Below are 53,855 nucleotides of genomic sequence, written 5' to 3'. Positions count from 1 at the left end.
AGATGTAATGGCAGATATACTAGACAAAGACTTTAAAACCACAGTCTTGGGCTTCCCTGGTGGCGCAGTGGTTGAGAGTCCGCCTGCCGATGCAGGGGACACGGGTTCGTGGCCCCGTCCGGGGGGATCCCACATGCCGCGGAGCGGCTGGGCCCGTGAGCCATGGCCGCTGAGCCTGCGCGTCCGGAGCCTGTGCTCCACAATGGGAGAGGCCACAACAGTGAGAGGCCCGCGTACTGCAAAAAAAAAAAAAAACAAAAAAAACAAAAAAAAACAACAACACAGTCTTAAAGATGCTCAAAGAACTAAGGAAGATGGGGAGAAAGTCAAGAAACTGGTGTGTGAACAAAATGTGAATATCCATAAAGAGATAGAAAACCTAAAAAGGTACCAAAAAGAAATTCCGGAGCTGAAAAGTACAACTGAAATAAAATTTCACTAGAGGGATTGAAGGCAGACGAGCAGGGGGAAGAAAGAATCAGTGAATTGAAGACAGATCAATGGACATTACTGAGGCTGAGGAACAGAACGAAAAATGATCGAAGAGAAGTGAGCAGAGCCTAAGGGACTTGTGGGACATGACCAAGTAGACCAACACAAGCATTGAGGGGGAAGAGAGAAAGGGCAGCAAGAATATCTGAAGAAATAATGGCTGAAAGCTTCCCAAATTTGATAAAATGCATGACCATAAACCTCCAAGAAGCTCAACAAACTCCAAGTAAGATGAACTCAGAGAGAACCACACTGAGACATTATAATCAAACTTTCAAAAGATAAAGAGCAAATCTTGGAAGCAGTACAGAGGAGAGATTCATCACATGCAAGGGATCCTCAATAAGATTGTCTGCAGATTTATTATCAAGAATTTTGAAGGCCAGGAGACACTGGGTTGATATATTTCCTGTGCTAAAAGAAAAATACTGTCAACCAAGAATCCTATATTCAGCAAAACTGTCCTTCAAACATGAAGGAGAAATGAAGACATTCCCGGATAAACAAAAGCTGAGGGAGTTTGTGGCCACTAGACCTGCCCCACAAGAAACGCTCAGGGAGTGTTGCAGGTGAAATGAAAGGCCACTAGACAGTACCTTGAAGCCGTGTAGAAAAATAAAAATCTTAGTAAAGGTAAAATAGGGCAATTATGAAGCTAGTATTATTATGACATTGGTTTGTAACTGTACCTTTTGTTTTCTGCATAATTTAAGAGACTAATACATTTAAAGAAAAAAGTATTAGTGTAAAACTAGTATTACTATATATTACTATAACTTTGTAACTCCAAATTTTGTTTCCTGCTTAATTTAGGAGACTAGTGCATTTAAAAGAATTATTAGTTTATGTTTGGGGCACACAATGTATAAAGATGTAATCTTGTGACATCAATAGCCCAAAGGGCTGGGGATAGAGCTGTAAAGGAGCAGAGTTTCTGGGTTATTGAAGTTAAGCTGCTGTAAATTCAAATTAGAGGAAGCATTTCAGCATGTAAATCCTCACGGTACCACAAAGAAAACTGCTATCAAATATAAACAAAAGCAAATTAAGAAGGAATTTAAACATTTCATTACAGAAAAAGTCAACTAAATTCAAAAGAAGACAGAAATGCAGGAAATGAGGGACAAAAATATAGACAAACATTGTATATGCTCTATATGCTATAGGGCATACGGAAAACAAATAGCACCATGTCTCACCTAGTGAATGGGGCAGATGCTTTCCACGTCAGCAAGAAAGAACTGGATGACCAGTCACGAGTCCCCTTATAGGAGGGACCAGCAGGGCGAACCTGGGCCCCCAGAATCCTTTGCTCTTTCTCTGCTGCCAGGCAGAACTGGCTCTTCTGAATGACCATCTAAGGGTCACACAGCCAACCAGGGTGAGGCAGGTGAAACTGACAGGATCAATTGATTCCCCAGTGCCTGGCACATGGTAGGCACTTAATAAATACTAATTGAATAAATGAATGAGTGGGTTTTTCACACACCTGCAGATGAAAGGTTACCAGGAACCTGACACTGGTCTGCTGAGTTCTTTTATGCACGGCCAACGAATCATCATAGTGCAAAGCCAAACCTCTTCCAAACAGTCTTCTTTGCACCAATGAAGGGAGTGGCAGAAGGTACTTTTTGATTCAAGCAGGCTGCCCCAAGTGTGAAGGTCACCTGCTCTTGCTGGTGAACAAAATCATAATAATAAGGAGCAGCACAGAAACCGACCTGGCCTTGGACACTGTGCTTGTGCAGCTGCAGAAGGAGCCCATGACTTCTCTCCTGCCCGGAGTTCTGTATGAGGCTGGAAGCCGGGCTCCCGCTCCAAGCAAGGACTTCCACCACCTGGCCATCACCACAACTGACGTAAGGCACCAGTAAAGCTAAGGAGCTGCCTTCCTGGATGTTACAGCTTTAATGCTTGCCAAGCACACACTTCCTCTCATGCTGGGAATAAAGGGCACAGTGTTTGAGACCTTGAGCTATGAAGTCAGACAAACCTACGTTTGAACCTGCCTCCATCACTCTGTGTGTGTGTTTATGTGTGTGTGTGTGAGAACTTGGGTGACCTAGTATCTTCACACGCACAATGGGGCAGTCTTGTAAGACCTACCTCATAAGGTGGTTTTGGCACAAGACAGAATGAAATGCGCAGTGCACTCAGTAGAGTGCTTGCTAAATGTTAGATGCCATTGTTACTTAATGCTCTGCTTGAATTATACCAACACGAACTTGACCACTGGTAGGGAAACTGAGTTAGCATTGAAAGTTTAGGCTTTTATGGCCTGCCTCTTCCCGGCAGTGAGTTAGGTCCTTTGGGGATTTCATTCTATCGAACATCTTAAGTTATGTGTAGCCAACTTGTCACCACCCTGGAAATGTCTACAGTGGACCCCCATCGTGGTCTGGGGCTCCAGTGATCAAGACGTTGTTTCTGACGCCCTGTGCACCCTCCCTGCTGTCACCACAGAAGTGAGGCCTCAGGTCCTGACGAAAACTCAGCCCAGGCACCACTTCCTCAGCTAAGAAGGCTTTCCTGCCTCCCGGGCTGGGCAGGTCACGCCTTCTCTGACTCACAGACGCCTAGTCCTCTATTGTTACTGGCTTTTATCGGACTGTCTCCCCCACTCTGAGGGCCTTATTCCTGGAATATAGAACTTTCTCAAATAATTGTTGAAAGAGCAGAGGAGGGGGCATTCTTTGCTACCCAGCGTTTTCCCATAGATAGATACAATATTACCTATCAACTGTTTTCAAATCTGGCTGCACATTTGAATCACCTGCAGAGCTTTAAGAATGACTGGTTCCTGGGCCCCACCCAGACTAGTAAAGTCTTTTGGGTGTGGAGCACAGGACTGGGTGTTTTGTAGAGTCTCACAGGCTTCTAAATGCAGCCGAGGTTGAGAACCACGGTTATGAGCCATGACTGTTAGGCCCGCAGGCTTGCCCACACTCTGAGAAACTACTTGTGTGGGAAAAAGAAGACCAGCCTCCAAGTAAGGGGGCAACTTACCTCTTTCCGCCTCGGGTTTTTTTGTCTTTAAAATGGTGATATGCCATCTACTGCATGGAGCAGTTAGGAAGAAAGTGATGGAGAGGAAGTGTCTGCTCGCATTGCGAGTCACATTTGTGATGAAGCAGGAATGTCCTAGCTCATACTGTGTTTTTAGTTATAAAATACAGTATCTAAACAAGCAGAGAAGATGCCAAAGGAGTTCAGCTCTTTAACTGTGGTCTCTCTACCTTCAGGGACGGAAGGGGGTTGAAACAAAGCCAGGTTGAGCCGCGTGGCTGCCCAATGTGGTTAATAGGTTGGCTCCCCTTCAAGCTGATTGTTTTAAAATATTTGCTCAACATTCACTCAGAGGAGGCTGAATGCCAGGTGGGGAGAACACAGGTTCTCCCTGCTGCCCTGAGCAATTCAGCTCTAGCCTCAGAAAAGACCCTCAGAAGGCAGTTGAGGGCCCAATCACTGCTCCTTCAGGAAACCCATCCACAACGATCATTTCTCCTAAGTATTTCTTTCTGCCACATGGAGTTCTCTCCCTGAGAGGAGTTCTGGTGAATAGAAGTTTCACCATCTGGGTGCATCTCAAGTTCAGACTGTCCTTGGCTTCATCCAGCTCTGAAAAGTGGAGGCCTGGTCTCCCTGGGGGTTAATTGGAGATTGCGCGTTAAAAGATCACATGACTGTTCCCAGTGGGGAAACTTGACTGTCCACATTTCACTTGTGGAGCTTCCTATCATCTGTGAATCCATGTCCCTTCACTGGAAGAGAAACACCAAGGTGGGAGCAGGCCTGCCCAGGGCTCCCGGCTCGGTGGGAAGACAGCAGCGTCGCTCTCCTTCACCAGCTTCGTCCGCTCCAGCGGTGGGATTCGCTCTGGATAGAGTTAAGGCAAAAGCAGAAAGGATCAGGAGGCTACATATCTATCCAAATGATTCATCAGAGCTTTCTTGTTATGAAGTCTAAATTTTCCTGTATTATTCCTTTAAGTGGTAGGCTGGAGGAGGGATGGCATTTAAGGCTTCGGGATAAGTGAACAAGTGGCAAAAAGAATCAGTGATTTGGTACAAGAAGACCTGGTCTAAGACCTCGTTCACTCACACGTCTGCTGATCTGTGGCACATTAAATGGTTTGTCTTTTAACGCACCTGAGATGATAGTGTCTGCTTCGCAAGATGAGTTCGGGGACACAATGGGATAAAAGAGTTGAAAATTTAGAAAAACAGTTAAGGGTGTGTGGGCTTGAGGTCAAAGTACGATTTCCAGAAAGAATACATTTCAGAGTTTAATCAGCTTGTGAGGTTGTGAGTGTGGAATGAGCGAATGAGCTAGTTCAGAGGAGAATTTAGGGAACAGCGGTTTAAATAGTAAAGGCAGGCTGAAATAAGCTTGCTAAGTTAGAGAAAACTGGTTAATGGGACTATTTCCAAAATACATTCCATAAAGTCTATGGGTAAAATTTTATGTGATCTCTTCCTGATAAGGTGTGTAGCAATCATTAAGATAGTTTAAAAAAACCTCTTTTGATCAAGTATATTTACCAACTACAATCATTCTTCACCCAATTAAATATTTTATCATTCATGCCTCCCATTGATTAAAAAGTAAATTTATATGCTAGTTGCCAGACAGGGTAGCTTTTAGCAGTATATTTTACTGTTTTTTAAAATGGTAAATATAAGAGGTTTGGTAGTGGTATAAAACAAAATTAAAGGATTTATTTGTGAGTTTTAAAATAAATCTTATTTAATTTTTCCCAAAAGCCCAATGCTAGAGTTTGATATATTCATGTACACATATTTACTGAAGAAATATAACTTCCATTATCACATTCTTTGCTTCATCAATAACCCATTGGTTTAGCTACACATTATTTTAAATTGGGTAATAAGAAAGACTATTAACTCCATTTAATTTTAATATTGACATTACTGCATTTACTTACAAGATGTTTCTAATTTTTGTATAAATAAGTCCTCATTTTGAGACATCAATTTCATGTTTATTTGAATTGAAAAATGAAGTTTTTCTGAATAAATAAGGCTGATTTGGCAGATTGGCTTGATAGTAAGAACTAATTGGCAAAGGTTATTACATGGTGACTATTTTCCATAAATTGGATTCATTAAATTTGCATCCCAAGGCTTTAGAAAACTCTCTATGAAAATATTATACTGGCAAAGATGTTCTGAAATGACCGCCTTGATTATTTTTCCCCAAGCCTTTTTGAGTAGATCAGATTAAACTGTTCACTTCCAAGAATGAAAGACTAGGGGCTTCCCTGGTGGTCCAGTGGTTAGGACTCCGCACTTCCACTGCAGGGGGTGTGGGTTCGATCCCTGGTCGGAGAGCTAAGATCCTACATGCCGTGTGGTGTGGCCAAAATAAATAAATAAATAAACCAAGAGTGAAAGACTAGCAGGTACAATTATAATTTTCTGAGATGTTGGAAAAGACTTTTGTATACTTCCCAGGAGCCGAGAAACTGAACGACTCCAATCATTGAATTGCAAAGCCTTTCAAAAGTCAGATGATTTCTAATTCTTTGCTTTCAATTAAATTAGAAGAATTATCAAATGGTAGACATTGGAAGTAATTTTTGATTATAGATAACTATGAACATTTGGTATATAACGTGAAAGAATTTTAAAGGGTTAAGTGGTATTTTATAACAAAACTCCTCCGCTCCATTCAGTGTCACCAAGGTTTCTCTGCAGTTAGATCAATAAAAATGGAAACCTGGAATAGAATTGTCCAACATTGTCTTATTCTACTAGCAAAAGGTATTCATTAAATTCATCTGTCAGTATATGAACCCATTGGGAAAAAGATCCCCATCTTTCTGAGAGGAATTTTCTTTGTAACACTTTATTGTTGACTATTTTAAACAGCCACATAAGTAGAGAGAGAAGCTGGGACCTCACCAGTTTCGAGAATTATAAACATCCTGCTGTTTTTAATTCAAGGAAGGTTATTTCTAACCATCATACTTTTTATGTTTATGTCTTAGTTGGTTTGGACTGCTATAGGAAACTGCCTTAGACTGGGTGGCTTATAAGCAACAGAAATTTATTTCTCACAGTACTTGACACGGGAAGTCCAAGATCAAGGGGCTGGCAATTCAGTGTTTGGTGAGAGCCTGCTTCCTTGTCCATATGTGGCCACCTTCTCACTGTGTCCTCACATGGCAGAATGGGTGAGGGACGCTCTGGGGCCTCTTCTGTAAGATCCTAATCCCATTCCTGAGGGCTCCACCCTCATGGTTTAATGACCTCCCAAAGGTCCCACATTCAAATGCCATCACACTGGGGATTAGATTTCAACACGTGAGTTTGCGGGGAGGGGCATAAACATTCAGGCTATAGCAGTTTATACCTCTATTTTAATATTTGTTTTGATTAGTTATGTACTATTGTAATAGAGATATTTCTTAGTACTTAAGACCTTATGATAGGAAGTCCAAAATTTTAATTAATATGCACATTTTTATTGCAGGGAATTTTATCCTGCTCATTAAGATAAAAGTATGTGAAATTAAATTATGAAAATTCTTTTGGGAGGTACAGGAGCAAAAGTTTTGTGGACCACTTGTTAAGAAAACAATAGCAGGCTAAGTGTAAAGCTTTATTAGTTTCAAACTGGGCCAAGTCTTCCCCAATTCCTCAGCACGTTTTGTGATTTTCTGGTGCATGCGAACCCTACACGTTGTTTATCAGCCAGTCCCGTAGACTGGAGAAGGTGAAAAAGTCTGACATAGCTTATAAGTACCGCTTGGGTGTTTAATAAATGCAGACTGTGATCCAGTGGGCCGGGAGGAGGGCCCAGCATCTTTCCTTCATGGTAAATCTCAATGAAAAGGTTTCAATGTAGATGACACATCCACATGCGTGAGCCCTTCCCACACTGGAGCTTCAGGAGCATGTCACGTCAACACTCACAGACCAGCCGAAGAAGTTGGCTAGATCCTGTATTTATTAAAAATGTTTAGGGGGGTTGGTGGTGGTGTGATGAATTGGGAGATTGGGATTGACATATATCACTAATATGCATAAAATAGATAACTAATAAGAACCTGCTGTATAAATAAATAAATAAATAAATAAAATTTAGGAAGTCAAAAAAGAAATTACTCAGCCCATAAAAACTAACCACCCCGTACCCTGGGGCCTCTTGACCTCTGAGACGGCCCATACTCTGTCTGTGGAGTGTGTTTCTCTGTAAATAAATCCACTTCTTACCTTAAAAAAACAAAAAAGTTTATATTTTGTTATTCATAGATTCCTTAGCATTAATTTAATTTTTAAAAGTACTGCACGGAAATAGTATTTACATCGACTACTGAGTTTTTGTGCCAGTCCCTCACTCACCTTGCCCATATCCAGAACGTTTTGGGAGCTCTGGTCTCTGGCCTCCGTGGTGGGAAACTTCTGTGCCAGACTGTGTGTGCTTGCTTTTGGGGGCAGGTTATCTGGAAATCGTGGTTGGTTTCTCTCCACCTAGAACAGGAAACAACCCTCCCTAGAGCAGTGAGGGCGCCCCCTGCAGGCTTCCTGCTGAACAAGCAGCATAGCAAGTACTGGGCTTCGGGGGGTGTGGCAGTTTCAAAGTGTCCCGGGCACCCGTGGCTGTCCCTTCCTCCCTCTTTAAAGAAAGCCTTTTGTTCCTGACCCTAGAAGCCTGTCCTGGAGCCGTGAGGGAGCCCAGGCGCCGCCCCGCTCGGCTGAACTCCCACAGGGCATCCACGGTGTGCAGCAGCCCAGGGCAGTGCCGCAGTGCTGCCCATGGAGCCTCCTGTCTAGTGGCTGCCGGGAGTCCTGCACGGGCCACATGGTCAGCTGCTCTTCTTATATTCCATCCAAGGAGTGGGACATGCGTTAGGCCAGCGAAGGGTGCACTTATTTATTCACTCGGTGGGCGTTTTTAGGTGCCTGCTATGTACCAGGAACAGCTTCAGGCTCAGATGTGAAAGGATGAGGCAGCCTGCTCCTGCGGCGCTGCAAGGCGGAGGGGAGGGGCCACAGGTAACCAGCGCTGAGAGGGGCGAGAGGACACTGTGCTGAGTCTAGAGTGGACAGTGAGTTTCCCAGGAAGGCCCAGGCATGTGGGAGCCTTGATTGGTCAGGAGGTCTGGGTGAGGCCTGAGATTCTGCACCTCAAGCAAGTCCCTGTGTGAGGAGGTGAGAGAGAGGCCTCCCAGCAGCTGTGGGGACGGCCAGATGAGGAGGACACGAAGCCACAAAGACGTGGAGGTCGAGGCAGCATGGTATGTTGGACACAGAGGGACGGGCAGGGGCACGAGGAAGTGCCAGCTGTCCCTGAGGCTCACCGCGTCAGGGCGCCCAGGTTTGCGGCAGTGCTGTCCCCAGGTTGGCCCCATCGGGTGCACCCATGCTTGTCCCCTGCGTCCCCTACTTGAGAGAGTCGACTCCACAGTTGTTCACAAGATGTCAGGAGCTGAGGTCCTGCTGGCATCCTTGCCCTGCATCTTTCCGGCAGAGGCCCTGCGAACAGAATACAGTGTTAAGCTTGTGGATTTTGGTCAATCTAAGGTAAATGCCTATAGGAAGAAGAGTCACGTAAGCTCTTACAAGGCTCTTCAAATGGAGCCATCTTTCCGAATAGTCGAATGTGTCTGGGTCTGTGAACTGACGCTTATCTAGAAATTGGTTGAAGGGCCATGTCTCACTTTCATGGTGAATCAAGTCACACCTGTGTTCACAAGACCCCAAATGGGCTTTAGCTCTGCAGACCAAGCAGGAATCAAGTGGGTGGTTCATCCATTTCAGCCCCAGAGCGACTGGGGGCAGGGCTATTCTGATTACCGTACAGGCCCTTCTGACTGTGAGGGTCACCTTCCTGACCTTGACTCTAAAACGCCTGTATTTTCCCTTTTCCCTCTATGTCAGGGAGCCTGTGAGTTTCTTACTGCTGCTGTAACAATTACCATGAGTTTCGTGGCTTCAAAGGACAGAAATGTGTTCTCTTACAGTTCTGGAGATCAGTGTCAGCGGGGCCCCCTCCCTCTGGAGGCTCTGGGGGAGAGTCCGTTCCCTGCCTTCTCCAGCTTCTGCTGGCATCCCTGGGCTTGTGAGAGCAGCCCCAGTCTTCAGGGCCACATCTTCCCATTTCTCTCCTGCTCTGCCTTCATGTCACCTTCTCTTCTGCATGTCTGCGAGTAAAATCTTTTCCTGCTTCCCTCTTAAAAGGACACATGGTTGAATTTAGGGCTCACACAGACAATCCAGGAGAATCTCCCCATCTGAAGACCCTTAACTCAGTTGCATCTGCAAAGATCCCCCCTTTCTCCCACATACGGTAATAGATAGTCACAGGTTCCAGAGATGAGAATGTAGCTATCAGTCTACTACAGAGCCCACTTTAATTGCAGTCACTAAAGTCTTTTCAAAGATTCTGGTGTTTCATCAGTGCATTTTCAAAGTTTTGTAGAAAAGAGTATTATTGGACCCTTGGGGGCCATAGTTCAGAGGAAGAGGGTGGGTTGCCCATAACCAGTTCACTCCAGCCTTACTATCCTCGGAAATCTCTGAATTCCGATGGAAATTTTTGGCATCTCAACTTTACTTGGGTACCACTGAGTTTAGGCTGCTATTAATCAGCTGAGTAAACAACTAGAACGGATGTTTAAACCACCACACTGTCCATAAATTCAGTCCAACCTAGTATTCTTTTCTTTCTTGTTTAGAACCCTACACTCGGAATCCATTCCTACATTTGTTCCCCTCACGTTTGCTGACGTGAATTAATAAAGTGCTTGTTCTTTTGGTTGGAAGCTGCCTCCTCCAGACATTGACTTTGTTATTGGCTACTTCAGATCTGGAAAAGGCTGTGGCATGGGGGGAGCATAAGAAAATCAGCTTCCTTGGTGGGGGGATGGGGTGGAGGATCAGCTGGGTATCTGAGAGTCTGACGTATTCTGAGTCTCTTGAGGCCGGCTACCTACCTTCATTCTGATACATAGTCTCATTCTTTCCAGATTATTGAACCAACTTTCACACATTTTGTGGCTATTTCAACCCTCTGACTGTAAGGCATAAATTATTTTAGCACGTGCATCGCAAGTCCCAATTCTTACGTTTGACGACTTCAGACGTTTTGTTTGCCATTTGACAATGTTCAGTGCTGTTAGGAATTGCTTCTCTTCCCTACAGTCTTGAATCTCTCTTACCTTCCACACTGTTCTGTGGCAGCTCCAATGCAGTTTCCCCAAACCTGACCCATGATGAACAGTTTATCTCAGGGGACCCCAGGTAAGTGGCCATTTTCCACCATAGGACATAGGCTGCCAGATTCTCATTTCTCAATATTAGTGGGATTTTTACTCAGTGTAACTTATTTCCCCAAATTTCCTTTCTGTTGCCTCTAACCGTCTCCATTTATCAGTTTTCTTTTGAAATTCTTGGTTTTACGCAACAGAAACCAATCCTAGCTGACTTAAGCAGAAAGAGAACTTACTGGAAGCATCTCAAACAGCTCAGAGGACCAGCTGGAAGACTGGAGAATGGGAGGAGGCTCAGAAGCCGCAGAGGCAGGGCAGCATGCACGAGCACACGCCAGGCCCCCGTGGAGTCACTGCCGTCACCTGATGGGCACCGCACGCTGCTGTGAACGGCCCCAAGCCATCACCTCACCTCTGCACCACTCGTGAGGCAGGAGCTCCTCACTGGGTGAGCTCTGGCCTCCGGTTGCCAGGGCAACGGGCCCCACAGTTTATTCCTCCCCAATAGATCAGTGTACCTGGGGAGAAGATGATTGATAAAATAAGAAGTATCCGTATTTCCTGTCCACACCTTATTTCAGCTCGTATCTCAGTGAATTATAATCTTCCACTCACTTGTGTAGGTTTCCCTGCCAGCTGGAGAGACTGTTGTCAGCAAAGCCTTGTGCTTTGTCTTGAGGGTGTAGCAACAGTCCCTAGCACAAAGCTCACACTCAGACGAGCGTAGCTGAACTGATCGAATGATGAGTAGACCTTGGTGTAGGGCTGTCCTTGGCAAGTGGGAGCTTGTGTCTGTGGTGAGCAGAGGTGAAGAAGCAGCTGTGCCCCTTACTCCTTAGAGGGTAGAACCTGTAATTTACCTCTTAGAAGCAGCACAAGAGGTTTATAGAAATGTGTATTAAATGGAAAGGCTAAGTTCCAGGACACCTGGAAGACTTAAGAATTTTTCTGAATATTTCTTGTTTAATTAGTCAAAGTTGCTAGACGAACCACAGCTTTATCGCAATCTATCAGCCAGTTCTAGATTAGAACCTTGAGCCTTTGAGGTGTTTCTCTGGGGTTATTTTGTAAATGGAGGTTATGGCTGAAAACTGGTGTGGCTTCCTGGTCTTACAAGGTAGCATGGTGGAGGGAAAGGGGTCCCTAGAAGCATCAGAATCACCTGATCACCGGGAGGGCGAGGGCTGGGCCCTAGAATCTCAGTAGTTCTGAGGCAGGGCTTGAGAAGAGCTGGGGTCCGGGGAACCACACTCTGAGCAGCACCTCAGTAGAGCAGCAGGGTTTGCCTCCAAGTCAAAGCTTTCTCATACGTTCAACCCAAAGCAAAGCTGTCAGTTAAGATCAGATCTCACTAACATAACAGACACAGCCACTCACACTGCGTTAGTGACAAGACACGCCCCTGTCCCCCAACAAGCCCACAGGAAGGTGGGCTCCAGGGTGAGCTGGTCCTGCAGCTCCAGCACTGCCGACAGGAGCCCCCCATCTTCTCACCTCTGCTCTGAGTGCACATTTCAGCTCCATGGGAAGGTCGACACCCCTGGGGCCTCCTGAGTCACATACAGAACGACAGGGTGAGTTTGCCCTGCCATCCTGTTGGGCTCGCACGTCCCTTGGCCAGCGCAGCCCCCAGACACACGCTAGGAGAAGACCGGCCCATGTCTGGGGGCTGCACTGATCAGACTGGCCCGAGCCACGTGGGCCTGGGGAAGGGTGGGAGGGGTGGAGAGCTGCAGTGGAGGGAGGGACAGGTTCTGTTCAGTATAAAGAAGGTGACAGTGATGACCCCCCAACTCTTCAGTGGAGAGAACATACTTATTAAGTGTCTGTTACTTTAGATGATAGTTTCTGCCTATAATATTGAATTGCTCCATTTTATGTTTATGGCAAGAAGATTGTGAAAACAATTCAATGCTGGATTACTGACAGCCTACTGTATAAAAATTTTTACTTTTTAAAAGTTATTCCTTTGAGGATCTGATGAAAGCTTATATAGACCATTCCATAGAAAAATGTATGATATGCTTATTCATAATATGATACTAATTTAGGGAACCTGTGGACGACCACAAGAATAACAATGTTACAAGAGCACCCAACACGGGTTTCGTGTTAAGAATTCCTGATTCAGGGGAACTGGTTCTGCCATTTATGACGTGGAGGATGTGAGGAAGACTGTGAGCTTTTAGGGGTTTCCACTCCTTTTAAGTGAAAGGAAGGGTATTGAGGCCTGTGAAGTCAGGAACTGGTCTGCTTTGCTCACCACTGAATGCCTGACGCCTAGAAAAGGGCCTGCCACACAGAGGCACGCAGTGACCATTTGAAGAATGAATGTGATAATAACTGTCTCTCCAAAGAGCTGCTGTCTGGATGTAAAGAACTTCATAAATGTGAGTATCCACTCCACTTACGCTAGGACTGCTCAGTGGTGACTGTCTCTCCAGTGGGACAGGACTTTATTATAAAGACAGGTTCATCTGTGTTAAGAAGCACAGGTGCTTTTAATTTTAAATTCGAGTGACTTTTTTGAGGGTGGGTGGGATTCAGTTGGCCTGTCATAATTTAGTCTGTCTCTCAGTTTCTCTTTCTTACTGATATTTAGGGCAGATGGAGAAAGTGTTTGAGAAAGAAGTACTGGATTATTCTTTGAATCTGTGTCAGGGGAAATTTGATTTGCTAGTTCGCATGCCTGACAACATAATCCTTCAGATCTTCTTTCCTGATTTGGATGACATTGGGCGGCTGTCAAAAACCTGCAAAAAATTCCAAAAGGTAAGACCTTAAGATAATTTTTACTGGTAAATATTACACAGAATTTCAAAGAGAAAGGGAATGATTTAGAAAATTTTAACTTCATATTATGACAAACACTGGGTTTGTGCAATAATAAAACTTTTTTTTTAAACCTATAACCTAAAAAACTGGTTAAGCGACTGCTCAAGAGGAAAAAGTAGCACAGGAAGAGAGAATGATCAAGTGGTCATATGTAAAATATAAGACAGTGAGGGTCACAAACAAAGCAATTCTAGCAAGAAGAAATATATCATACTGCATTCCAAGGTAAGTGACATTTTTAAAAAGACACACATTAGAGAGAATGTTGAAAATAGTACTAATATAGTTCCTACTCAGGCTTAAACTTCAGCAAATACAAAAAACAGAACAAGAAGTTGCACAGGAGTTCCTCAGTGCAGACTTTGCCATTGTTCTTCACCGGGAAACTCAGCAGCAGATAGAGACCCTTGGGGAAAGAATTAGTTTTCAAATTCCTCGTTTCAAATGCAAATGACTCATTTTAGGCATTTATATACATTTGGTAATTAAAAGCTTTGAATCCACTTGGAAAGAGAAGTAATGAAAATCTATTTTTTGTACATAATCATTGTTCAAAAATTAGAAAGAAAAGAACTAAAAATCATCTTAATCTTACCTTCAGTTGCTATTAAATTTTGGCATATTTCTTAGCAGTATTTGTCCTAAAAGCTTGAGTATTTTTAAAGCTATTTCACTGTGAGGTTTAGGTGGTTTCTAGACCAAAATACATAGTCAGAAATTCTAGTCATAAAACAATTTGTTATTTGTAAGATAAATATTGGCTTAAAGATAAATTTTCTCATTTAAGAACGAGCAAGTTGCAATATAAGGTATTTTGTCGTTTTAATCATTTGAGCATTTATTCAATAAATATTTACTGAGTTCCACCAATTTGGCATAAACAGCAGTAAACATCTCAGTCTCTGCCTTCATGGGCTTGTCGTCCAGTGGGTGGGCCGTGGAGGAGTGACGGGGCCATGGGGTGGGGGGTGACAGAGTCTGCAGAGTTTTTACAAAGCAGGATTTAAAATGCGTATCAAAACATAAAAGCTCTACTTCCACAGTGTAGTCTCAATTATTAGCCACTGTAAAAATGTTAGTAATTGGCACACCTTTCCAAACATTTTCTATGCAAATGTAAACATTCTGTGGGTCTATAAAGGGTTGACGCACGTTCTGCACTTTGGACTTTACCCCACACCGTGGAAAAGTTGGTGTTAGTGTTGCGCATTGTGGAGCTGTCACTTAGCCACGTCCCAGGAGGAGCACGTGGGCTGTTCCAGAAAGAAGGGCATCTAACAGCTGGCGTGTCTATGTTTTGTAGCAGCAGTTCAATCTGTAGGATGTAGTGTTAGGAGTTCCAATGCTGGGTGTAAGGCTATTTCTATTTTATGTTTTTACAGATAAGGCAATTTAGCTTGAGGAATTTTTTAATAACATAAGAACTAACAAATCTCATTTGAAAGCTGACAGAAATGATCCAAAAGAGGAAGACTTGGGGGTCCAGGAGAGAGGAGCCATTGCTGCAGGCCACCACCATTGGGTTCCTTCCCTTGCAGTCCTTGGGTTTCCTGGGACAGGCCTGTCTCAGCCTGCTCAGGCTGCCATAACAAAATACCACAGACTGGGCAGCATAAACAAAGACATTTATTTCTCACTGTTCTGGAGGCTGGAAGTCCAAGATCAAGGTGCTAGCTTATTGGTGCTGGTGGGGGCCTTCCCAGCTGGCAGACAGCGGCCTTCTGGCTGTGTGCTCATGTGGCAGAGAGAGCTAGTGAGCGCTGGTGTCTTCTTTTATAAGAGTGCTACTCCTATGGGATCAGGGCCCCATCCTTATGACCTCATTTGGTTGCTTCTTTACTTCAATACGGCCACACTGGGGGCTAAGGGTTCAATGAGTGAATACTGGGGTGGAGGGGGACACAATTCAGCCCATAGCAAGGCCTGACTCCAAACGTCATGAGTTCCACCACCTATTAAGATATCCTAGAAATGCCAGCAGTTTGGTGTCCAAACAACATCTCCTACCTTGGCCCTCACACCCCAAAGTGGCATAAGAATCCTCTGTCCAATCAACTGCTCCATGTTTTGATTCAGAAAAGTATGATCCTAGTGATGTAGGAAATGGCTACTCCATGAGCATGTGATGGAGTAATTGTATGTAGGCACACTGTACGTAACCTGTAGACACACTGCTCTCAACTTGGCACACTGATTTTTCTACCATGATAATAATTTAAATTATTTTACTGAAGAATACCATTCTTTCTATGGGGTAGGCTGCTTACGTTTAAATTGACTAAGACTTTTTTAAAAAATCTCTTTTGTGATATAAGGTTACTTATGTATTTATTTTTCTTTTAGATGTGTAGCAATGAAGAATTCTGGGAGAGATTTAGAACTTCACAGGATAAACATGCTTTTGATACAAAGAAGATAGGGATAACCATTTACAAGAAACTGCTAGCTTTCCACCAAAATGCAGCCCGGCAGAAATTCACACAAAGCAGACAGACAGCATTTTTCTAAACTTAACTGAAGTGACAAAATTTAAAAATAATGATTAAAACTGAATTTTCATGTAAAAATAACGAGTAGACCTTGCCTATAGCTAAGATTGGGTTGAAGCAATTATCTGGTAGATTTAAGCGGGAAAATTTGTTTTTTAAAAACCCTCTTGACTCTGAATAGTGTTCTGAAAATAAACTTCTCGTTCTTCTTTTTCTTTCTTGCTATTAATCTATGAACAGATCAAGAGGATCAAATACCTACTTAATTCTCCACTTTAACCTAATACATGTCCTTAATTTTAAAGATAGGAAGAACAGAATAGAAAGCAAATCTGCTTAAAGTATAGATGATTATATGTCTTTTCATCAGAGTTAAGATAGACACCAAAATGGGAATTCAGTGAAAGAGATGAAAGTAAATGATCCTTTCTCATAGTGTGATGTGAAAAAATCCACGCCCTTGTCCGCGTGGATCTTCCACATGTGCAGAATTCACTCACCCCATGAGGAATGCGGTTGGGGAAGAAACAGTGGGCTGCTGGGAAGTGGCTGGAGCAGCCACTCTCCTTCCTTGAATTTGCTGGATTTGCTGCAGAAACATCTGCAGGTGTTTCACTGCCTTGGGATCTATGAAATGGGAGAAGATTACTCAGTAAGTACTACTATTATTTAGCAAGTAAAAACTTGTTTCCAAAGATGGTAAATGAGATCCTTCAAAGGGCCTATATTTCATGTCAGATTTGAGGAATTGCTTCAGTTGGTGTCTATGATTTACTAGCAAGGCTGAGAGCAATGAAAATCCCAATAGGCAGCTCCTCTCCTTTGTTATGTTCATGTTTAGAATATAATTATTAAAATTACTAAGTAGTTGAATAAAACCAAGGACTGAAATCCAAAATGAGAAACAACAGAAAACATTAAAAGAAAGTTTTGCAGAGGAATTACGAAGAAGTGAAGCAGGAGGCCAACCCTCACTCGAGCCCTCAGTCACACGGAGAACTCGGTCCCTCCCCATGACTGTCAGCTGTAATTCCAAGGGATGTGTCCACATGAACGGTAATTCTTTCCTTAACATTTTTGCCATTTCTTAGACATAGGATAAACTCAAAGTTTTTCTGTAATTGGTAATAAAAACTTCACACGTATGTGAACAGCTTTTGATCTTACCGGCCACAGGTTGCTAGACATCCCCAAACCTCACACACTGTGCATGCCCTGCCCAGCCAATCTGAAAGCCTACATTGGGAAGTGTGTACCAATATAAAGAGTATTACTGTTTTAAAACAGTGGTCTCAAAATGAGTTCTGATAATCCCTGAAGAGGTAACTTAGGCACCTTTCAGAGGGTGTAACTATTCAATACTTTTGTATTTATATATTTTTCAGCTTTATTGATATATGATTGACAGATAAAAAATTGTAATATATTTAAAGTGTACATTGAGATGATTTGATATATGTACAGTATGAAAGGATTCTCACTGAGTTAATCAATATACACTCACTGCCTCACATATTTACTTTTTTTTTTTTTTTTGGTCAGAATACAAGTTCTACTCAGCAAATTTCAATTACAGAATACAGCATTATCAACTACAGTCACCATATTATACATTAGATCCTCAGACCTTATTCATCTGATAACCCAATGTTTGTACCCTTTTTACCAACCTCTCCCTACTTTCCCCACGCCCCAGTCCCTGGCAGCCACCATTCTACTCTGTTTCTATGAGTTCAACTTTTCTTTTTAGGTTCCAAATATGTGATACCATGTAGTATTTGTCTTTCTCTGTCTGGCTTATTTCACTTAGCATAATGCCCTCCAGGTTCATCCATATGGTTGAAAATGGCAGGATTTTCTTCTTTTTTAAGGCTGAATAATATTTTGTTGCATATAGATAGATAGAGATATATCTATAGATATCTATATCTATATAGATATCTCACATTTTCTTTATCCAGTCATCCGTCGATGGACACTTAGGTTGTTTCCATACCTTGGCTATTGTGAATAATACTGCAGCAAACATGGGGATACAGATGTCTCTTCAATATCAGGATTCTGTTTCCTTTAGATACACACCCAGAAGTGAGGCTGCAGGATCATACGGCAGTTCTATTTTTAATTTCTTGAGGAACCTCTGTACTGTTTTCCATAGTATGTATCCGTTTACATTCCTCCAACAGTGCACCAGGGCTCCCTTTTCTCCATACCCTCGCCAACACTTATCTCTTGTCTTTTTGACAACAGCCATTCTGGCAGGCATGAGGTGATATCTCATGGTGGTTTTGATTTGTAGTTCCCTGGTAACTAGTGATACTGAGCACCTTTTCACGTACCTGTTGGCCATCTGTATTTCTTCTTTGGCAGTATATCTGTTCAGGTCCTTTGCCCTTTTTTTTTTTTTTTTTTTTTTTTGCGGTACGCGGGCCTCTCACTGTTGTGGCCTCTCCCGTTGCGGAGCACAGACTCCGGACGCGCAGGCTCAGCGGCCATGGCTCACGGGCCCAGCCACTCCACGGCATGGGGGATCTTCCTGGACCGGGGCACGAACCCGTGTCCCCTGCATCGGCAGGCGGACTCTCAACCACTGCGCCATCAGGGAAGCCCCCTCTGCCCATTTTTAAACTGGGTATAGCTCTTCCTTGACTTATGGTGGGGTTATATCCCAATTAAGCCGTCATAAGTTGAAAATATCATTAAGTCAAAAATGCATTTAATACACCTAATCTACCAAACATTGCAGTTAGCTTAGCCTATCTTAAACATGCTCAGAACACTTACATTAACCTACGGTTGGGCAAAATCATCTAATAAAAAGCTACTTTTAATATGGTGTTGAGTATCTCATGTAATTTACTGAATACTGTACTAAAAGTCAAAACCAGAATGGGGGACTTCCCTGGTGGCACAGCGGTTGGGAGTCCGCCTGCCAATGCAGGGGACACAGGTTCGAGCCCTGGTCCGGGAAGATCCCACATGCCACGGAGCAGCCAGGCCCGTGCGCCACAACTGCTGGGCCTGCGCTCTGGAGCCCGCAAGCCACAACTACTGAAGCCTGCGCGCCTAGAGCCCGTGCTCCGCAGCAGGAGAGGCCACTGCAATGAGAAGCCCGCGCGCACCAACAAAGACCCAATGCCGCCAAAAATAAATAAATAAAATTTAAAAATTAAAAAAAAAAAAACCAGAATGGTCGTATGTGTACAGAATGGTTGTTAAGTGTATGGGTTGTTTAGCCTTATGAATGCCTGGCTGACTGGAAGCTGCAGCTCACTGCCACTGCCCAGCATCATGAGAGAGTATTGTACTGCGTATTGATAGCTGGGAAAAGGTCAAAATTCAAAGTTCCTACTGAATGCATATTGCTCTCACACCATTGCAAACTTAAAAAATCGCAAGTCAAACTGTTTTAAGCTGGGGAGAGTCTGTAAGTGGTCTGGTTTTCCTTTGCTGTTGTGTTGTATGGGTTACTTGTATATTTAAGGCACTAACCCCTTACCAGACATGTGGTTCACAAACATTTTCTCCCATTCCATAGGTTGCTTTTTTTAAATCTCTTCTATTGTAATTTATTTTTTATTATTTACTTATTTTTCTTAATTTTTTTGGCTGCATCGGGTCTTATTTGTGGCACATGGGGTCCTCATTGTGGTGTGCAGGCTTCTCTCTAGTTGTGGTGCGCGGGGTCCAGAGCGCGTGGGCTCTGTAGTTTGCCACACGCAGGCTCTCTCATTGAGGCACGCGGGCTCAGTAGTTGTGGCACGCAAGCTTAGTTGCCCCACGGCATGTGGGATCTCACTTCCCCAACCAGGGATCGACCCCGCGTCCCCTGCATTGGAAGGCAGATTCTTTAACACTGGACAACCAGGGAAGTCCCTGTAATTTATTTTTAAACATCACTTCTTTCACAATTATTTGAAAAGGTGTTTAGTTCAGATATCTTTTTTTTAAATTAATTTTTATTGGGAGTATAGTTGCTTTACACTGTTGTGTTAGTTTCTGCTGTACAGCAAAGTGAATCAGCTATATGTATATATGTATCCCCTCTTTTTTGGATTTCTTTCCCATTTAGGTCACCACAGAGCATTTAGTAAAGTTCCCTGTGCTATACAGCAGGTTCTCATTAGTTATCTATTTTATACATATTAGTGTATATATATCAATCCCAATCTCCCAATTCCTATTTTGTTGATGGTTTCCTTTGCTGTGAAGAAGCTTTTTAGTTCCATGTAGTAGCATTTGTTTATTTTTGCTTTTGCTGCCTTTGCTTTTTGTGTTAAATGCAAAAAATCTTGCCAAGACCAAAGTCAAGGAGCTTGCCCCCTATGTTTTTTTCTAGGAGTTTTGTGGTTTCAGGTCTCATAGTCAAGTCTTTAACACATTTTCAGTTGCTTTTGTGTATGGTGTAAGAAATTGCTCCGTTTTCATTTGCCATTTCACTTGCCAGTTTTCCCAGCACCGTTTATTGAAGAGACTATCCTTTCCCAATTGTATTCTTGGCTCCTTTCTTGAACATTAATTGATCATATATGTATGGATATATTTCAGAGCTCTCTATGCTGTTCCATCGCTCCATGTGTCTGTTTTCCTGCCAATACCATACTGTTTTGATTACTATAGCTTTGTAATATAATTTGAAATCAGGGAACATGATGCCTCCAGCTTTGTTCTACTTTCTCAAGATGGCTTTAGTTATTTGAAGTCCTTTTTGGTCTTCTTTTGGACATTTTTTCTTTTTTCGATACGTGGGCCTCTCACTGTTGTGGCCTCTCCCTTTGCGGAGTACAGGCTCTGGACGCGCAGGCTCAGCAGCCATGGCTCCCGGGCCCAGCCACTCAGTGGCATGTGGTATCTTCCCGGACCGGGGCACGAACCCGTGTCCCCTGCATCATCAGGCAGACTCTCAACCACTGCACCACCAGGGAAGCCCTTTTGGACATTTTAACAATATTAATTCTTCCAACCTATGAACATGGAATGCCTCTCCACTTATTTGTGTTTAATTCTTTTATGAATTTTATAGCTTTCAGTGTATAATCTTTTACCTTCTTGGTTAAATTTATTCCTAAGTATTTAATTCTCTTTGACGCTATTTAAATGGGATTGTTTTCTTAATTTCTCTTTCTGATAGGTGCATTTCTATACACTAACAACAAACTGATTTCTGTATACAGATTTTGTATCCTGCAATTTTACTGTTTCCATTTATTATTTCTAACAGATTTTTTGTGGCATGTTTAGGGTTTTCTATACATAATATGTCATCTGCAAACAGAATATTTTACTTCTTTTTAATTTGGATGCCTTTTATCTCTTTTTCTTGCCTGTCTGCTCTGGCTAGGACTTCCAGTACTATGTTGGAAGAAAGTTATGAGAGTGGGCATCCTTGCCTTGTTCCTGATCTTATGGAAAAAAACTTGCAGGGTTTCATTGCTGAGTATGATGTTAGCTGTGTGTTTGCATATATGACCTTTAATATGTTTAGGGACCTTCCCTCTATACCCAGTTTCTTGAGAGTTTTTACCATGAAAGGATATTGAATTTTTTCAAATGCTTTTTCTGTATCTATTGAGATGATCATATGAGTTTTATCCCTCATTATGTCAATGTGGTGTATCACACATTTACTGATTTGTGTATATTGAGCCATCCTGATATCCCTGGATAAACCCCACTTGACATAGTGTATGATCCTTTTAACATACTGGTCAAATCAGCTTGCTAATATTTTGTTGAGGATTTTTGCATCAATGTTCATCAGGGATATTGGCTTGTGATTTTCTTTTCTTGTAGTGTCTTTGCCTGGCTTTGGTATCAGAGTAATGCTGGTCTCATAAAATGAGCTTGGAAGCGTCCTGATCTGTTCTATTTTTTGGAAGAATTTAAGAAGGATTGGTATTAATTCTTCATTAAATGTTTAGTAGATTTCACCAGTGAAGCCATCTGGTCCTGGACTTTTGTTTGTTGGGAAGTTTTTGATTACTGATTCAATCTCCTCACTAGTAATTGTTTAGATTTTCTATTTCTTCATGATTCAATCTTGGCAGGTTATATTGAATCCACAGCAAGTTCTTCTCTCCCCTCCCCCACCTTCTGGAGCTCATAAGTCAAGAACAAGAGCACAGCAATGCTTGAAACTGACTGTATGTCTAACAGTCATAGAGGTTTTTTTAATAATAAATAAGTCTCAGTTTTTTAATAAACATTTTATATTTTATAAGGAATAAATATAATAAGCAAAATATTCAGATGATTAAAGCTACGTTTTAAAAAGCAGTATTTTGTTACATGTAATTCTATATAGGAAAAGTACCATAACTGGAGTTCAAATTCATAGCAATTAAAATTTTTATTTAATAAATGGTTCAAAGCACAGTGCCAAAAGCATTAACATTTAAAAATTTCACTAAAAGGAAAAAATACTGTAGACTGCACAGCTTCAGAAAGCTACATTAAGTTATCGTAAAACTGCCTCAGACTGCAAAAAGAAAAACTCCAGATGCCATACCTAATTATTCCTCTCTAAAATAATGCCATTTATGTTATAAACCATGAGCACTCCATCAAAAGACTGGAACTATTTTTGTTAATTCAGTGGCCATATTGTTAAAAGGGCAACAATTAAAGCTGTTGGGCTTTATACAGTGTTAAAGTTCCTATCAGAGGGAATACAGCACAACAGACTTCAGCTAATCCTTATGACAGAAGGTGCATGAATGACTGAATTACAATGGTTATAAGAAATGAGAGCTGCTCACTTTCCAGAAACTACAGCTCACAGAAAACCAACAAAAAGCACAATGAGATACAGATCATTGACTTACAAATGTGTAGAACTGAAAGTCCAAGTTATTCCTACAACCTGTTTAAAGTGCTTCAGAATTCACACTGATACAATACTAGCTTTCTTCTGGTTTTGGTCATACTTTTCTGCTTTCTGAAGGAGATTATTTTTCTTCTGCTTTGGCTAAATTATATATACTAGTTTATATCAGAAATGGCAAAATCTATAACTCTGTTCAAAGTTTTAAAAGATCGCTTGAGAACGGTTTCTAGGTATTTCTACACCACCTTTATAGTTCTAGTTTCTCTATAAGGAGTAAATTCACCTTGTCGGCTTTATTCCAGGCTAATTTACACGCTTCCGGAAGGAATGCCCTCTCTAATCCACAGAGTGTGGGTGGAAGACCACCCACGTCACCAACATGCACACTGACTCACTCTGCCTCTTCGATCTTCTCAGCTCCAGCCCCAGTTGAATCTTCCATCTCACCCCTCCTCCCATCATGGCCCTCCTCAGGGGGTCTTCCATCACGTTCACGGGCTTGGATGCCACCTCTGGGCTGGTACAGCTGCAAGCCTGGTCGGTCCTGCCAGGACAGAGGGCGTGTTACTCTTCCAAGGGCCAGCAATACAGGAGAGGGCAACAGCTCTATCTATTTCTAGGGCCTGATAATCCTAATATCTAAAGAAATCAGTCTTGCAGCTAAAAATCAGCCTTTTTCACAGCACTATCTCAGAAATCAGGCATTCTGAGATGAAAAAAAAAAGGAGTCATGAAAAAGAAAGACAGTTAATAATAACTTGGAAGTAAAGTTAGTGTCTGGGAAAGTGTTACTGTTCAAAGCCAGAACACTCTGTGGAATTAATACAATCACAGCATTCCCTCCTATTTTGAGAGGTGAAAACTCAAACACACTCATCTCAGTCCCTCAAACTCGCCATGAAGGGTGAATGCAAAGTCTGGAACAAAATGAGGCATGGTCTCTAGAGAGATGGCTTTTTAGAGCTATGAACTGAACAGTCACACACATTTGTAATTAGCAATTTCTGTGTAGCTTATTCCTCAACTGTCCCCTTTATGGAAAATGCTAACCAGCCATCATACTAATCTCTTAGAGGTGGTGGGATAAAAACATTCCTGGATAAAGTACATAAAATGAATTGAAACTGCTTCAGGGCATGAGGAAAGCAAAGCCAGGGAAGGACAAAGCGATTCTGCAGGCCAGGACCAGCCTTGGGGAAGCCAGCCAGCTCCGCCGTGGACCCACCCCTGAGGGAGCCGTCTGCTTACGTGGGCGGAGCAGCAGCCTTAGCCTTCCACGGCCACCTAGGGGCCAGGGCAGTGTGACTCAGGTGGGCACGTCCTATGCTGTTTCTCCAGGGCTCACCACTCACCTTTGCCCACTCCTGGGCTGTGTGTGGAGGCCCCACAGTTACCACCATGGGGTTTACCAGAATGTTCTTTTCCTAAATATCAGTCTGGCCAATGAGAAGGGTGGGAAAGGGCTTGGCAGGCCGTACAGACCCAAATCCCGTGCAGACAGAGAGGCAGGCTTCACACGCCACCTCTGCCTGGGGCCAAAAGCATGGCTCTGCTTTCGCAGTTAATGTCTGTGTGTACAGACGGATTCCAGAAGGACATCAGAACTCATCTCGTGAGAAAGGAGCTATGACACGCAGCACCTAGTACCACGACAGCACCACACCTTCAACTGAGCGGACGAGTCACCTCGGGTTCCCACTCACAAAGCTGTGCCAACACCCAAGTCACTCACTGCTGCTAAACGAAGACGCAGGTGAAAAACCAGCGCTCGTGTGAACGAACCCAGCAGAAAGCCCTGCGGTTACAGTAACTGCAGAAACCTCTGAATATATGGACGGGGCCGGTCAAGGGTGAAGATGAGAAGACTCCCTCTGGCTGGGGCTGGCCTTGCCTTCACGGCAGACACTTTAAAAATCAACATAGCGGGACTTCCTGGTGGCGCAGTGGTTAAGAATCCGCCTGCCAGTGCAGCGGACACGGGTTTGAGCCCTGGTCTCGGAAGATCCCACAGGCCGTGGAGCAAGTAAGCCCATGCGCCACAACTACTGAGCCTGCGCTCTACAGCCCGCGAGCCACACTACTGAGCCCGCGCGCCTAGAGCCCACGTTCTGCAACAAGAGAAGCCACGGCAAGGAGAAGCCCGCGCACCGCAACAGAGTAGCCCCCGCTCACCGCAACTACAGAAAGCCCGCACGCAGCAACGAAGACCCAATGCAGCCAAAAATAAATAAATAGATTTATTAAAAATATAAAAAAATAAAAAAATAAAAATAAAAATCGCTGATACCCACCACCCCCTGGATGGATCTGTGGGGATTATGCTGAGTGAAAAAGCCATCCTCAAAAGGCTACATGCTGTGCTCCCATTTCTACAGCCTCCTGAAGTGACAGAATCAGACACAGCACAGAGGGAGGCTGCCAGGGTCAGGGGTGGCGGGGGACGTGGATACGGCCTGCAGCCCAGGCCTCTGTCCCCTCGGCTCACCTGGACGCCAGGCTGTGAGGGCTGACCAGCACCATGGGGCCGGGCCTGGCAGGGAGATGACCCCATTACAGTGCTTCTCTGCAACGATGTGATCCCAGTGCCACGCCGGTTGTGCAGAGCTGACCTGGGCGTTTATGGCCACCTCATTATCCACTAATAATCAGAACACTCCTGGGGGGACCAAGATGCAGGAGGACATGGAGCTCACCTCCCCCCACAAACACATCAGAAACACATCAACCTGTGGAACGGTTCTCACAGAAACTGGCAGAAGACCCCCTACACAGCCAAAGCTGCAAGAAAGAGCTCCATGTAACCGGGCTGGACAGAAGAAAAGGCATCGGATCAGGACCTGTGCCCCGGGGAGATCTGTAAGGAGGAGAAAGTCCTCGTGGGTGGGCCCTCGCCCTGGGGAGCAGGCAGGCTGAGCAATATCCTGGGCATCCCAGTCCTAGGGTCCCGCACGGAGGAGACAGCCGCCCTGCCTGCTGGGAAATCCAATGAGACAGACAGAGGTGCTGGAGAAGCTGGGACTCTACTCACAAGGAGTGCCTGTGTGCAGCGTGCTGACAATCAGGGTGGAGAGAGCTTTGCAGCCGCAGCTGCCACCTCTCTGCACTCCAGATCTGAAGGGGTGAACACCCTGGCATGGCTCCCTGCACACCACAGCCTGGCGTGAGATCTGGGCAGAGACTCGGCCTAGCAGTGAAGAGACAGACCTGTGTCTGGGGTGGGGTCCAGGTGGGGCGGCAACAGCCATTGTCATTGTGAGCCCCTGGCTCCACCCAGTCCACATGGCAGCTTAGTGCTGGATCTGAGGCAGACAGGTCTCACACAGCAGCAGTGCAGCCACCTCCATTCCTGTACCCACAATGTCCCAACCCCCAGCCCCAGCCTACTCCACACCACAGCCTCGTGTGAGATCTGGGATGAACGCAACAGAGAAAGGGATGCGACCCCGGGCTGCTTCTGAGCAGAAGTGTGGACACCTACACAGGTGACGCCTAGGTCCTCTGTGGCCTCACCTGCTTCAGCACTCACCTCCTTTGGGGCAGACACTCAAGAGCAACAGAGCCTGAGTGAACTCGACCCTCAGGGCTTCTGCTCCAACAACTGGTGAGCAGAGCCCCCACCCCGACAGGGCAGGGACAGCCACGGAGCCGAGAGGAGGCCCCACCCCACACCCAGCCCAGGTTCTGGACAGTACAACACTGATCACACCCCATCACGGGGCTGACGCACAGCACACCCTGAGGAATGACGTGGCTGGTGGGCAGACCCAAGCCAGCCCTTGCACCAAAAACACTGAACACACACGGTCTGCACAGGGACATTCCCATATAAAAACGCACTTTCAAGACTACAGTAGATAACCGTTTCTCCTAAATTCTTAGAGACAGAGAAAATTAAGTAGAGTGAAAAGGCAGAGGAACTCCCAATGAAAAGGACAAGAGCAATCCCCTGAAAGAACAAATGATGAAACAGAGATCATCAGTCTACTGGACCCCAAGTTCAAAAAGGAGGTAATAAAAGTGCTACCTGAATTAAGAAAGATTATTGATAGAAATGTAGATCACTGTAACAAGGAACTAGAAACTATAAAGATGAACCAACCAAAAACAGACAATTGCTGAGAGAAAAAACAAGCAATGAACAGCAGACTAAGTGACACAGAAGAATGTGTAAGTGATCTGGAAGATGGAATAATGGAAATCACCCAATCAGAGAAGAAGACAGAAAGACACATTTTTAAAAAAATGAAAACAACATATGAGATCTATGGGATAATATAAAATGTGCCAAGCTACACATAATAGGGATTCCAGAAGGAGAAAAGAGAAAGAAGGGGATTGAAAATGTATTTGAAGAAATTATGGCTGAATACTTCCCAAACCTAAAGAAGGACACAGATATCCAGGTATAGGAAGCACAGAGGGTCCCAAACAAGATGAATCCAAACAGACCCACACCAAGACACAGAATTAAGATGATAAAAGTGAAAGATAAAGAGAGGATTCTAAAGGTAGCAAGAGAAAAACAAAGAGTTAGTTACAAGGGAACCCCCAGAAGGCTATTAGCTGATTTCTCTGCAGAAACTTTCAGGCCAGAAGGGAGTGGCATGAAATACTCAAAGTCCTGAAAGGGAAAAACCTGCAACTAGGATACTCTACACAGCAAGATTATCATTTAGAATAGAAGAATAGATAAAGAATTTCTCAGACAAGCAAAAACTAAAAGAATTCAGCAATACTAAACCCACCCTAAAAGAAATATTGAAGGGTCTTCTCTAAATAGAAAGGAAGCAAGGATCTATAGGAAAGGCAAGTATATAAAACGATTGGAGATCACTTAAATAAGCCAGTACATAGGTTAAAAAACCAAAAAAATTGTAAAAGCAATTATAACTACAATTAACAGTAAAAGGATAAGCATGAACATGTAAAACAGGACATTACAAGTCACAAAATGTGAGGGAGGGGAGTTTTAAAATGTAAGTATTTTGGAATGTTTTTGAACTTGAATTACTATCAATGTAAAGAAAGTAGATATAGTGATGGGTTAACATACTCAAACTCCATGGTAACCACAAATAAAAAATATACAATAGATGCACAAAAACCAAAAAGAAAGAAACTCAAGCATACCACGAAAGAAAATCATCAAGCCACAAAAAGAAAAACAAAAAGAAGAAATGAACAAAGAACTACAAAAAACAACTGGAAAACAAGGATTAAAATGTCAGTAAGTACATATTTATTGATAATTACTTTAAATGTCCATGGTCTAAATGCTCCAATCAAAAGAGTGGTAGATTGGATAAAAAAACAAGAACCTACAATATGCTGCCTACAAGAGACTCACTTCAGGGTGAAAGACACACACAGACAAAGTGAGGGAATGGAAAAAGATACTTCACGCAAATGGAAATGACAAGAAAGCAGAAGTAGCAATACTCATATCAGACAAATTAGACTTTAAAACAAAGGCCATAAAGAAAGACAATGAAGGGTATTATATAATGATAAAGGGATCAATATAAGAAGAGGATATTATACTTGTTAACATACATGTACCCAATATAGGAGCACCTAAATATGTAAAACAAATACTAACAGACATAAAGTGTGAAATTGACAATAATATAATAATAGCAGGAGACTTTAACACCCCACTGACATCAGATCCCTGGACCAATCATCCAGACAGAAAATCAGGAAGGCGACAGAAATCCTAAATGACACAATAGACCAGTTGGACTTAACTGATATCTACAGGACACTGCAACCAAAAAAACCCAGAATACACATCTTTTCAAGTGCGCATGTTACGTTCTCTAGGATAAACCATGTATTAGGTGACAAAACAAGCCTCAACAAATTTAAGAGGACAGAAGTTACTTCAAGCATCTTTTGTTACCACAATGGTACGAAACTAGAAGTCAACCACAGAAAGGAAAATGGGGAAAGAATGAACCCATGGAGACTAAACAACATGCTACTAAAAAACCAATGGGTCGGGCCTCCCTGGTGGCGCAGTGGTTGAGAGTCCGCCTGCCGATGCAGGGGATGCGGGTTCGTGCCCCGGTCTGGGAGGATCCCATGTGCCGCGGAGCGGCTGGGCCCGTGAGCCATGGCCGCTGGGCCTGCGCATCCGGAGCCTGTGCTCCGCAACGGGAAAGGCCACAACAGTGAGAGGCCCGCATACCGCAAAAAAAGAAAAAAAAAAAAAAAAAAACCAATGGGTCAACGATAAAATCAAAGAAGATATCAGAAAATACCCTGAGAGAAAAAAAAAATGAAGACACAACCTTACAAAAATCTATGGGATGCAGCAAAAGCAGTTCTAAGAGGCAAGTTCATAGCGATGCAGGCCTTCTTCAAGAAACAAGAAAACTTTCAAATAAACAACCTAACCTACCACCTAAAAGAATCAGAAAAACAAGAACAAACAAAACCCAAAGCTAGCAGAAGGAAGGAAATAATAGAGATCAGAGAGGAAATAAATGAAATAGAGATTAAAAAAACAACAGAAAAGATCAATAAAACCAAGATCTGTTTTTTTTTTAAAAGATCAATAAAATTGACAAGCCTCTAGCTAGGCTCACCAAGAAAAGAGAGAGGACCCAAATAAATAAAATAAGAAATGAAAGACATGAAAATAACATCTAATACCACAGAAATACAACAAGTCATAAGAGAACACTATGAACAGTTATATGCCAACAAATTGGACAATCTAGAAGAAATGGACAAATTTCCAGAAATATACAGCCTAACAAAACTGAGTCAAGAAAAAACATATAATTTGAACAGACGAATCACTGGATGTGAAATAGAATCTGTAATAAAAAATAACTCCCTACAAACAGAAGTCCAGGACCAGACAGCTTCAGTGGGGAATTCTACCACACATACAAGAAGAACTTAGACCTATCCTTTTCAAACTATTCCAAAAAACTGAAGAAGAGGGAACACTCCCAAATTCATTCGATGCAGCCACCCTCACCTTGATACCAAAACCATACAAAGACACTACAAAAAAAGAAAATTATAGGCCAATATCTTTGATGAATATAGATGTTAAAATCCTCAACAAAAATATTAGCAAATCAAATCCAATAACACATAAAAAGAATCATTACACCATGATCAAGTTGGACTCATTCCAGGCTTGCAGGGATGGTTCAAAATATACAAATCCATCAATGTGATACACCACATTAACAAAAAGAAAGAGAAAAACCACATGATTATCTCAGTAGATGCACAAAAGGCATCTGACAAAATTCAACATCCATTCATGATAAAAAAAACTCTTACCAAAGTGGGTATAGAGGGAGCATATCTCAACATAATAAAAGCAATTTATGGCAAACCCACAGCCAACATCATACTCAATGGTGAAAACCTAAAAGCCTTCTTGCTAAATTCAGGAACAAGACAAGGATACCCACTCTCACCACTTCTATTCAACATAGTATTGGAAGTCCTAGCCACAGCAATCAGACAAGAAAAAGAAATAAAATGTATCCAAATTGGAAGGGAAGAGGTACACTGTCATTATTTGCAGATGGCATGATACTTTCTAGAGAGAAACCTAAAGTTTCCACACATAACTATTATTAGAACTAATAAATGAATTCAGCAAGGTAGCACGATACAAAATTAATATACAGAAATCTGTTGCATTTCTTTACACCAGCAATGAAATATCAGAAAGAGAACGTAAAGAAACAATCCCATTTAAAATCATGTCAAAAAATAAAATACCCAGGAATAAATTTAGCCAAGGAGGTGAAAGATCTATACGCTGAAAACTATAAAACATTGATAAAGGAAAGTGAAGATGATAGAAAGAAATAGAAAGATTTCCCATGCTCTTGGATCAGAATAATTCATACTGTTAAAATGGCCATACTACCCAAAGCAATCTACAGATTTTATGCAATCCCTATCAAAATACCCATGACATTTTTCACAGAACTAGAACAAATAATCTTAAAATATATATAGAACCACAAAAGGCCCAGAAGTGCCAAAGCAATCCTGAGGTAAAAGAACAAAGCTGAAGGCATAACCCTTTCAGATGTCAGATTATACTACAAAGCCAAAGCAATCAAAACATCATGGTACAAAAAACTGACATATGTATCAATGGAACAGAAAAGAGGGCCCAGAAATAAACCCACACACCTATGGTTAATTAATCTATGACAAAGGAGGCAAGGATATACAATGGAGAAAAGACCGTCTCTTCAGCAAGGGGTGTTGGGAGAGCTGGACAGCTACATGTAAATCAATGAAATTAGAACACTCCCTCACACCATATACAAAAATAAACTCAAAATTGTTTAAAGACCTAAATATAAGACATGACACCATAAAACTCCTAGAAGAGGACATAGGCAAAACATTCTCCAACAGAAATCGTAGCAATATTTTCTTAGGTCAGTCTCCCAAGGCAAAAGAAATAAAAGCAAAAGTAAACAAATGAGACCTAATTAAACTTAAAAGCTTTTGCACAGCAAAGGAAACCATCAACAAAACGAAAAGACAACCTACAGAAGGGGAGAAAATATTTGTAAACGATGTGACAAACAAGGGGTTAATATCCAAAATACATGAACAACTCATAAAACTCAATATCAAAATAACAAACAACCCAATCCAAAAAAATTGGCAGAAGACCTAAATAGACAGTTTTCCAAAGAAGACATACAGATGGCCAACAGGCACACGAAAAGATGCTCAACGTCACTAATTATTAGAGAAATGCAAATCAAAACCACAATGAGGTATCGCCTCACACTGGGCAAAATGGCCATCATTATAAAGTATACAAACAGTAAATGCTGGAGAGGGTGTGGAGAAAAGGGAACCTTTGTTCACTGTTGGTGGGAATGTAAATTGGTGCAGCCACTACGGAAAACAGTACGGAAGTTCCTTAAAAAACTAAAAATAGAGATACCATATCATTCAGCAATACCACTCCTGGGTATATATCTGGAAAACACAAAAACTCTAATCGAGAAGATACACGCACCCAATGTACACAGCAGCAATGTTTACAATACGTAAGTCCCCAACATATGAACCTTCAAGTTGCGAACTTTCAAAGATGCAGACGTGTGTCCCATCAACGTCAGGTGTGAGTGAAACTGCAGCTTGCCCTCCATCTCCTATTGCTGACGACCCTTCAGCTCTACCATCTCCCACCGCCCCTCCCCCCTCCAGTCAGTAACTCTTCTTGCCTGTTCACTTGATGCCGGCCCCTGTATGCCAGCTGTTGTACTAGACTACTGTACTTTTCAAGGTATTGTATTGTAAGATCAAAAATGTTTTCTTTATTATTTATGTTTTTTAATATATTATTTGTGTGAAAGTATTATACACCTATCACAGTACAGCACTATATAGCCGATTGTGTTAGTTGGGTACCTAGGCTAACTTTGTTGGACTTACAAACAAATTGGACTTATGAACATGCTCTAAGAATGGAACTCATTCATATGTAGGGGACTTGCAGTAGTCAAGATATGGAAGCAACCTAAATGCTCATCAGCAGATGAATGGATAAAGAAGATGTGGTATATATACAATGGAATATTAGTCATAAAAAAGAATGAAATTCTGCCATTTGCAGCAACATGGATCGATCTAGAGATTGTCATACTAGGTGAAGTTAAGTCAGACAGAGAAAGACAAATACTATATCATATCACTTATATATGGAATCTAAAAATAATACAAATGAATGTATATACAAAACGGAAACAGACTCACAGACACATAAAACAAACTTATGATTACCAAAGGAGAGAGGGAAGGAGGGAGGGACAAATTAGGAGTATGGGATTAACAGATACAAACTACTATACATAAAAATAGATAAGCAACAAGGATTTACTGTATAGCACAGGGAATTATATTCAGTATCTTATAATAACCTATATTGGGATATAATCTGGAAAAAATGTCTGAATCAGTTTGCTGTATACCTGAAACTAACACAATATTGTAAATCAACTGAACTTCAATTTAAAAAAATCATAACTCTGTTAATGATGTAAAAGAAAGCACCGTGACATGTCATTATTATTTTCCTTACTGTCTTAGGGGGAAAATATGTAATCTTTCCATTACTGATTCTCAAGCAAATAGTGTGAATGTGCCAGTTTTATACTAAATAAAAGGTTCTTTTTCCTTCCTGGTTAAAAAAAAATTGATTCTCTGAGAAAAGATGATGCTGGTTTCATTTCACGACTTGGTGCCCTCTCACTGGACAAGAATAACTGCTCTGCAAATACAGACTCTCAGGGCAGTGAGCTCCCTAGGACGCTGTCAGAAGCTACGATCCTGCACCTCAAGACACCTCAAGACTCTTGGTTAGATAAAACATTTCTGTTTGGAAAAGCCTGCACGATGACAGTTGATACTCTGAGCAGACGAAAATGAAGTGAAAGATTATCCCCAGTGAATAAAAGAACCTTGCTTCCCGCGTCCTCCTTCTTGGGTGCCAGTCCATCTTCACTCCTCTCCCTTCCTGGTGTCTCTGCTGCCCCCACAGGGCTGCCCCCATGCTGGCTCCCCTTCTTCCTTCGGTCTGGGGTGAATCCTGTCCCCCTTTTCAGCTCTTCTTCGCTTCTTCCTGAAAACTTATCCCACTCATAGTGAGCTCTATGTTTTCTGCAGTCATCCAAGTGGTATCTATGTGCTTCAGGTTCTTTTCCTCGGAATCTTCTCTCCATGTCCCTTTGCTCTTTATCACTGTCATTTTGTGACCTGTGATTCAACACAAAATATCAATAACCTTACATAAACTGCTTGTCCATTACCTGTCTTCCCTTCCAGACTACAAGTTCAAAACCAGGCAGGGGACACATAAGTCTGCTCATCACTGCAGTGCCAAGTTTGCACATGGTGGGCACACGACGGGCATTCAATAAGAAACGTTTGAAAACATGAATAAACAATAGTAATAACAATATTTACTGTTACACTTGAGTCACACATATGTAATAGGCACTACGCTAAGGTACCATATACACATATTTTTATAATTCTTAGTAAATATAATCCTCCCTTTTTTTTACAGATAAAGTAAATGAGACTAAAAGTACTCAAGGGACTTTCCTAGCAGCCCAGATGCACATCCATCGTGACACAGAGCTGGTATTTACAGCTGAGTTTCTGTTCCAAGCAGAGCTAAAATTAACTAAAACAATGAATGCATGCATATATCCAACTGTTAAATGAATAGTAAGTAAATAAGTGGCTGCTTAGTTCATCTGGTTCTTAAAGTCTTTCTCTCCACGAGCCTCACATACCGTCTGTGGCTCCCCACACGCAATGGCAGCAGGGCTGATGGGAACAAAACGAGCTACAACCACAAACCTGCGCCAGAAACAGGACGAAGGCTCTGCTGTATCATAAGCAACAATAAGAGATATGCCTGGAACACAAACCAGAGCGATCATAGAGTTGATAGTCATGTACAAATTAATCTTATAAACAAACCGATTAACCAGAACCCCTATAGAGAAGAAAGAAAACCTTTATCACAACTCTGTGCAAGAAAGATAGTAAGAAGTCATTCCGAGTACTGTGATTCTGGGCAAAAAGCAGCCTAATCCCATGACCTTGCCATTTCCCCGCCAACCTCAAATCTACTTCCAGCCACCCCTCTGAGCGGAGTGGTCCTGGGCTCCAGGAAGCTCTGCAGGCATCCACATGCAGGGGAACAAGAATCCCGGCTGCACGTGGCCCCCTGACTGCGGACCCAGGAGGGAGGGGCTCCCTGCTCAGAGACTGCCGTGCATCCTGTCCCCAGAGCACTGCTCAAAGTCCTCTCATGAGACACTTGTGCGTGAGCAGGCAGAGGACAGCCCCACCGCACAGAGGCAGGGCCAGTGGAACACCAGCTTCCACAGCTGCTGGGCAGATCCTGGCGGGACCGGAGGACTGACCACTCCAACAGAGAAAGGAAAGCACTTGGGACTCTATTTCTGTATCACAGAAGATGTCCAGCGCCTAAAAGGCTGGGCTCTCCAATTTACAATTCTGCAGATACGCTGAAGGAGGTCTGGAAGATCAAATGGGCAAGATATCTCAAAACACAGAGGAAAATTCCAAACTGATAAAAATCACCAAGTAAAGAGAGTGGGAAGAAGATCTTGAAGATGGGAAGTGCAAAGACAGGAATCCAAGAGAATAACCAGGAGAGGAGATAGTGGAGGAAACAATACCAGGACACTTCCCTGTTTGAAGCCAGCCTTGAGGATGCAGACTGAAGAGTTCACCATCAGCGTGACTGCCGGCCAAGGAGAGACAAAGACGTGGGCAAGCACGTGCCAGCAAACTCTTGAATTCCAAGTAGATTATGAAACATAAGCGCTCATACTGACAAAGGATACACAACCACAACTCAATGATAACCTTGGGTGCTTAACATGGTCAGAGAAACAAAAGCACGGCTCACTTTTCCCTGAGCTCCTGCAGCCAGCTCTCCAAGGGCTTGGGCTTCACGACTACACAGCTGGGACCGGGTTCCTGTTTCCCATGTCTGGTGTCAATTTCCTCTCCTCTTTCTTTTGGCTTCTTCTCAGTGCTAGACTCCTCTCCCTTTTCTGATTTCTTGAGAAGCTGAGAAATTATAATGCTAGTAAAATATCACTTTAGGAATATATTATAAAAGAAGGTATTTAATAAATAATTTAAAATATACACCAATATTGAGCCCAAACGTTTGAATAGCAAAAAAACATAAGCTAAAGGTCCAATGAACAGGTTTTTGGTTAAATACACAGGGGAACATTCTTTCAATGAAATACTTTCTAGTTTTGAAAAACAATTTAGGATAATGTGATAAAAAAAGATATTAATGAAGAAAAGAATGTTACAAAGTGGAATGATCCAATTTCTATTTGTATGCTGATTCACACACATAGAAAAACGTCTAAAAGGCTTGCAACACTGTGTTAAGTTATTATTTTTAGTTGGCAGAAATGAAATTATTTTCTTTCATCTACAGGTTCCAGTTTTTCTAAAATGAACAAGTATTACTTCGGTAATAAGGAAAAAATTCTTTTAAAGGATGGCTTTATATTAATGACTGAGAATAGTTTTTAAAACACCTATTACTCTCCTTCTTGAAACAGATTTAGAAGGTTCCTATGGTACATACATTTTGGTATGAAATTGGGCCTTCCTCCCTGTTCTTGCTCTTTGAACTTTAAGTACCACAGGTAGAGTCAGTTTGTAGAACATGAACCAAAGTCTACTTGTGAGAATTTTGTTCTCACTTATAAAAGTGAACTTATGTAAGTTGCAGTAGACAAAAACTATACACAGATACACTTAGACTAAATGAGTTCATTTAAGGATGAAACATAGACTGTCAGGCAAATGCTGCAAGCTGCTTCTCATCAGAGGTGTGGACTATGTTACCTGCCTATTGGGGGGATCCTTTCAGACAACAGTGTATCTTTTTTTAATTAAAAAACTAATATATGCAAATCACAGGGGAGCGCAACAGTATAAGTCTCCATCCATCCAACAAATAATTTTGTGCACCTATGAACTGTTTTTACAGTATTTCTGAAACCAAAGCTTTTTCCAACGCCACCTCCCCAGCTGTCCAGCACAGGCCGGGTGTCCTATGATTCAACCCAATTCTGACACTATCCACCTGGAATTAATGTCAGATCCCACAGGACTGTCCCCACTTCAGAGGCCAGTTGCAAGTCCCAGGTTGTCACCAATACTTCTGACTGGCCGGCTATAAATTCAGGGGGTTCTTGAATGAGACTGACTCATGGAGCTCAGGGAAGTGCTTTACTTACTATTACTGGTTTATTACAAAGGATACAACTAAGGCACAGCCAGATGGGAGAGATGCACAGGGCTCTCTCGGGCTCCACCCCCTTGGCAGTGGGATATGTGTGTTCACCAGCTTGGATGCTCTTCAAACCCCACGCTTCAGGGACGTTTATGGAGACGCCGTTACACAGGCATCACTGATTAAACCTCTGGCCATTGGTGACTGAACCCTCTTTAGAGGTGGGGATGGGGCTGGAGGTTCCCATGCTATAATCACGCCTGGTCTTTCTGATGAGCAGCTCCCATCCTGAAGCTATCCAGGGTCCCAGCCACCTGTCAGCTCATTAGCATACAGAGGACACTCCTGTCACTCCAGAGATTACAAGGGTTTTAGCAGCTGTGTGCCATGAACTGGGGTAAAGACCCTGGGCTCAGTGCTAGGAATGCAGTTGTGGGCAAGAGACAAGTGCCCACAATTAAGGACTCACACTTGATAGTCTTGCCAAGACAGTGGTGGCCATGGGGGTGGGAGGACGGTATACACAGTGACAAAAATAGAGAACTGTGAACCAGATAATCTCAGGTGGTATGAAACGCTACAAACACATGATAAACAGACTAAAAGGACAATGAGGTGTGGGGCAGGGGAGGAGGAGGGATGGTTTCTCAAGGGGGTCAGGGAAGGCAGGGACCAGACAGTGAAGGGGGCCACTCATGAGAGGGCGTGAGTCTGGTGGGGGGGAAGCTCCCTGCGAGGGGAGCCGGTGGGGGGGGGAGGGAGCGGGGAGGGCAGCAGGGGTCAGGCCAAGTGTCCCCGTGCAGCCCACATCTATGCTTGTTCTACATGCGTGTACCCTATCTCACACACACGTTTTTAAAGACCTTCGTGGAAAAGATCGCACAACTCTTTCAGACAACAGTATTTATAGCCTACAATTTATATACAGTATTCGGGAATTTTACTTGTGACTTTGGTAACCTGACTTCCTACTTCAACTTGAGCTCACTGCTTAGTTTTCAAGTCTCAGAGGAAAATAAACCACTGGGTGGCTCTCCTTGAATCATATTCTTCTTTACTGTTAAAAACAGCCATGAGGACCTCTCTCTGCCTCTTTACTTTTAGGGTATTAATACAAATTCTTTTGGGCTTTTTTTACAGATTTTATTTTTTAGGTTTTCTTTTTTTTTGAATTCTCCAGATGAATCTTAGGTCAGAGATTCCCAAATTGAGCACAGATGCTCATTAAAGGCCACCCTTGGAGTCAAATATGTACTGTCAGGTCAGAACACCAGACACTCGAAGGACAGAGCTGTAGGCGGTCCATGTCACTGGGGTCTAATCTGCCACCAGGATTCTGTTTTACCAGATTCAGTAAGACTAAGCCTTTCTCTTGCTGTGCCTATGTTTTGGTTTCTTTTTTTCTATATGAAGAGTCCTACAGTTACTTTTACTGACATAATTTGTTTTTATTTCTTTGGTTTATTTTGGATTCTAATTCCATATTCAAACATGTAAAAATAAAATGCTATATTCCAAATACTGTAAGTCTTACTAAAATTATAGGCAAAATTGTAGGCTACACGTTTTAATGATTCTTCTCGAAAAACTCTCAAAGCTGTTGACAAAAATGCTTTTCAGAATATAAAACATTAGGTGCTATTATTCTTTGCTGAGAAAGGTAAAGGAAAAGGCTAGACAATATTTGCATACCTGTAGATGTATACCTACTTCCCCCCTGGTCATGACAGAGCTGTCTTTCCAAGATGACAAAGGCCTTCCCGTAATATTAAGGTTTCATTTTATTGTATTTCAAGGGCTGTTAATTTATACTGTTGAGACTACGTATGATTGTTATAGGAAGTATATCTGCTACACTTTTGTTATGAAGAATTGTGTTCACACTTAAACCACATGGACAAACAGAAGACACTCTCAGAGTTATTTCCAGAGGGACACCCTGGCTATGCCCATTATTAGGTCCATGTCCTGGCAGAGGTGGGGTGGACGATCTTCATTTAATAATCTTGACTGGGTTCCTCAATTTCATCAATGTTATTATCAGATTATGAGATTTTAAAACTACATAGATCCGTAACAATTGTCATCAAAGCCAAAATGAAGGAAACCACTCTGGCTGATTTCTTGCGGGTCAAACGGCTACCTACTCATCTTGCCCATTGAGGTTTTATCTTGGCAGTAAATGTGCTGCAGCAACATGACCTGGCCCACACCTTCCATCAGGTTGAATTTTTCAGCAAATCCTTAAACTTAAAAAGAGACATTTCAAGAAACAGTCTTCAGAGATTATGTCATTCATTAGTGCTGTTCATCAGATATTTCAGGTTTTCCTCCTAGCACTTGCAATGTCCCTCAGCTTGAGATTAGGTGGGGACGTGCACCATGATTTGGCCGGTGAAGTGTGGGCAGATGGGACCTGTCACCTCTGTGTGGAAGGTTTAAGAACCAGTGTGCAACCTGCTGTGTTACACACCCCCTTCCCCTTCATAACGACTGTGGAAGCAAATGGAAGATGGAGCCTCATCAGCTTGGCTCACTGAACGGCTATGATGAGCAATGCACAATGGACACGTAATGTGAACAAGAAGAGAACCTTAGCTGCATGAAAAACCAGTGAGATCTTGAGACTATTTTCACTGCAGCACAGCCCAGTCCGTCCTGATCGATATAGATGGCTATGTGTTTCACAGGAATATGGTTAAGAAATCCCCTCCATTGCTAGTGAACCCCATAGGACCACCTATGGGAGACATTGTTTTAGAAGTCAAGGCCTAGAAAAAGCTTTGCTTTCCTTGAAGAAATGGCATGTTTTCTCTTCATGGATAATGAAAACTACATTTCTGACCAACTTTTCTGTTTTTGACTGCCGAGCATATCAGAAACTAATCTAGGGCTCAACTATGGCAACTGTGGTCTCTTCCCTATCCTTTCCTTTCTGCCTCTGTTCCCTCAAGTCCTGACCTTCCATTTTTTTCCTTTATATTATACAGTGTTAATGAATCCCTAAAAGGCACCTTAAACCCTTTGTGGAAGAGGTAAGATTCACATGAGGTTGAAATCTAGGCTTAAAGTCATCTGAGCAGAATACTAAGAAGGTAGGGCCTGACCCCGATGTGGGCAATGAATTTTACATAGAGGATAATTCCCTCTGCGGGAATTAAACCACCCTCCTAAATGAATGCATCAGTCAAAGGAAACACTGGGCAAGAGATGTAGAAACCATTGCTGCTACCACAAAAGAAATGATACAACCCAGTTCTACGAGTCAGTCGGCACAAAGAAAGGCCAGTAGACACAAAGCCAGCGGGTTTCAAACGTGTAGCTTTTTAGTTAGGAAATCTTTCTTGAAAGGCAAATATAAGCAGAAGCCCAGCCTATGACACTTAAATGTGGGCTCCTCTGGGTGAAGCGCTTCTGTCACACCCAGAAACCTGGTCCTCGCCCACTCTTCCACCCATGTGGTCCCCCAAACACAGCGCGCTCAAGAAAGCCCTGGGGCTCAGGGAACACCATCTGAGAACGACTGCCACAGAACAGAGAAAAACAACTATAACAGTGAAAGACTACACTAATGAAAATGTCCTGGAAGTTCTGAAGAGCTAAAATACCTACAAGGTTGAACTATTTTTGGAAAAAAGAAATGAAACGTCTCCTCAAAATTACCGTCATCCTTCCGTCTTTCTCAGCAGTTTTCTTCTGTTCTTCTGCTGCTTTCCTCTTACATTTCTCCTCTTCCCTTCTCCTTCTTATCTCTTCTTCCCGTAAGCGTTTCCTTTCCAAGCCCCTCCTCCTCCATTCTTCTCGCTTTTCTTCTTGAATTCTCTAAAGATGTGGAAAATATGTGTATAAATTGTCTGCACGGACATCATGGGAACAAGAAGGCTATTCATTGGGTAAAAGGCCAGACCTACCTGCTTTTCTAATTTTCTATTTTTAATATATTCCAAAAGAGGTGTGGTTCTTCTAGCTAAAATACAAAAATTGCAATGTAGTATTTAACACTAAAATAAGATTTATTTATTTTAAATACTTGCTTTCAATTTAATCTTTAAAATAATTAAGGGAAGATTATATCATTTTAAAACTTACATGAGCCTACACTGTATTTGGGGGAGCTCCTACTCTGTCACTATAAAGTCAAGTAATTTGGAGGTACTGACAGACTTATACACACTAGGCATTTAATTCCTGATTCTTAAGGGAGTCCCATACATTACTCACAAAAATGGTATAAAGCAAAATGAAAACAATACATTAAACTTCCCAAACGTTATAACGTATTTATATATAGATGGCCCTCCATATCCACCGGTTCCACATCCGCAGATTCAACCAACTGTGGATCAAAAATATATGGGGAAAAAAATTCCAGAAAGTTCTAAAAAGCAAAACTTTGACTTTGCAACTCAGTGGCAACTATTTCCATAGCATTCACAGTGTATCAGGTATTACAAGTAATCTGGACATGACTTACAGGATACAGTAGGATGTGGGTAAGCTGTATGCAAATATAATGCCATTTTACAGAGGGGACTTAAGCACCCACAGATGTTGGTACCCATGGGGTCAGGGCAGGGCTGGAGAGGAGTGAGGACTCTGCCCTGTACTGCGGTGGTTCTAGGCTTGTCAACTAGGGCAGAGCTGAGACCTACCTGGGTGGGGCTGGGGAGCTGATGCTGAGGCTCCACCTGCCTTCCCTCCTTTCTTACAGACACCTGCCTTGCTCCCCCAAAGGACTGATGTGGTGGGTAAGTGGGACCCTGTATAAGAAAGTGCTTTACAAACCATAAAAGTGTATCATTTACTAAACAGAAGATGTGCAACCACGCAGTACAACACTGATTTAACCAACAGTAGAACCGTTCTCGCTTACTAGGCTTGGCGACAACCACCTATGAGGAAGCCGGTCCCATGGTTGCTAAGTCTTAGAGCTGGGACCTGAGCCCAGGTCTGTCCGCTCTAAAGACCCTGATATGCCTGCACTCATCTGCAACTTCAGAGTGAACTAACATTTGCATTTAACTCACACTGCTCAGCCCTGACCATAAGAATCCACTAAAGGTCAAAATCTAAGAAAAGAAAAAGGCATTTGCCAAGAATTGCCTGATTAAGACTAAATTTAAATAGGCAGAAAGAGGAATCACAAAAGTTCTACAGGCTCGTCCTGGGCTAGTGGATTCTAAGTCACATTTATTCATTCAGTAAATAATTACTGTGCACCAAGCACTGGGAGAGGTGCTGGGAACGGGAGAGGACAGGCTCGTCCCTCCTCTGCAGGAGGGTGGCTGGACTCTGGTGGGGGATGTGTGTGTGATCAGCAAGTGGCTATCTAACAACTGCCCAGAAGTGAAAGATCTTGCTGCTTCCCTGCAGCGGCCCTGTACAAGGGCATTTAAGAAGCAGCGGTAAAGAAACAGGACGAGGAGGGTGAGTTCTGTAAATAATTTCTAATTTGCTGCTTTGTTTAACTCTTCTTAATTTTATCATGTTCTACAGTGAAATCACGATTTGCCCTCAATACTGTTTCAGTGCTGGTGCCATAACCCACTGATCTGCTCAAGTCAGGCTCTTGGAGGCCTTGATCCTTTCTGCTTTCTTGCCCTCACACCCAATCCTCAGCCAGTCTGGTCAGTTCAACCTCCAGAACACATGCTCACTCTGCCACCCTCATTCAAGCAGCCTTCCCTGACGACAACAAGAGCCTCCTAACTAGAGCCCAGCTTCTCCATCTTATGGAGCAGCCAGAGTGACAGGGAAAAAAATCAGTCAGATCACATCACTCCCTCAGTCCCCAGCTGTCCCTCAAATAAAATCCAGCCCATCCTGCTGTGGTCCCACCTCTCCAGCACTCTGCTCCTTGCCCACCATGTGCCAACCACAGAGGCGTGCGCCCCGCTCCTGCAGGCCCAGAGCTCCAGCCTCCAGCCCTTGTGTTTGGAGTTCCCTCTTCTTCCATCTCTTGGCCCAGCTGGTCTTGGCTCAAATACGGTCTCAGAGGGGCCTCTCTCTCTATCCCATTATTCTATTCCATTACGACTGTGGCACTTATCCCAAGTGGAAATGCTCTGGCTTGAGCATTTCTGCATGTGTTTGCTACAGTCACCCCAGTAGGAGGGCAGCTGCATGAGGGCAGAAGCCTGTGTGTCCTGTTCTGGTGCTGTCCCCGTGCCCAGGCTCAGAGTCGGTACCCAGTCAACATGTGCTAAGCACATCTCCATAAATACTTTAGTGATTAAAGATCCTTTGAGCCACACATTAAATCACCTCTTATAAAATATAAAACTTCATTGTTAGACTAATGAAGAATGCTTCAATAATGTTAACCTTTTTTTATTAATTTACTCAACACATATTTACCAAATACCTAAACTTGTTCAAGCAATGTATTACATGCTAAGACTACAAAGACAAAAATACAGTTCTCTTGGAGGGTGGAGAGACAAAGTGAGAGGAGAGTTAATGCAGAGAGAGACAGACAAATAAGAAGATAAATTATCCACAGTGTAACCATTCTGTCCTGTAAGTCTTGGTGGGTGAGCAGGAGGTAAGCATGGGGAAGGGAGGGCAGAACAGGTGGGAGGGGCACTGGGCTGCACGGTGAGGCCCCAGCCCCGGCAGAGGCAGGAAGGGAGACACTACAAGCATGTTTGGGAGAGACAAGCAGGTTGCCTGATAAAGGAGTTTCACATCTATTCTTGAGTTCTGGGGGAACGCTGCTAGGAGAGAGCCATTTCCAAAATATTCCACTTGGGGGCAGAGGGTTGAAGGCCTGATTCAAACCAGATTCTGTGCCCTGGCTGGGCTTATCCACTCATCTGCCTCACTTGCTCAGGGGCCTTGATAGTCTTCTGAACAACAGCAAGATGACCTCATACTTAAGCAAAGCATCTCCTTTCTATGACTGCTCTTTGCAAAGATGACTGACTTCAACTTTGAGACATAAGCTTACCTGACGCAGCCCGGCACACATGACTCAAATGTCTTCTCTACTGCTCGTTCAGAAGCGTCATAATTTGAAACAAAGTGACTGTAACTGAAAACTCAGGTGTTCTCCCTCCATCAACAGATGCTCAGAAATATTTTCTCAAGTTACCATCCTGCCACCCTTTTCCTTTTGTCAAAACTGGGAAATACTCTGTATTTCTGCCAGGCCTGTCACATGTGTCAATTTTCTATAATAGTCATGAAAAAGGAAAAACAAATATATACTCTATAAATACATATCTCAATAAAGTAAAGAGGAAAAAAATGAGCAAAACAGACCAATAAGTTCTCTCGTCTTTGCCTGTATGTCCCCCAGAAGAGTTTCAGGGTTGGCACTAGTTTTCTCCTCCTCCACACAGTAAGTTTCTAAAAACTTCTTATATTCTGGATCTGTAAATTAAGATAGAAAGAAAATAAATATATTCTTCCCCATATAGAGAGAGAAATTATATTTGACCAATGTGTTTAATGCAGTTTCACAATCCAGCATCGGAAAAAGGACTCACCATCTTCAATGCTTCCGGTTTGGGTGTCTTTTTTCTTTAGCTTCTTTTTGGCTGTCTTCTGGAATGGAGCAAATTCTACCACTGCTGGATATTCTAGGCCTTTAACAGGAAACAAATTACAAAAGCCATTCTGAAATTCTACTGTATTCATTTTAAAACAATAGTCTTACTTACTTAAGCACTGAGCATAGCATTGACAATATTACTGTTTAAAATATAATTTAATTATATTTTCAAGTAACAGTAATCTTAGCACATCAAACTCCAGATTTAAACAAAGGATGAGCACTTATTTACTAAATAACACAATTCCTCATATTGTAGTTGTGGTTACATGACTGAATACATTCAAAATTCATTAAACTGTACACTTTAAAGTAGGTTTTTTTTTTACCATATGTAATTTCTACCTCAATAAACCTTATTGCTCTCCCACCAAAGAGCTTATTTTGGAATACCTTTCAATAGGTGTCCTAGTCACATCTTACATTTTTTAATTTTAAAAGGTTAATTCAATTACCAATCTGGTATATGAGTTCAAGGAAATGACTTTGTTTACAAGAGACACTCAGCTAGAAGAGAGGGTTTCAAAGAGTGTTCATGATATCCAGGTAAGATTTGCTTCAAATAGAAAAATCTAGAATGAAAGTCACTTGAAGCTGACTCTGTTGTTATGTAGGGGTGGCGGGGAACAGACACACAGAAACGCTCGCGGAGAGCATCTGCCTCACAGAGAGAGGGAACACTTCTGCCCGGCTACCAAACCCGCTGAGGGATCGCCTTCACATTTGCCAGAGGACTAGGACACTTTAACGCTCATGTATCTGGAAGACACTTCTGAGTATTTATTTTATCCTCAACTACTCAGAATAAAGTCAAGAACCAGGAGGACAGCAGGGCTTCAGACAGACAGGGACAATGTCTGCTTCATTTTCAGTGCTCCATCCATGATGCCTAGTACATAGTACCAGGATAAAATAATTTACTTTGGGAACGAAAAAGAGTAAAAAGTTCACTTATCCAGAAAACTCATTTACGTGAAAAACTTCACTCCCTGATGATAATACCTAAATAGGTTGTCACTACTACACGAAATTGCTATAATTCTTTGGTTTATATGTAATTTTAATTTTTAACATAAGCCCATAATCACAATAACATACTCAAAATTTATGAATTTATTTTAGATTAGCATCTAAGGACTCAATTAAAATTCACAAACATCCAGCAAAACTTAATTAATGTACTTAGAAATTATAATAAAGAGCTTAAAAAGCCAATGACCCAACCTTTACTGTCAGTGAAGATATATCCATCAAAACGATCTCTAAAAAGCAGGATGTCATCAGGATTTCTAAAATTAATGTATGCTCTTGAATAGAGATGAGGATAAAGACTGAAAGAAGAGATAACAATGAAAACAGTAAAAAACTTAAGACTTCTTTTGTCTTTTTTTTTTTTCTTCTTTTCTGGATACAACAAATTACTTCAGATAAAACCTTTATGCCAAAGAACCATTTCTCAGTTAATTACAGCAATCTGGATATTCTTTAGCAAATAAACCAAAAACAAACAAAATATTAACCGAGATCTTTTTAATGATTTGGGAGAGACACTTTAGGTTGGTTTTTCTACTGCACAGAGCCAGGGTTAAAATACTGGTCCTCAGGGCTTCCCTGGTGGTGCAGTGGTTGAGAGTCTGCCTGCCGATGCAGGGGACACGGGTTCGTGCCCCGGTCCGGGAGGATCCCCGATGCCGCAGAGCGGCTGGGCCCGTGAGCCATGGCCGCTGAGCCTGCGCGTCCGGAGCCTGTGCTCCGCAACGGGAGAGGCCACGACAGTGAGAGGCACTCGTACTGGAAAAAAAAAAAAAAAATACTGGTCCTCAGAGGTAGAAAATCAAAGGCAAGGTTATTCAAAGATCATTCCTAATCACATATCATGACTGCAATACAACCTAGTCACGATTCATTCAGAGAAGGAAATGTTGTATTGTAAAAGAGCTCCTTTACTGGTTTAGAGAACACATTTAGGTATCTTAAAAGGGTATTTATTGTAGCACATGGCATAGGATCTACAGAAGAACTAAGCCTTTCCCCTCTAGCTCACAGCTACCAATGTCCTTCATAGGTGGAAACTTTCAACCCCATTTCACAGATGAGAACACTGAGGCTCAGAGAAATTAGGTGCTCACAGAGGGAGCAGTTAGTAAAATGGTGGGACTGGGATTCCAATCTGAGTCACTGAGTCCAGTGCCTGACCTCCTGTAATTGTACTAGTTTTCCTAAACTTTAGTCATTTCAAAAAATCATGTTTATGTTGGGTTTTTTTAACAAAATCTACATTTACCTGTGATGTTTTTCTTTGACTGAACTGACATTTTTTTACTTAAATGTATTTATTCAAAAGGCAAGTTTATAATGGCTACCATAAATGAGAACTCATGATATTGAAGAGAAAAAGAATAATAAAGATAATAAGAAATCACATAGTGAAAATCACCAAATTCTAGCTGAACTGTCATCTTTCGGGCTAACTTGAGGTCTGCTCTCTTTTTTAATAAAAAGGAGATTTTGAAGTGTTAAATTATTGTCAGAAACATCTTCCTACCAAGCTGTAAAAGGTAACTGAAAAAGATATAACTTAGCAGGGGTGGGTTGAGGGTGGGGATGTCAGTGATAGAAGGGAACACTAGGGGCTTCTGGGGTCTGGAGTATTCTGCTTCTTTATCTGGTCTTAGTTACGTGGGTGTGTTCACTTGTAAAAATGCATTAGGTTATACATCTATTATTTATTCACTTTTCTTTCTGATATCTTAATACAATTTACTTTAAAAGGTTATATGAAATAAGTTTTAGTGATATCCAAAATAAAAAAAATTAATACGTTGTTAGACTGCTTTCCTTTTTAGGCTATGGTGGTGCTATGGAGATCTTCAAATCTATTTTAGGGAAATTTAATTATCTGCCTACTTTGAAATAACTTGCAGAAATAAAGGCCTGCACTGATTTCCGCGTATATGTGGGAAAGAAGATGGAAACTGAGATGGCTTCTATTATCTATATTCCTTTACCATCAACTGACAAAACCTCTCCGCCTTTTTTTTTTTTTGGCCATGCCGCACAGCTGGTGGGATCTTAGTTCCCCGACCAAGGGTTGAACCCGGGCTCCGAGTCCTAACCATTAGGCCACCAGGGAACTCCCTCTCAGCCTCTTAACGTTGGTAAAATCTTCTCACCTGAGATCAGCAGTAAAGAGCCCGAAGTAATCATGTGCGGGCAGGGGGTGAAGCTGCTGTTCCAGCTGCTCCTTGGTGAGGCTGGGAGGAAGCCGCCGGATGACCACCTGGGGAGAAACGCTGGCTGGGTTTCCTTTCAGTAGTACTGTATTAAGCCTACTTGAAAGCTTGGTCACCTGTGTTTATGCTCAGAGCAAAATCTAACCCAGGAGTCCAGCAGAAACACGCATTTTAGTAAAGATTAAGGAACATATGCATGGAGAACATGGCTGTCAAAAGAATAACAAGGGCTGAATAATGTAAAAGGGATCGGTGAGGTCAGAAAAGGCTGGGCAGAGCAGCCGTTTTTCATGAAATCTTTTCATTAAAACCAGATAACTGTTGGTATGTGCCCGCCCCCACGCTCCCTACCAGGAGGTAAGGTACATGCAGGGCAACATCCACAGCAGCAAAGCATGGGGTAGACACCTCCCGCCTCCCGCCCGCAGGGTCCATCCGCGTCCACTCCAGCGCCACGGGCTCTGCTCTCCCGGCTGCCCCGTCTCCCCTGGACCGGACCGGACCCTCGGCAACGTGGAAGGCTACTGCCCGGCACTGGTAAGCCCAGCGTCCCAGCCTCGACGGGAAACACCCACAGGCTGAAGTGACTTTTCTTCCTCCAAAGCCAGAAAAGATCGCGTCAAGGGCGCCCTAGCAGCCCCGACGCCGCTGGGGCAGCGCGGCCCGGCCGCTGTCCGCGGTGCTGAAGCGCCCGCGGCTCCGCCCCGGAGCGCAGGGCTACCGCACCTTCGGCCCCGCCCCTCACATCGCCCCGCCCCCACCTTGCTGAGGACCGTCCTCTTTTCCTCGCAGGGTTTGACTGCACCGCCCCCACAGCCGAAGGACGAGGCTACTGGCGCTTCAGGCTCCCGCCGCTGAGACTCCCGGCGGAAGTGGCTTTCTGTGGGCGACGGCTTCTCCTTCCCGCTCGGACCCCGCGTAGTAACGGCCACCCCTGGGCCCCCCTCTCCCTCCTTCTCCGAGCGCATCCCAGACCCGCCGCCGAGCCGCTGCAGCCTCTCGTCAGGGCCGAAATCTCGCGAGGACTGGGCTGCCCCACCCAGTCCCCACTGTTCAGAGGCCGCACGCCTCTTCCCCCACCCCTGGCTGCAGTTCCGCATCCACCTCCCGTCCCCCGACTTCCGTTGCCGCGCCCGTCCGGGGCCCGGGGACGCGCGTAGGGAGGGACGTTCGACTCCTGGGCGTGGCGGCGTGGCGGCGTGGCCAGGACGTGGAGCTGGAGCTGGGCTGCAGTAGCAATTACATTCAAGAAAAAGCAAGCGATTGACAAACAGCACAAATCAGTACATGGCTTTCCTCTACGGAGTAGAATAAATGCCCCAGAGTTGAGAGAAGAAATTGGCCACAGAGAAAGAAGGCTCACTTCGACCGTCCTTAGGACTCAGGTGTCAAGGACTGGAGTAGCTCAGACTCACGGCACTCAAAACAGGGCCTTAATGTTTTCCAATATAATTTTCGCTCAACTTTTTGAGACGCTCAATGGGGCAGCAGACATGTTTTTCTTTTACAAACATTCAGGCAGAAACACTTTTGGTTAGAATAATTCATATAGAGGTTAATTTTTAAATGCCACGTTTTGTCATATTTTCAACTTATTCGTGTTGGCTATGTTTTTCATTCGTAGCACCTTTCTTCCCAGAACTTTAAGTACCAACAAACATAGAAACTGGAGAATAGAGTAATTGAGGCATTAATTAAGAGATTAAGGGAATCGCTGGCAGCCACTGGGAGTAAATCCAGGTTTAACTCAATCCAGTCCTTTATCCCTGAACCACTCACTACCTATGAACACAATTGAAATGTGTCATTTTAAATGGGCTGAAAGACTGAAAAGAGCACTTCCAAAACTGAGTTCTCTAAAACCCCAGCAAGGAGGCCAGGAGCAGCTTTCATTATTTCAAATAAAGCCTAAAGGAATCCTTTAGGAACTATGATGAAGTTGCACACACTAGATCCACAGTTTCCTTTTCTGTCTCCAATCAACGCGGTATTGCAAGCCTAGTTTTGCTGATCAAAAGCTCTTATTGTGACAAAGAAAAGGAAAATGTGGTTGTCGGAGAAGATGGTTTATTATATCCCGAGGGTGAGAGGTAGGGGCAGAAGGGGCTGATGGTGAGAAATGGCAGAACTTTAGAATTCACGTTGGATGGAATTATTCTTTAAATACAATTTTATGATACCAATTTCAAGACAGTGAGTGACATACACTTGTAAAATCGCTTATGATTTTATATGAAAGAAAAGTACAGCACAAAGAATATCTATCTTCCTACACATTACCCAGCATGTTTTGTTTAAAATACACATAGAATTACATCCAAAACAAAGCAGTATTAACTGATCTCCAAATGTCAGTGAACCTAACCCTAACTGAACACTCCACCCATAAGTGTGGTCCTGGTCACAGGAAGGGTTACATTTTTTGCTCCAGAGCACGGGTCTAATTGATGGATGACTATGACCTAAAGCAACTGGTGACCGTTACACTCTATTTTTCTTTAAAGATGACAGCACAGTCACTTTAAAGGTGGCAAGGCGGCTGACTTTTTAGGAAACTAGGCATTATTATGATACTAGAGTCATATCAGAAAAATACTTGGCAGTACAGGTACACATTACCCACCCCCCCTTTTTTGACACTTTCTGAAGACTAAACATTGATATTAAACTTGTTGATGTGAAAAACAGCTTAGTCAAATGTCTTGAAGGTCTTGTTCTTTTATGTCTTTTAAAGCACTGTCAACAAGGTCATGGGTTAACTATCAGGCGTTCACTTTTCCAGAACATTAAAAAATCACACCACGTGATCAATGAAAAAGCTAAATGAAGCAATGTTATTGTCTGGTGGGTAAAATAAGTGTGGAAGAGTATTAATACCTTCCTTTTTATTTATTTTAAAAGTGATTATTTTAAGTTCCATCATTTGATTTTCTAGCCCAGCTAAAGAGAGGGGAGGCATAAAAATAGGCACATGTGATGCTTGACAGAGAAGATAGAAAAGCCATTTGCCTGACAGAGAAGAGATAGAGAAGCCATTTTCAAAGAAAAATGAAAACTCAGGAACACACTATTTGAGTCTAAATAGCAGTAGGCAACTCAGGGACTCTAAGTGCGTCACTGCACACAGCTGATGTGTAGTGTGAGGGGCTGAGACAGGAACTGGGGCCTGTACGCTGCCCTGGATGCTTCGCTAGTTGTGCTCAGATTCCTCACCTGTACAAGGTCTTACTCCAAAGACTTATGGGAGTTATTAGCACATGGGGACCTCAAGAAATGACAGCTATTATTCTTCTACCTTATAAATTATCTATATTTTTCTGCCTTAGCTATTATATTTCTAACCCTTAAAAAGGTAGAAATATATAAGATACATTTTAGGTTAAGACAAAAAGTTTTAGTGTTTAAGGGAGAAGATTAGGTGCTTGGAAAATTCATTTCTATACAATACCTTATTTGTTAATGATGCTGTAAATAAATGCCTTGGAATAAAACATTTTTCTATGAAAAAATAGGATAATGTGTCTAATATCAGGATAAGAGCTTGAAAGAAAAGATTTGAACACATGAAGGACCTAAACCCATCTCTTTATTAGAACGACTAAGAGTTGTTCTTTTTTTTAGTATAAATTAATTTATTTATTTTTGGCTGCGTTGGGTGTTTGTTGCTGCACTAGCTTTCTCTAGGTGCGATGAGTGGGGGCTACTCTTTGTTGTGGTGCGCGGGCTTCCCATCGCGATGGCTTCTCTTGTTGCAGAGTATGGGCTCGAGGCACGCGGGCTTCAGTAGTTGTGGCTCACGGGCTCAGTAGTGGTGGCTCGCGGGCTCTAGAGCGCAGGCTCAGTAGTTGTGGTGCACGAGCTTAGTTGCTCCGCGGCACGTGGGATCTTCCCAGACCAGGGATCAAACCCGTGTTCCCTGTGTTGGCAGGCAGATTCTTAACCACTGCACCACCAGGGAAGCCCTGTATAAACTTTTTAAAGACAATTTTAACATGTCTTTCATGGAATAAATCACCTGCCAATGTGTGAAACTATGAGAAATTTTCTTTCTTGCCCCCAACAAATGTGCTACATCATTTCATTAAGTTCCGCCACAACTGATCCAGATGCTTGGATAAGACAGTTATCTAAGCTATGACATATTAAAAATGACATATTACAGGAGAAAAGCAGCTCTAAAACTAAGACTACCTAATTAGCTCAGGCTCTGGCCCAGAGGACTGTGCGTGGCTGTATTTAACTGCCTGGGAAATGGCTCTGGAAGGACGCTGGCTCAGCATTACAAAATTCCTGGATTGGCCAAGATGGTGGAGTAGAAAGCGCCTGAGCTCACCTCCTCTTAAGAGCACACCAAAATCACAACTACTGGCAGAACCACCATCTGTGAAAAGACTGGAACCTTCCAGAAAAGATCTTCCACAACTGAAGACAAAGAAGGAACCATGAGATAGGTAGGAGGCACGGACTTGAAATATAGTCAAGTCCCATACCCCCAGGGCCCGAAAACTTGAGAACAGTTACATTGCACAGGTTCTCTCAAAGGAGGGAGGGGTTTGAGCCCCATGTCAGGCTCCCCAGCCCAGGGGTCCTGAACTGGGAAGACAAGCCCCCAGAGCATTTGGCTTGCAAGGCCACAAGGACTTACTCTGGGGGGAGCCAGACGGCTGAGGGAAATAGACTTCATGCTTAAAGGGCACACACACAATCTTACACGCTCCAGGACCCAGAGCAGGGGCAGTAATTTGACAGGAGCTTGGGTCAGACTGGCCTGCTGATTTTCAAGAGGCAAGAAGCCACTGCAGCTCACCCTGGGGACATAGGCGCTGGCGGCAGCCATTCTTGGAAGCTCGCTCCTTCTACCACATGGACACTGGTGCTGGGAAGAGCCACTGTGGAACCCTCCCTCTAGCTTATTAGCCCCAGGACACAGCCCTGCCCTGGCCCAATAGCTTGTAGGCACCACTGCTGAGACACCTCAAGCAACTAACTGAGCGGGGACACAGGCCCACCCATCAGCAGACAGGCTGCCTTGAGACCCCCCGAGCCCACAGCCGCCCCTGGACAAGGCCCTCCCACCAGAGGGCCCAGGAACCAGCTCAGCCACCAGTTGGCAGGCACCAACCCCAGAATCCCCTGGGCCTCAACCCTGCCCTCCAGGAAGCCAGCTCTAGCATCCAGACCAGCCTTATCCACAAGGGGGCAAACACCAGATGCAAGAAAACCACAGCTCCACAGCCTGCAAACCCAGCCTGCCCACAGCCAGCCAGACCCTACCCTGGGACCAGCTGGGCCCCAGCCCTGGCCACTAGAAGGCCAACACAAGCTTCAGGACACCCTGGACCCTGTACCCAACTGTGTCAGAACTAGTCCCCCCAACCAGAGATCCAACACCAGCTCTGGGACCCCTGGGCCCTGCAACCAGACCCCAGGACCTGGCTCTGCCCACCAGTAGGCTGGCACTAACCCCAAGACCTGGGTTCACCCACCAGTGGGGAGGCAACAGCCCCAACGTGGATAAACCTTGAAAATATTATTCTAAGTAAAATAAACCAGACACAAAAGGACAAATATTGTGTGATACCACTTACACGAAATTATCTAGAATAGGCAAATTCAGAGACAGAAATAAGATTAGAGGCTACCAGAGCTGAGGGACTTTCTGCTTAGTGGGTACAAAGTTTCTGTTTGGAGTGGAAAAAAAAAAGGTTGGAAATAAATGCCACTGAATTATACACTTGAAAATGATTAAAATGGCTACCTATCCACACAGGCACACACTTTATTTCTTCATTTACAGAAAAACGGGACAGAAGAGTTCCCATACACTAACCCTCTCCCCGTATCCCTATCTTGCATTGATGCGGTACAGTTGTTACCAAGAGTGATGCGTTATTACTAACTGAAGTCCATAGTTTATGTTATATACACACATTTTACCAAAATAAAGGAAAAACGAGAAGAAAAGATAAATGGATGGAGGCACGTCACAAGGACATAAAAGAGTCAAGCTGAAAGACCTCCAATGGCCAAAGCTGAAACAACTGAAGCCACAAAATAAATAACGTTAGTATAAAATTATAACCTAAAATAGAAAATATGTATACATGAGTTTATGCTGATAAATAAATGGGATAAATAAATAAAATAAACAAATGGGAGAGAACAGATGAAACCACCAGGGGATGGAGCTTAACTTAAACCCCTTGACAAACGGAGGGTAGGCTGGACTTAGCGATTTGCTTCTAAAGTGTGGGAAGAGGGAAAGAGTGACTTTGCAGTGGGGAAACCTGGCAGACACCAGTGCCACCAAGTGATCAGGTCCACACCTCCTGTGTAAGTCATGCCGGTAACATGTACCCCCAACAC

General features: G+C 43.0%; 1 protein-coding gene across 9 annotated transcripts; it reads right to left on the bottom strand.

Moving 5' to 3' along the window:
* Positions 1-12,446: 12,446 nt before the first annotated feature.
* UPF3A (UPF3A regulator of nonsense mediated mRNA decay) lies at positions 12,447-48,557 on the bottom strand. Of its 9 annotated transcripts, XM_082602019.1 has the most exons (14): positions 48,251-48,549; positions 47,430-47,536; positions 45,481-45,587; positions 44,192-44,290; positions 43,965-44,075; positions 41,354-41,461; positions 40,613-40,668; positions 40,365-40,523; positions 35,343-35,506; positions 33,352-33,646; positions 23,275-23,423; positions 16,554-16,680; positions 13,882-13,971; positions 13,400-13,482 (listed from the first exon to the last, which is right to left on the bottom strand). In XM_082602019.1, the coding sequence occupies exons 1-13, from the start codon at positions 48,455-48,457 to the stop codon at positions 13,915-13,917; spliced, it is 1,746 nt and encodes a 581-aa protein (XP_082458145.1). In that variant the 5' UTR covers positions 48,458-48,549; the 3' UTR covers positions 13,400-13,482; positions 13,882-13,914. The 9 variants fall into 9 exon arrangements, with proteins under 9 accessions (XP_082458152.1, XP_082458147.1, XP_082458145.1 ...); XM_082602021.1 differs by lacking the exon at positions 13,882-13,971 and having other exon boundaries at positions 13,334-13,482; positions 48,251-48,548; XM_082602018.1 differs by lacking the exons at positions 13,400-13,482; positions 13,882-13,971 and adding an exon at positions 14,307-14,542 and having other exon boundaries at positions 48,251-48,550.
* Between the last annotated feature and the right edge of the window lie 5,298 nt (positions 48,558-53,855).

This window comes from Mesoplodon mirus (assembly GCF_964341445.2).
Source record: "Mesoplodon mirus genome assembly, chromosome: 17".
In the NCBI taxonomy this organism is placed as follows: domain Eukaryota; kingdom Metazoa; phylum Chordata; class Mammalia; order Artiodactyla; family Ziphiidae; genus Mesoplodon; species Mesoplodon mirus.
The sequence above is the reverse complement of the archived record's forward strand: the minus strand, read 5'-3'. Positions and strand labels throughout refer to the sequence as shown.

Bases quoted from the DNA above. Each gene is read 5' to 3' on its own strand.
- UPF3A (XM_082602018.1), bottom strand. From the start codon at position 48,457: ATGCGCTCGGAGAAGGAGGGAGAGGGGGGCCCAGGGGTGGCCGTTACT. The intron at 44,291-45,480 runs GTTGGGTCATTG...TTCCTGTTAAAG, and splicing joins TATCTTCACTGACAGTAAAG to GCCTAGAATATCCAGCAGTG. The intron at 35,507-40,364 runs GTAATTTTGAGG...ATAATTTCTCAG, and splicing joins AGAAAGACGGAAGGATGACG to CTTCTCAAGAAATCAGAAAA.